The sequence below is a fragment of the Triticum aestivum genome, chromosome 5B, assembly GCF_018294505.1.
Source record: "Triticum aestivum cultivar Chinese Spring chromosome 5B, IWGSC CS RefSeq v2.1, whole genome shotgun sequence".
Lineage (NCBI taxonomy): Eukaryota > Viridiplantae > Streptophyta > Magnoliopsida > Poales > Poaceae > Triticum > Triticum aestivum.
In genome coordinates, this window is record NC_057807.1 from 588,779,828 (window position 1) to 588,851,916 (window position 72,089).

Here is a 72,089-nt window from a genome sequence, read left to right on the forward strand (position 1 = left end):
CTTTATAATGTTGACCCAGTTGTTCCTACTACTTATATTGAGAAACCACCTTTCCTTGTTAGGATAAAGGAACATGCTAAGGTTTCAACTGTGGTTAAAAAAGAACTCGCAACCAACGCAATAAAGGGGTTGTCAATCCCTTCACGGCCACTTACGAAAGTGAGATCTGATAGAGATAGTATGATAAGATAAATATATTTTTGGTATTTTATAATATAGATTGGAAAAGTAAAGATGCAAATAAAAGTAGATTGAAAGCTTATATGATAAAAGATAGACCCGGGGGCCATAGGTTTCACTAGTGGCTTCTCTCAAGACAGCATAAGTATTACGGTGGGTGAACAAATTACTATCGAGCAAATGATAGAAAAGCGAATAATTATGAGATTATCTAGGCATGATCATGTATATAGGCATCACATTCATGACAAGTAGACCGACTCCTGCCTGCATCTACTACCATTACTCCACACATCAACTGCTATCCAGCATGCATCTAGAGTATTAAGTTCATAAAGAACAGAGTAACGCATTAAGAAAGATGCCATGATGTAGAGGGATAAACTCATGCAATATGATATAAACCCCATCTTTTTATCCTCGATGGCAACAATACAATACGTGCCTTGCTACCCCTGCTGTCATTGGGAAAGGACACCACAAGATTGAACCCAAAGCTAAGCACTTCTCCCATTGCAAGAAAGATCAATCTAGCAGGCCAAACCAAACTGATAATTCAAAGAGACTTGCAAAGATAACTTAATCACACATAAAAGAATTCAGAGGAGATTCAAATATTTCTCATAAATAAACTGGATCATAAACCCACAATTCAACGGATCTCGACAAACACACCGCAAAAAGAGTTACATCGAATAGATCTCCAAGAAGATCGAGGAGAACATGGTATTGAGATCCAAAAAGAGAGAATAAGCCATCTAGCTAATAACTATGGACCCGAAGGTCTATGATAAACTACTCACAACTCATCGGAGGGGCTATGGTGTTGATGTACAAGCCCTCCGTGGTCGATTCCCCCTCCGGCGGAGCACCGGCGAAGGCTCCAAGATGGGATCTCGCGGATACAGAAGGTTACGGTGGTGGAAATAGTTTTTCGTGGTCGCCTTTGATGTTCTCGGGGTACGTGGATATATATAGGAGGAGGAACTAGGTCGGCGGACGCCCGAGGGGCCCACGAGATAGGGGGCGCACCCAGTAGGGGGGGCGCCCTCCACCCTCGTGGTCGCCTAGGCTGCTTGTTGACATGCACTCCAAGTCCTCTGGATCACGTTCGTTCCAAAAATCATGCTCATGAAGGTTTCATTCCATTTGGACTCCATTTGATATTCCTTTTCTTCGAAACACTGAAATAGGCAAAAAAAACAGCAATACAGGCAGGGCCTCCGGTTAGTAGGTTAGTCCCAAAAATGATATAAATGTGTAAAGTAAAGCCCATAAACATCCAAAACAGGTAATATAATAGCATGGGATAATAAAAATTTATAGATACGTTGGAGACGTATCAAGCATCCCAAGCTTAATTCATGCTCGTCCTCGAGTAGGTAAATGATAAAAACAGAATTTTTGATGTGGAATGCTACCTAGCATAATTCTCAATGTAATTTTCTTTATTATGGCATGAATGTTTAAATCCAAATGATTCAAATAAAAGTTCATATTGACATAAGAAATAGTAATACTTCAAGCATACTAATCAAAGCAATCATGTCTTCTCAAAATAACATGGCTAAAGAAAGTTCATCCATACAAAATCATATAGTTAGGCTATGCTTCATTTTCGTCACACAAAAATGCTCCCAAATTATACACCCCCGATGACAAGCCAAGTAATTTTTTTGTACTTAAATAATCTCAAACTTTTTCAACTTTGACGCAATACATGAGCGTGAGCCATGGATATAGCACTATGGATGGAATAGAATATGATGATGGGGATTGTGTGGAGAAGACAAAAAAGGAGAAAGTATCACATTGACGAGGATAATCAACGGGCTATGGAGATGCCCATCAATTGATGTCAACATGAGGAGTAGGGATTGCTATGTAACATATGCACTAGATCTATAAGTATATGAAAGCTCAACAAAAGAAACTAGTGGGTGTGCATCCAACTTGCTTGCTCACGAAGACCTAGGGCATTTTGAGGAAGCCCATCGTAGGAATATACAAGCCAAGTTCTATAATGAAAAATTCCCACTAGTATATGAAAGTGACAACATATGAGACTCGCTAAATGAAGAACATGGTGCTACTTTGAAGCACAAGTGTGGAAAAAGAGATAGTACCATTGCCCCCTTTTTATTTTTATTTTCTTTTTTTCCTTTTTTCTTTGGCCTTTTTTCTTCTTCTTTTTTCTTTGGCCTTTCTTTTTTTTTGGCCTTTCTTTTTTTTTATTTGGGGATAATGCTCTAATAATGATGATCATCACACTTTTATTGATTTACAGCTCATGAATTACAACTCAAAACTAGAACAAGATATGACTCTATATGAATGCCTCCAGCGGTGTACCGGGATGGGCAATGAATTAAGAGTGACATGTATGAAAATTATGCATGGTGGCTTTGCCACAAATACAATGTCAACTACATGATCATGCAAGGAAATATGACAATAATGATGCGTGTCATGATGATAAATGGAACGGTGGAAAGTTGCATGGCAATATATCTCGGAATGGCTATGGAAATGCCATAATAGGTAGGTATGGTGGCTGTTTTTAGGAAGATATAAGGAGGTTTATGTGTGATAGAGTGTATCATATCACGGGGTTTGGATGCACCGGTGAATTTTGCACCAACTCTCAAGGTGAGAAAGGGCAATGCACGGTACCGAAGAGGCTAGCAATGATGGAAGGGTAAGAGTGCGTATAATCCATGGACTCAACATTAGTCAAAAGAACTCATATACCGATTGCAAAAATCTACAAGTCATCAGAAACCAAGCACTACGCGCATTCTCCTAGAGGGATAGATTGGTAGGAAAAGACCATCCCTCGTCCCTGACTGCCACTCATAAGGATGCACAATCTAAGAACACCTCATGTTTCAAATTTGTTACATAACTTTAACCATACGTGCATGCTACGTGACTTGCTAACTTCAACACAAGCATTCTTTAAATTCATAATCACCCAACTAGCATGACTTTAATATCACTACCTCCATATCTCAAAACAATTATCAAGTATCAAATTGATCATAGCATCCAATTCACTTCCTATGATAGTTTTTATTATACCCAACTTCGATGCCTACCATTCTAGGACCAATTTTATAACCATAGCAAATACCATGCTGTTCGAAGAGACTCTCAAAATAATATAAGTGAAGCATGAGAGACTAACAATTTCTACAAAATTAAGCCACCGCCGTTCTCTAAAATATATAAGTGAAGCACTAGAGCAAAAAACTTTCTAGCTCAAAAGATATAAGTGAAGAACATAGAGTATTCTAATAAATTCCAATCAAGTGGGCTTCTCCCAAAAGGTGTGTACAGCTATTATGATTGTGGTAAACTAAAAATCAAATAGTAATATCATACAATATGCTCGAACAAAACACATATCATGTGGCGAATAAAAATATAGCTCCAAGTAAAGTTACCAATGAACGAAGACGAAAGAGGGGATGCCTTCCGGGGGTATCCCCAAGCTTAGGCTTTTGTCTATTCTTGAATATCTTGGGGTTCCATGGGAATCCCCAAGATTAGGCTTTTGCCACTCCTTATTCTATAGTCCATCAAATCTTTACCCAAAACATGAAAACTTCACAACACAAAACTCAACAGGAAATCTCATAAGCTTTCTTAGTGAAAGAAAGCAAAACCACCACATAAGGTACTGTAATGATCTCATTATTTATTTATATTGGTGTTAAACCTACTGTATTCCAAGTTCTCTATGGTTCATACCACTTAATACTATCCATAGATGCATCAAAATAAGCAAACAACACACGAAAAACAGAATCTGTCAAAAACAGAACAGTCTGTAGCAATCTGTAACCCCCGAATACTTCTGGGACTCTAAAATTCCTACCAAAATAGGAAGTACTGGGCAATTTGTCTATTGATCTACAGCAAAAAGAATAAACGCATAAGCACGTTTCTGTGATTTAACAAAAATATTTTCGTGCGTGCAAAGTTTCTATTTTTCAGCAGAATCAAATTAACTATCACCATAGGTTATCCTATAGGTTCTACTTGGCACAAACACTAATTAAAACATAAAACACATATAAACAGAAGTTAGATGCAAGATCTATTACTAAACAGAAACAAAAACAAAAAACACAAATAAAATTGGGTTGCCTCCCAACTAGCGCTATCATTTAATGCCCCTAGCTAGGCATAAAAGCGAGGATAGATCTAAGTAGTGCCATCTTTGGCACTCAATTCATAAGTAGCTCGCATGATAGATTCATAAGGTAATTTAACTTTCTTTCTTGGAAAGTGCTCCATGCCTTTCCTTAATGGAAATTGGAATCTAATATTCCCTTCCTTCATATCAATAATTGCACCAATCGTTCTAAGGAAAGGTCTACCAAGAATAATAGGGCAAGAAAGATTGCAATCTATATCAAGAACGATAAAATCTATGGGCACCAAATTTCTATTTGCAACAATGAGAACATCATTGATCCTTCCCATTGGATTTTTAATGGTGGAATCCGCAAGGTGCAAATTTAAAGAGCAATCATCAAGAACATGGAAACCTAAAATATCACACAAAGTTTTCGGAATCGTGGAAACACTAGCACCCAAATCACATAAAGCATAACACTCATGATCTTCAATTTTAATCTTTATAGTAGGTTCCCACTCATCATTAAGTTTTCTAGGTATAGAACTTTCCAAATTAAGTTTTTCATCAAAAGATTGCATCAAGGCATCAACAATATGTTTGGTAAAAGCTTTATTTTGACTATAAGCATGAGGAGAATTCACAACGGATTGCAACAACGAAATACAACCTTCTAAAGAACAATTATCATAATTAAATTCCTTGAAATCCAAGATAGTGGGTTCAATGCTATTTAAAGTCTTGACCTTTGCAATCCCACTTTTACCAAATTTAGAATCAAGATTTAAAAACTCCGAATCATTGGGACGCCTTTTAACTAAAGTTGACTCATATCCAGTCCCATTATTTTTAAGATTCATATTACAAAACAAAGATCTAATAGGGGACACATCAATAACTTTAAGATCTTCATCATTATTTTCATGGAAACTAGAAGAACACGCCTTTACAAAGCAATCTTCCTTAGCACGTAATCTAGCGGTTCTTTCTTTGCACTCATCAATGGAAATTCTCATAGCTTTGAGAGACTCATTGATATCATGCTTAGGAGGAGTAGATCTAAGTTTCAAAGAATCAACATCAAGCGAGAGTCTATCAACGTTCCTAGCCAAATAATCAACTTTGAGCAATTTTTCTTCAAGCAAGACATTAAAATTCTTTTGAGAGATCATAAATTCTTTCAAACTATTCTCAAAATCAGAGGGCATCTTATTAAAATTACCATAAGAATTATTGTAGGAATTTCCATAATTATTAGAGGAATTACTTGGGAACGGTCTAGGATTAAAATTTCCTCTATAAGCATTGTTTCCGAAACCATTCCTACCAACAAAATTCACATCCATATATTCATTATTATTCTCAATCAAAGTAGACAAAGGTACATCATTGGGATCAATAGGAGTACTCTTAGTAGCAAACAATTTCATAAGTTCATCCATCTTTCCACTCCAAACATTAATTTCTTCTATAGCATGCACTTTTTTACTAGTAGATCTTTCGATGTGCCATTGAGAATAATTAGCCATAATGTTATCAAGGAGTTTCGTAGCTTATCCTAAGGTGAATTCCATAAATGTGCCTCCCGGGGCCGAATCTAAAAGAGTTCTAGAAGCAAAGTTCAATCCGGCATAAAAAATTTGTATGATCATCCATAAATTCAAACCATGAGTAGGGCAATTGCGAATCATCAATTTCATTCTTTCCCAAGATTGGGCAACATGCTCATGATCAAGTTGTTTAAAATTCATAATATCGTTCCTAAGAGTGACGATCTTAGCGGGAGGAAAATACTTAGAGATAAAATCATCTTTGCACTTGTTCCATGAATCAATACTATTCTTAGGCAAAGACGAAAACCAAATTTTGGCACGATCTCTAAGTGAAAACGGAAATAACTTCAATTTAACAATATCATTATCCGTATCTTTCTTCTTTTGCATCTCACACAAATCAACAAAGTTGTTTAGATGGGTAGCGGCATCTTCACTATGAAGTCCGGCGAATTGATCTTTCATAACAAGATTCAGCAAAGCAGTATTGATTTCAAAAGACTCAACATCATTAAGAGGAGGAATCGGAGTACTAAGTAAATCATTATTATTGGTATTGGAGAAATCACACAATTTAGTATTATCTTGCGCCATCGCGACAATTAATCCAACATACAAGCAAACAGAAAAAGGCAAGCCAAAAAAGAGAGAGGAGATTGGGAAAGAGAGAGCAAATAAAACGGCAAGGGTGAACTGGGGGAGAGGAAAACGAGAGGCAAATGGCAAATAATGTAAATGCGAGGGAGATGAGTTTGTGATGGGTACTTGGTATGTCTTGACTTGAGCGAAGACCTCCCCGGCAACGGCGCCAAAAATCCTTCTTGCTACGTCTTGAGCTTGCGTTGGTTTTCCTTGAAGAGGAAAGGGTGATGCACCAATAGTAGCATAAGTATTTACCTCAGTTTTTGAGAACCAAGGTATCAATCCAGTGTGAGGCTCCTCAAAAGTCCCACGCACCTACACAAACAAACAAAGAACTCACAACCAACACAATAAAGGGGTTGTCAATCCCTTCACGGCCACTTACGAAAGTGAGATCTGATGGAGATAGTACGATAAGATAAATATATTTTTGGTATTTTATAATATAGATTGGAAAAGTAAAGATGCAAATAAAAGTAGATTGAAAGCTTATATGATAAAAGATAGACCCGGGGGCCATAGGTTTCACTAGTGGCTTCTCTCAAGATAGCATAAGTATTACGGTGGGTGAACAAATTACTATCGATCAATTGATAGAAAAGCGAATAATTATGAGATTATCTAGGCATGATCATGTATATAGGCATCACGTCCGTGACAATTAGACCGACTCCTGCATGCATCTACTACTATTACTCCACACATCGACCGCTATCCAGCATGCATCTAGAGTATTAAGTTAATAAAGAACAGAGTAACGCATTAAGAAAGATGACATGATGTAGAGGGATAAACTCATGCAATATGATATAAACCCCATCTTTTTATCCTCAATGGCAACAATACAATACGTGCCTTGCTCCCCCTGCTGTCACTGGGAAAGGACATCGCAAGATTGAACCCAAAGCTAAGCACTTCTCCCATTGCAAGAAAGATCAATCTAGTAGGCCAAACCAAACTGATAATTCAAAGAGACTTGCAAAGATAACTTAATCACACATAAAAGAATTCAGAGGAGATTCAAATATTTCTCATAGATAAACTTGATCATAAACCCACAATTCATCGGATGTCGACAAACACAGCACAAAAAGAGTTACATTGAATAGATCTCCAAGAAGATCGAGGAGAACATGGTATTGAGATCCAAAAAGGGAGCAGGAGCCATCTAGCTAATAACTATGGACCTGAAGGTCTGTGGTAAACTACTCACAACTCATCAGAGGGCCTATGGTGTTGATGTAGAAGCCCTCCGTGGTCGATTCCCCCTCCGGTGGAACTCCGGCGAAGGCTCCAAGATGGGATCTCGCGGATACAGAAGGTTACGGTGGTGGAAATAATTTTTCGTGGTCCCATTTGATGTTCTCGAGATACGTGGATATATATAGGAGGAGGAAGTAGGTCGGTGGACGCCCGAGGGGCCCATGAGATAGGGGGCGCGCGTAGTAGGGGGGCCACCCACCACCCACGTGGCCGCCTCAGCTGCTTCTTGACTTGCACTCCAAGTCCTCTAGATCATGTTCATTCCAAAAAAGACGCTCTCGAAGGTTTCATTCCGTTTGGACTCCGTTTGATATTCCTTTTCTTCGAAACACTGAAATAGGCAAAAAACAGCAATACGGGCTGGGCCTCCGGATAGTAGGTTAGTCCCAAAAATGATATAAATGTGTAAAGTAAAGCCCATAAACATCCAAAACGGGTAATATAATAGCATGGAACAATCAAAAATTATAGATACGTTGGAGGCGTATCACCAGGCTTGAAGTTATGGAGCAGGAAGTCTTCCGGTGCAAGGGGATGGTGGAGCGTGGACTCAATGCCAATCATCTCATGATCACGGGCCTTTCCCATGATCTCAAGGTGGATGGCAAGCCCATGAAGGGACATCGTCTTCACCCTCAACGAGCAAATCAACTTCCTCCAAAGCCAGATATACGATCTCCAAAACCAAGTCTTTGAATATGAGGCAATGTTTAAAGGTATGAGTTTACGTGCCGGTTGTAGGACCCGTGAGACTCACTCCTCCTCTTATGATGGTGGACCTCTGCCATGGAAACCCGAGGACAAGATATTTTCTTCATCACCACCACCATCTTCTTCATCACCAAAAAAAATTGAGTATTGGGTATGGGCACTCCCCTTGGCTTCCGCCAAACTTGAGGGAGGGGTCCCGGTATCGTATCACCCCACTATCTTTTGCCTTTACTTATTTTAGTTCAATCTTTTTGCTTTAGATGAAGAAAAGTTTAGTTCGATCTTTTCTTTTAGAGAGTTTGCTTAGTGATCTATCCTTGTAATCGAGTGCGAGATATATATAATAAAGTTTAGTTTGAGTTTTTGCCTGCTTTACTTTCATGTTGCAATAAAAGGAAAGGAAATAAATCAAGAAGATCATATTCTAACCTTATGGTAGGTAATGACACCACATAAGGAAAAGTATAAGTAGGAAACTTTATTAGAGATTGACAAACATAGCATTAGTCAATGATGCAACTCATGAAAGAATTAATAAGGGAAGACAAGATTCACATATAAATATACTATCCTAGAAATCTTTTTCGACTATGAGCCCTCATCAAAATATTATATGCCAAAATTGTTGACGTTGTACAAGGAAGACAACTTAATGATTTATGTATATTTATATTTACATAGAAGTTATATTGTCATAGATCCTTCAACATGTGGTGCTTTCCCCCTATCTTTGCTAGCCAAAAATTCGGCAACAAGTAGAGATACTACTTGTGCATCCAAAAACCCTTAAACCCAAATCTTATTTTCAATAGTACGCCATACCTACCTAGGGATTGAGCAAGATCCCTCAAGTAAGTTGTCATCGGTGCAATAAGGCAATAAAAATTGCGTCTAAAAGTGTGAGATCATTTAGCATAAGAGAAAATTGAGCATTGTACGAACTTGTGATAGTGAAGAATAAAAGCGATAGACTGCATAATAAAGATTGCCATCAGAAGGGGCAAAACAACGTAACGTTCTTTTGCACTAAGGGTTTGAGCATACAAACAAATAAGTGCATGGCAACCTCTGCTTCCCTCTACAAAGGGCCTATCTTTTACTTTTATGTATTTACTTTTATGCAAATAGTCAAAAGTTGTTTCCACTATTCCTTTTTATTTTTCTCCTTTGGCAAGCATCATGTGGCAAGGAAAGATCTAGGCACATATGTCCAATTGAATATGGGTAGCAAGAGTTATTATTGTTGACATCACCCTCGAGGTGAATACGTTGGGAGGCGAAACTATAAGCCCCTATCTTTCTATGTGTCCGGTTGAAATGTTTTGCTCGTGGGTATGCAGTGAGTGGTAGCAATCATAGAAGTTTATATGATGGTTAAGTATGTGGACTTGCCTAAAGGCTCTAACACGTGGCACTTCCTGAAAAGATGATGAATTGTAGTTGCAAAGTTGACTGAGAACATAGTTTGTTGGTTTCTAATAGAGTTTTTGCTTTATACTTCGATTATGTGATGAACTGTTACTTCTTCATGGGAAGTATATGATGCAAGTTCAATGATAAAAGTCCTAGGTTCAATTTTGTTGTTGTTATAATAATCAACATGATGCTTCTATGTCCGTATTTTTGTTTTTATCGACACCTCTCTCTCAAAGCATGTGGACATGTTTTTCGATTTTGGTTTTCGCTTGAGGACAAGCGAGGTCTAAGCTTGGGGGAGTTGATACGTCCATTTTGCACCATGTATTCTTACTGTTATTTATAATGTTTTTATCCATAATAATGCTTTTTGGAGTAATTCTAGTGCCTTTTCTTTCATAATTTGCAAGGTACACACCAAGAGGGAGAATTCTGGTAGCTAGAAATCTGGACCTGAAAAAGCTATGTCAGGCTACCTATTCTGCACAACTCCAAACAAGATGAGCCTTATCGGAGAATTTTTATGGAATATTTAAAGAATATTGGAGCAAATAACTACCAAAGGGCCCCACTAGGTGGGCACAACTCACGTGGGCGTGCCAGGCAGCCCAGGCGCGCCCTGGTGGTTCTGCCCTCCTCGGCCCACCTCCGGTGCCCATCTTCTGGTATATAAGTCATTTTGACCTAGAAAAAATAAGGAGACGACATTCGGGACGACGCGCCGCCGCCTCGAGGCGGAACTTGGGCAGGAGCACTTTTGCTCTCTGGCGTAGCGATTCTGCCAGGGGAACTTCCCTCCTGGAGGGGGAAATCATCGTCATCATCATCACCAGCAACTCTCCCATCTTGGGTAGGGCAATATCCATCAACATCTTCACCAGCACCATCTCATCTCAAACCTAGTTCATCTCTTGTATTTAGTCTTGTTACCGAAACTATAGATTGGTGCTAGGGGGTGACTAGTAGTGTTGATTACATCTTGTAGTTGATTACTATATGGCTTATTTGGTGGAAGATTATGTGTTGAGATCCATTTTGCTATTTAATACCCCTCTGATCATGAGCATGTTGATTATTTCTGAGTAGTTAATTTTGTTCTTGAGGACACAGGAGAAATCATGTTGCGAGTAATCATGTGAATTTTATATGTGTTCGATATTTTGATAGTATGTATGTTGTGATTCCCTTAGTGGTGTCATGTGAATGTTGACTACATGACACTTCACCATATTTGGGACCAAGGGAATGCATTGTGGAGTAGTAAATAGATGGTGGGTTGCGAGAGTGACAGAAACTTAAACCCCAGCTTATGCACTATTCCGTAAGGGACCGATTGGATCCTAGAGTTTAATGCTATGGTTAGAATTCATTCTTAATACTTTTCTCGTAGTTGTGGATGCTTGCGGGAGGGTTAGTAATAAGTAGGAGGTTTGTTCAAGTAAGAAAAGCACCTAAGCACCGCTCCACCCACATATCATATTATCAAAGTAGCGAACACAAAACAAACCAACATGATGAAAGTAACTAGATGAAATTCGCGTGTATCCTCAAGAACACTTTGCTTATTATAAGAGACCGTTTTGGCCTGTACTTTGTCTAAAAAGGATTGGGCTACCAGGCTGCATACTTATTGTTACTATCGATACTTGCTCATTACAAATTATCTTGCTATCAAACTACTCGCTACTTATACTTTCAGCACTTGCAGAAATTACCTTACTAAAAACTACTTGTCATTTTCTTCTGCTCCTTGTTGGGTTCGACACTCTTACTTATCGAAAAGAGCTACAATTGATCCCCTATACTTGTGGGTCATCAGTGAACTACTCCCTCCTCGTCATGGAGAGCGCCGGGATGATGAAGATGGCCACAGGTGATGGATCCCTCCTCCGGTAGGGTGCCGGAACAGGGTCCTGCTTGCCTTTTTGTGGCTACAGAGGCTTGCGGCGGCAGAACTCCTAATCTAGGTTTATTTCTGGGGGTTTCTGTATTTATAGGAATTTTTGGCGTTGGTCTCACATCAGGGGGGGTCTCCGAGTCATCCACGAGATAGGGGGGCGCGCCCAGGGGGGTAGGGCGCGCCCTCCACCCTCGTGGATGGCTTGGGACTCTTCTGGCCCAACTCTTTTACTTCGGGGGCTTATTTTGGTCCATAAAAAATCCACAAATATTGGCAGGTCAATTGGACTCTATTTGGTATTCCTTTTCTGTAAAACTCAAAAACAAGGAAAAAACATAAACTGGCACTGGGCTCTAGGTTAATAGTTTAGTCCCAAAAATCATATAAAGTAGCATATAAATGCATATAAAACATCCAAGATTGATAATATAATAGCATGGAACAATCAAAAATTATAGATACGTTGGAGACGTATCAATGTGATATTCTTGGCGATGATGCCCTTCAGGATATGATTCTCGTCCTCGAGCTTATTAACTTGCTGCTTGAGATCCATTATTTCCTTACAGAGTTTACCCATAACGGCTAAAGCTCCTTTCACCCATGGATGTTGCATAGCTGTGGGAGAACAAGTAACACTCCTTTTCATATTTTCATAAGAAAGAAATCTAGCATTCGGAGGGATGACCGAATTTGGTATTGCTGAGCTCTGAAGTTCCTCCAGTATGAATCAGGCTTGCAGACGAGAAGTAACTTCTTGATCCTCCTCCATGGCATCCACCCTTTTCAAGTCGGCCTCCATCTCCTCCTCCGTTGATGGCCCAAAGTGGGCAACTTCGCTGTTTGCTCTTGGCCTCGGTGTCGGATGAGATACCCGACTCTCCCTGACTGACTCTTGAGAAGACATCTTGCTCTAAATATGCTGTAGAAACAGCTCAAAACAAAAACAGAGGATTTCATCGTGGTACGGTGGTCAAAACCTTCGGGAGATTATATAATGATTTTTTACCGACCAAAAGAAGTATCGTGCAAGAAAATGGAGTCTGGAGGGCACACGAGGTGTCCACGAGGCAGGGGCACGCCCTCCACCCTCGTGGATGCCTCGTGTCTCCTTCGGACTACTTCTTATTTTCCTAATTTTTTAAATATTCCAAAACAGAAAAAATATGCTATTTGAGCAGTTTTGGAGTCGGTTTACTTACCGCACTACATACCTATTCCTTTTTGGAGTCTCAAATGTTCAGGAAAGTGTCCCTTATGTACTCCTCCGGGGTTACGGTGTCAATAACATTGGTTTCAACATTTATGGGATTACTTGAGATATAATGTTTGATTCTTTGACCGTTACCTTTGGATTTGTGCCTTTGGCGTTGTCGATTTTGATGGCACCGGAACGATAGAACTCCTCGATAATGTAAGGACCTTCCCATTTAGAGAGAAGTTTTCCTACAAAAAGTCTTTAACAAGAGTTGTATAGCAAAACATGATCACCTACATTAAACTCACGCTTTTGTATCCTTTTGTCATGCCATCTTTTAACTTTTTATTTAAATAGTTTGGCGTTCTCATAGGAATGGGTTCTCCATTCATGAAGTGAGCTAATGTCAATTAGCCTCTTCTCACCAGCAAGTTTGAAATCATAATTGATCTATTTAATAGCCCAATATGCCTTATGTTCCAGTTCGAGAGGTAAGTGACATGCTTTTCCATACACAATTTTGAGACATACCCATAGGATTTTTATATGCAGTTCTATAGGCCCATAATGCATCATCAAGTTTCTTGGACCAATTCTTTCTAGATATATTAACAGCCTTTTGCAAGATCAACTTAATCTCTCTATTACTCAATTCTACTTGACCACTAGACTGTGGATAGTATGGAGATGCAATTCTATGATTAACATCATACTTAGCAAGCATTTTACGAAGAGGACCATGAATAAAATGTGAACCACCATCAGGCATTAAGTATCTAGGGACTCCAAACCTCGGAAAAATAACTTCTTTAAGCATCTTAATAGAAGTGTTATGATCAACACTACTAGTTGGAATAGCTTCTACCCATTTAATAATGTAATCAACAACAACTGAAATATGTGTATACCCATAAGAGGAAGGAAAAGGTCCCATATAACCAAAGCCCCAAACATCAAATGGTTCAATAACAAGTGAATAGTTCATAAGCATTTCTTGACGTCTACTAATATTACCAATTCTCTGACATTCATCACAAGGCAAGACAAACTTACGGGCATCTTTGAAGAGAGTAGGGCAATAAAAACTGGATTGCAACACCTTTTGTGCTGTTCTATCTCCAGCGTGGTGTCCTCCGTAAGCCTCGGAGTGACACTTGCGTAGGATCTGTTCATGTTCATGCTCAGGTACACAATGTCTCATAACACCATCTACTCCTTATTTATAAAGGTGTGGTTCATCCCAAAAGTAATGTTTTAAATCATAGAAAAACTTTTTCTTTGGCTGGTATGTGAAACTAGGTGGTATAAATTTAGCAACAATGTAATTAGCATAATCAGCATACCATGGAGCAGTACGAGAAGTATTTATGATAGCTAATTGTTCATCAGGAAAGATATCATCAATAGGTAGTGGGTCATCAAGAACATTTTCTAACCTAGACAAGTTGTCTGCAACGGGGTTCTCAGCTCCCTTTCTATCAATAATATGCAAATAAAATTCTTGTAGCAAGAGAACCCATCTAATAAGTCTAGGTTTAGCATCTTTCTTTTACATAAGATATTTAATAGAGGCATGATCAGTGTGAATAGTTACTTTGGAATCAACAATATAATGTCTGAACTTATCACAAGCAAATACAACTGCTAAAAATTCTTTTTCAGTAGTAGCATAATTTCTCTAGGCACTGTCTAGAGTTTTCTAGCATATTGGATAACATTTAATTTCTTATCAACTCTTTGTCCTAGAACAGTATCTATAGCATAATCACTAGCATCACACATAATGTCAAAGGGTAAATTCCAATCAGGTGGCTGAACAAATAGGTGCAGAAATCAAGGCTTTCTTAAGTATTTCAAATGCTTCTACACAATCATCATCAAAGACAAAAGGAATATCTTTTTGTAAGAGATTAGCCAGAGGCCTAGAAATTTTAGAGAAGTCTTTAATAAACCTTCTATAAAAACAAGCATGACCAATAAAACTTCTTATACCTTTGATGTCCTTAGGACACGACATCTTTTCAATAGCATCTACTTTAGCTTTATCAACTTCAATACCTCTTTCAGAAATTTTATGCCCCAAGACAATACCTTCATTAACCATAAAGTGGCACTTCTCCCAATTCAAGACAAGATTAGTTTCTTCACATCTCTGCAAAACTCGATCAAGGTTGCTTAAGAAATCATAAAAAGAAGTTCCATAAACAGAGAAATCATCCATGAAAACCTCAACAATATTTTCACAAAAGTCAGAGAATAAAGCAGTCATACACCTTTGAAAGGTAGAAGGTGCATTGCATAAACCAAAAGGAATATGTCTATAAACAAAAGTACCAAAAAGGCAAGTAAAAGTGGTCTTTTCCTGATCCTCTTTCGACACATGTATTTGAGAGAAACCAGAATAACCATCTAGAAAGCAAAAATGTGTATGTTTGGATAATCTTTCTAGCATTTGATCAATAAAAGGTAGAGGGTAATGATATTTTCTAGTAGCTTTATTTAATTTGCGGAAATCAATTACCATTCTGTAACATGTAACAATTCTTTGTGGGATCAATTCATCCTTATCATTAGGAACAACACCTCCCTTCTTAGGGACACAATGGACATGACTTACCCACTGACTATCAGCATCAGGATAAATTATACCTGCCTCCGGAAGCATTAGTATTTCATTTCTTACCACTTCTTTCATCTTAGGATTTAACCGTCGTTGATGATCAATAACTGGTTTAGCATATTTTTTCAGATTTATTTTGTGCTGGCATAGAGTGGGACTAATGCCCTTAAGATCATCAAGAGTATATCCAATAGCAGCACGGTGCTTCTTCGGAGTTTTCAATAATTTCCCTTCTTCATGCTCTGCAAGGTTAGCACTAATAATAACAAGATATATCTTCTTTTCATCAAGATAAGCATATCTGAAAGTATCAGGTAATTGTTTAAGCTCAAACACGAGATCTCCCTTGGGTGCAGGAGGATCCCCAAGGATTTCAACAGGCAGGTTGTGTTTCGAAATAGGTCCCTGTTTAAAGAATACTTCATCTATTTCCCATCTTTCATTCATAAACATATAATTTTCATGGTCGAGCAAATATTTTTCTAAGGGATCATTAGGAGGCACGGCAATAGAAGCAAGACCAATAATTTCATCTTTACTAGGCAATTCTTTATGATGGGTTTGTCTACAAAATTTAGCAAAATTAAAATCACGAGACATATCCCCTAAACCAATAGTAATAGTATCTTTTTCGCAGTCTATCCTAGCATTAACAGTATTCAACAAGGGTCTACCAAATATAATGGGACAAAAATCATCTTGTGGGGAACCAAGAACAAGAAAATCAGTAGGGTATTTAATCTTCCCGCACAAGACTTCAAGATCTCTAACAATCCCAATTGGGGAAATAGTATCTCTATTGGCAAGCTTAATAGTAACATAAATATCTTCTATCTCAGCAGGTGCAATATCATGCATGATTTCTTTGTATAAGGAATGAGGTATTGCACTCACACTAGCACCCATATCACATAAGCCATGATAACAATGATCTCCTATTTTAACAGAAACAACAGGCATGCTAACAACATGTCTATGTTTATTTTTAGTATCGGGTCTAGCAATTCTAGCGGTTCATCAAAGAAATAAATAACATGCCCATCAATATTATCGACCAAGAGATCTTTAAGCATAGCAATACTAGGTTCAACTTTAATTTGCTCAGGTGGTGTAGGTGTTCTAGCATTACTCTTACGAACCACAGTTGAAGCTTTAGCATGAGCCTTTATTCTAACAGGGAAAGGTGGGTTCTCAATATAAGCAGTAGGAACAATAGGATCGACATTATAAGTAATAGTCTTTTCTTTAAGTTTAATAGGTTCTACTACTTTCACTTCAAAGGGAGGATCATATTTAAACCACTTCTCCTTAGGGAGATCAACATGAGTAGCAAATGATTCACAGAAAGAAGCTACTATCTCAGAGTCAAGTCCATATTTAGTGCTAAATTCACGAAAAGCATCGGTATCCATAAAAGATTTAACACAATCAAACTTAGGTGTTATACCTGACTCCTTACCTTCGTTGAGTTCCCAATATTCAGAGTTGTGTTTAATTCTTTCCAATAAATCCCATCTGAATTCAATAGTCTTCATCATAAAAGAACCAGTACAAGAAGTATCGAGCATGGAGCGATCATTAAGAGAAAGCCGAGAATAAAAATTATGAATAATAATTTCTCTTGAGAGCTCATGATTGGGGCATGAATATAACACTGACTTAAGCCTCCCCCAAGCTTGAGCGATACTTTCTCCTTCACGAGGCCAAAAATTATATATATAAGTACGATCACAATGAACCAGATGCATAGGATAAAACTTCTGATGAAATTCCAATTTCAATCGATTGTAGTTCCATGATCCTATATCATCACATAGCCTAAACCATGTCAATGTCGTTCCCTTCAAAGATAAAGGGAAGACTTTCTTCTTGATAACATCCTTGGGCATACCTGCAACCTTAAATAATCCACAAACTTCATCCACATAGATTAGGTGCATATCAGGATGTAATGTTCCATCTCCTGTATAGGGATTGGCTAGCAGTTTCTCTATCATACCTGAAGGAATTTCAAAATAAATATTTTCAGTAGGTTCAGTAGGTTGAGGAGAAACTCTTTGCTCTTCTGGTCGGGTGAAGATATCCCGAACAAGCCCCTCAAAGGATTATTTTCCATAGTAACAAGTGACAGTAAATTTCAGCACACTATATAAATGTTTCCTTACCAAATTCCACCTACCAAAGGCGCTTCACTCCCCAGCAACGGCGCCAGAAAAGAGTCTTGATGACTCAAAAGTATGGGGGATCTTCGTATTCCTTTTAATAAGTAAGAGTGTCGAACCCAACGAGGAGCAGAAGGAAATGACAAGCGGTTTTCAGTAAGGTATTCTCTGCAAGCACTGAAATTATCGGTAACAAATAGTTTTGTGATAAGGTAATTCGTACGAGTAACAAATAACAAAAGTAACTAAGGTGCAGCAAGATGACCCAATCCTTTTTGTAGCAAAGGACAAGCCTGGGCAAACTCTTATATAAAGCAAAGCGCTCTCGGGGACACATGGGAATTACTGTCAAGCTAGTTTTCATCATGCTCACATGACTCATGTTCGTTACTTTGATAATTTGATATGTGGGTGGACCGGTGCTTGGGTACTGCCCTTCCTTGGACAAGCATCCCACTTATGATTAACCCCTCTCGCAAGCATGCGCAACTACGAAAGAAGAATTAAGGTAAACCTAACCATAGCATGAAACATATGGATCCAAATCAGCCCCTTACGAAGCAACGCATAAACTAGGGTTTAAGATTCTGTCACTCTAGCAACCCATCATCTACTTGTTACTTCCCAATGCCTTCCCCTAGTCTCAAATCATGGTGAAGTATCATGTAGCCGACATTTACATAACACTACTAGAGGAGAGACAACATACATCTAATCAAAATATCAAACGAATACCAAATTCACATGATTACTTATAACAAGACTTCTCCCATGTCCTTGGGAACAAACATAACTACTCACAAATAATATTCATGTTCATAATCAAAGGGGTATTGAATAGCATTAAGGATCTGAACATATGATCTTACACCGAATAAACCAACTAGCATCAACTACAAAGAGTAATCAACACTACTAGCAACCCATAGGTACCAATCTGAGGTTTTGAGACAAAGATTGGATACAAGAGATGAACTAGGGTTTGAGAGGAGATGGTGCTAGTGAAGATGTTGATGGATATTGACTCACTCTCGATGAGATGATCGGTGGTGATGACGATAGCGACGATTTCCCTCTCCCACTGGGATGTTTCCCCGGCAGAATAGCTCTGCCGGAGCCCTAGATTGGTCCTGCCCAGGTTCCGCCTCGAGACGGCGGCGCTTCATCCCGAAAGCTTCCTTATAATTTTTTCCAGGGCAAAAGACACCATATAGCAGAAGATGGGCATCGGGGCCTGCCAAGTGGCCCACGAGGCAGGGGGGCGTGCCCTCCATGCTCGTGGCTGGTGGGTGGCCCACCTCTGGTGCTTTCTTCGCCCAATATTTTTAATATATTCCAAATCTGACTTTCGTGGAGTTTCAGGACTTTTGGAGCTGTGCAGAATAGGTCTCTAATATTTGCTACTTTTCCAGCTGGCATTCTCCCTCTTCGTCTAAACCTTATGAAGTAAGAGAGAAAAGGCATAAGTATTGTGACATAATGTGTAGTAGCAGCCCATAATGCAATAAATATTGATATAAAAGCATGTTGCAAAATGGACGTCTCACATGACTCCAATATCACCATCTTAATATCTCAAAACAAATGCAAGGAATCACACTTCTCATATATTCAATTATCTTCATGAAAGTTTTTATTATATCCCTCTCGAATACCCATCACATTAGGACTAAATTCATAACCCAAGCAAATTGCCATACTATTTATAAGACTCTCAAAATAATATAAGTGAAGCATGAGAGTTCATCAATTTCTTTAAAATATAACCACCGTCGTGCTCTAAAAGATATAATTAAAGCACTAGAGCAACTATCTAGCTCAAGAGATATAAGTGAAGCACATAGAGTATTCTAATAAATTCACGATTAATATGTGTCCCTCTCAAAAGGTGTGTCCAACAAGGATGATTGTGGCAAACTAAAAAGCAAATAAATCAAAGACTCATATAATACAAGACGCTCCAAGCAAAACACATATCATGTGGTGAATCAAAATATAGCCTCAAGTAATTTACCGATGGATTGTAGACCAAAGAGAGGATGCCATCCCGGGCATCCCCAAGCTTAGACACTTGGTTGTCCTTGAATATTACCTTCGGGTGCCATGGGCATCCCCAAGCTTAGGCCCTTTCAACTCCCTATTCCTTATCCCTTCGAAACTTCACCCAAAACTTGAAAACTTCACAACACAAAACTCAACAGAAAACTCATGAGATCCATTAGTATAATTAGGAAAATCACCACTTTTAGGTACTCTTGTAAACTCATTCCAATTTTATCTTTGCACTATATCTAATGTATTCTAACTTCACCATGGTTCATACCCCCCGATACAACTCATAGATTCATCAAAATAAGTGGACAACACAATGAAAACAGAATCTGTCAAAAACAGAACAATATGTAGTAATCCGGACGTTAGCCAAACTTTTGTAACTCCAAAATTTCAGAAAACGTAGGAAATATGTATATAAATATTGTGTAAAAAATTCATAATTTTATCACGCTCCAGAAATTTTAACAATTATGCTACTGGACGCAAAAGTTTTTGTTTTTCACAGAATCAAATCAACAATCTTTCAAATCATCCTAAAGGTCTTACTTGGCACAAACACTAATTAAAACACTAAAAATCCATCATAATAGAAGTATAATGGCATGAACACATAAAAACAGAAAATAAAAATATTGGGCTGTCTCCCAACAAGCGCTTTTTTCTTTAAAGCCTTTTAGCTAGGCATTGATAATTTTAATGGTGCTCGCACGAAAGACAAGAATTAAAGCACAAAGAGAGCATCATATAGTATGTGAAAATCAAATTTTAAGTCTAACATACTTCCTGTGAATAGTCATTTTATAAGCAAACAAATTATAAAGACAAGAATTATCTAGTTATGCAAAGAAGAGGAATAAAACATTGACAATCCCAACATGAAGAGAGGTAATTTTGTAACATGAATATTTCTACAACCATATTTCCCTCTCTCATATTCAAATTCAACAATATAGCTATCACATAACATATTTTCTACATGATCCACATGCATGCAAAGTTGACACTCTTCCAAAACAGTAGGATTATCATCAAATAAAGCCATGGCCTCTCCAAGCTCACTTTTATCAAAAATTTCATAAGATTGATCGTTCTCCAAAGTAGTGGGATCATTATTACCTAAAGTTAGTGAAGGAAATATGCCCTAGAGGCAATAACAAAGTTATTATTTATTTCCTTGTGTCACGATAAATGTTTATTTTTCATGCTAGAATTGTATTAACCGGAAACTTAGTCATGTGTGAATACATAGACAATACATACTGTTCCTAGTATGCCTATACTAGACTAGCTTGTTAATCAAAGATGGTTATGTTTCCTAACCATAGGCATGTGTTCTCATTTGTTGAACGGGATCACATCATTAGGAGAATGATGTGATGGACATGACCCATCCGTTAGCTTAGCATTATGATCGTACAGTTTCATTGCTACTTCTCTCTTCATGACTTATACATGTTCCTCGGACTATGAGATTATGCAACTCCCAAATACCGGAGGAACACTTTGTGTGCTACCAAACATCACAACGTAAAAGGGTGATTATAAAGGTGCTCTACATGTGTCTATGAAGGTGTTTGTTGGGTTAGCATAGATTGAGATTAGGATTTGTCACTCCGTGTTTCGGAGAGGTATCTCTGGGCCCTCTCGGTAATGCTCATCACTATAAGCCTTGGAAGCATTGTGACTAATGAGTTAGTTGCAGGATCAAGTATTAAGGAACGAGTAAATAGACTTGCCGGTAACGAGATTGAACTAGGTATAATGATACCGACGATCGAATCTCGGGCAAGTAACATACCGATGACAAAGGGAACAACGTATGTTGTTATGCGGTTTGACCGATAAAGAACTTCATAGAATATGTAGGAGCCAATATGAGCATCCAGGTTCTGCTATTGGTTATTGACCGGAGACGTGTCTCGGTCATGTCTACATAGTTCTCGAACAAATAGGGTCCGCACGCTTAACGTTCGATGACGATTGGTATTATGAGTTTATGTGATATGATGTACCGAAGTTTGTTCGGAGTCCCGGATGTGATGACGGAGATAACGAGGAGTCTCTAAATGGTCGGGATATAAAGATTGATATATTGGATGACTATATTCGGACACCAGAAGTGTTCCGGAGAAGTTTCGGATAAAACCGGAGTGCCGGAGGGTTATCGGAACCCCCGGGGGAACTAATGGGCCTCGATGGGTCTTAGTGGAGAGAGAGAGGGGCGGCCAAGGCAGGACGCGAGCCTCCTCCCCCTTGAGTCTGAATAGGACAAGGAAGGGAGCGCCGAGGCCCCCCTTTCCTCCCCCCTCTCCCTCTCCTTCCTTCCCCCTCTCTCTCCCTTTAGGTGGAAACCTACTAGGACTTGGAGTCCTAGTAGGATTCCCCTCTTAGGGGTGCGCCAAGGAGGGATGGCCAGCCTCCCCTCTCCTCCTTTATATACGGGGGAGGGGGGCACCCCATATACACATAAGTTAATCTTTTAGTCGTGTTTGGTGCCTCCCTCCACAATTTTCCACCTCGGTCATATCGTCGTAGTGCTTACGCGAAGCCCTGCGCTGGTAACTTCATCATCACTGTCACCACGCCGTCGTGTTGATGGAAGTCTCCCTCGGCCTCAACTAGATCTAGAGTTCAAGGGACTCCACCGAGATGAACGTGTGCAGATTGCGGAGGTGTCGTGCGTTTGGTACTTGATTGGTTGAATCGTGAAGACGTTCGACTACATCAACTGTGTTACATAACAGTTCCGCTTCCGGCCTACGAGGGTACGTTAACACGCTCTCCCTCGTTGCTATGCATCACCTAGATAGATCTTGTATGATCGTAGGATTTTTTTTGAAATTACTGCATTGCCCAACAGTGGCATCCGAGCGAGGTCTATGCGTAGATGTTATATGCACGAGTAGAACACAAAGAGTTGTGGGCGATAATAGTCATACTGCTTACCAGCATGTCATACTTTGATTCGGCGATATTGTTGGATGAAGCGGCCCGGACCGACATTACATGACTGCGTTCATGAAACTGGTTCTACCGACGTGCTTATGCACATAGGTGACTGGTGGGTGTATGTTTCTCCAACTTTAGTTGAATCGAGTGTGGCTACTGTCGGTGTCAAAACCGGCGGATCTTGGGTAGGGGGTCCCGAACTGTGTGTCTAAGGTCGATGGTAACAGGAGACGGGGGACACGATGTTTACCCAGGTTTGGGCCCACTCTAGGAGGTAATACCCTACTTCCTGCTTGATTGATCTTGAGGAATATGAGTATTACAAGAGTTGATCTACAACGAGATCGTAATGGCTAAAACCCTAGAAGTCTAGCCTATGATTATGATTGTGTCCTATGGACTAAACCCTCCGGTTTATATATACACCGGAGGGGGCTAGGGTTATACAAGGTCGGTTACAGAGAAAGGAATCTACATATCCGAATCACCAAGCTTGCCTTCCACGCCGAGGAGAGTCCCATCCGGACACGGGAAGAAGTCTTCTATCTTGTATCTTCACAGCCCAACAATCCGGCCCATGTTAATAGTCCGGCTCTCCGAGGACCCCTTAATCTAGGACTCCCTCAGTAGCCCCTGAACCAGGCTCCAATTACGATGAGTCCGGCACGCAGATTGTCTTCGGCATTGCAAGGCAGGTTCCTTCTCTGAATACTTCAAAGTAGACTTTGAACACAAGAATCATGTCCGGCTCTGCAAAACAAGTTCCACACACAACCGTAGAGAGTATAATATTTCATGAGTCCAATCTACTGACAAATTTTTATAGCGTGACATCATGTCACCACTCGGCCATTATTCGAACCGTTTTTGGCCTGCTGCTCCGTATTTCGAGGAGCAGTTTCACTGGCACGTCCTGTCAAAGCAGAGGTCGTGTCCCCTTATTACGAGATTATCATCAATACGGGCATGGGTAACCCAACTGTGCCATACGCACGACCCTTGCGGAATGGACGAGTTTTAAGGCGAGTGGGGAGGCGCATAATATTCACTGCTTTTATAAAGGGATAATGATTCACCCTTTTTCACCCACGCCTTCTTTCTCTATGCCCATCCCATTCTCGAGCTCCAGCGCTCAAGTCCTCATCTTCTCCGCCCAAAAAAGCACTCCAACCATGTCTGGATCCGGACCAGGAGGCAAGTGGATGGCCTCCTCCGTCAAGGAGAAGGACATCATGAAGCTCCAGGAGGCCAGGTACTTGGCCAAGGAAATCGCCCATTGGCTTCCGGCCGTGGGACAAATCGTACCCACCCCCGAGCCCTATGAGAGAGTGGTGTTCCTCTCACACTTTGTCCGCGGGCTGGGATTCCCTCTCCACCCATTCGTCCATGGACTTATGTTCTACTATGGGCTGGACTTCCACGATCTGGCCCCCAACTCCATCCTCAACATCTCGGCATTTATTGTCGTGTGTGAGGCCTTCCTCCGCATCCTGCCTCACTTTGGACTATGGCTGAAGACCTTGAATGTGAAGCCAAAGGTGGTGAGTGGTCAACAACCAGAGTGCAGAGGCGCCATGGTGGGCAAGATGCCCAATGCCACATGGCCCGAAGGCTCCTTTGTGGAGACTGTCAAAGGGTGGCACTCAAAGTGGTTCTACGTCACAGAGCCGCGCGGCACCAACTGGGCCGCGGCTCCCGCGGACCAGTCCGGAGTCCCGATGCGGCTCACCTCCTGGCAAGAGAAAGGCGTGACCTGGTCTTCCCCGGACGAGCTGGCGGCGCTCCAAACGCGTGTTTAGAACATGATAAACAAGAAAATCAAGCTCGTCAACGTGATCCAGGTGATGCTTGTTCGCCGGATCCTTCCGTGCCAACGCCGGACTTGCCGTTTATGGGAGTTCGATACGGCCAAGCATCAGACCCTACTGGAGCTCTTCGGCACTATGCATGAAGACATTTGGAAGGTGCTCTTCAAGGCCAACGAGGTGCCGCCGCCCACGACCAAGGATCGCGGGCATGACTTGACCCACCCTGCTAGTCCGGTAAGTTCTTTCATGTTTTCAAGGTGTACCCTTTACTCATATACTCAAGGAAGGTGTCTAAGCTTCCCTATTGATTCTTTCAAACCTGGACAGAGAAGGCGGAGCAGATTAACTGTCCGGCTCCGCTGCCAGAGGACCCAGAAATCCTGCTCTTGACGAAGATGCTGGTTCCGGCGCCTTATCAGGCACCGAAGAAGAAGGCCAAGGGGGACAGAGGTGGTCTCCGTCGCAAGGGCACTTCGGACGCGACGTCTGAAGACGCCGAGACTCACTCCTCCTCGCCGAGGATGACGAGGAAGAGAAGGAAGAAGAAGAAGAAGAAAGTCGTTCCCCCCTCCTGCAGGGGGAGAAAGAAGAGGCCGGCCTCCACTCATCTAGAGGCCGAGGCGTCCAAGAAGGGGAAAGCTTCCCTTCGGGACAGCTCCACTGCAGCCACCGACAGCAGCTCGGAATGGCGCCCCAGGGCTGAGCCCCTGGCCAAATCGTAAGCATCCGGACACATTTATATATCCGGCCCCTCTACTTCATTGTTTTGACTTATTAAATCATGTGTTTGCAGTCCGGCTCAGTCTAACCTCGAGCGATCCTTATCTTCAGAGGATTCACTGGACCCAGTGGCGATGGACAACGGGACCCTTCCAGTGGCCTCCTCTCCCAGGGACCTGGATGGCGCCGAGGCGTCGTCCCGAAGGATCCCAGGCCTGGGGAATATTCAAGAGGCCGTCAGGGAGGCGATGGAGGGTGAGGCCTCGGCTGCCGGACACATGGGGGAGCAAACCCCCATGGATACTAACGATGGGGGCTACATCCAGTTTGGCCCCCAACTGAATACAGTTCCGGAGACATATACGGCTCCGGAATCGGGCCAACCGCTTCTTTCAAAAGAAGGCGGTGAGACTATTCCACCGGTGGCCTCTGTCCATCCAGAGACACCGGATAATTTGCTGGAAGCGCTGCAAGGCGCTTCCATTGTTGAAGAACACCATACCCTTATGGGTACGGTGATTGAGAGGATTCAGTCCGCGAAGAGCAGACTGACCGAGGCCTGCACAAGCCTTCTAACCGGCTTTGAGGTAAGAGAATGTCATACTATATACAGTAGCCCCTGAGACTCTGTCCGGTGTTCGAAAAGAAAAGCCGAACAAAGGATCAAATAATTTTCGCAGGAGACTAACATAAAATGTTTAGGTGAATAAGCAGGCGTCGCTGCTGGCTGCAACCTCTCATACTGCTGAGGTCTCCGGACTGAAGCAGAGTCTGGAGCGGACCGAGGAGGAGCTCGGCCGCGTTAAAAAGCAGCTGGAGGATAGCCGAGGTATGCATTAATCATGTATGCAGTCAGGAAGGATGAATAAATTGTCGTGGCTGAACTGCCATTTCATTTGTTAGGAGCGGCAACTGAGGTGGAAACCCTCAAGAAGGCGTTGGCCGAGGCCGAGGAGAAAGCGGCCAAGGAGAAGGCCGCCTATGAGAAGCACGAGGCTAGGGTCAGCGAGGTCCAGCAGGAGCTCCAGGACGTCGTCAAGAAGTGCGAGTCCTTGGAGCGCGACCTTGCGGATCAAAAGTCCGAACTGGACAAGGCCCTCCAGAACGCACAAGATGCCCGGTTTGAAGCACAAGGCGCCCTCCAAGAAATCCAGGAGGCCAGGAAAATCGCGGAGGGTAAGGCCTTTATTATGTAGAGCAAATATTTGAAGAAAGGGTTCCTATTACTGACCTAGATTTGGAGTTCTCCAGGGGCGTTTGCGGATCTACCGCGCAGCATTTCAGATGCTGCGGAATTCTTTCGAGCCAAAGAGGGGAGCTCTACGGAGAAGCTTTTTTGGTCGCAATACCTTGTGCCAGAATATCCGGTGCCATTGAGCGATCATCTAAAACAGCTGGTCGAACTGCACAAGGCGGCCGAACTAGGCATGAAGGATTTAATAATCCGGCTATGGCCTGCCGAAGCCATCCCCAGCAGCTACTTCGGTCTAGTGAAGCGGCTAGTTAATGCCTGCCCTCGGCTGGATGCCATCAAGCGGTCGATCTGCATTGAAGGCGCACGCATGGCCTTCGCCCGAGTCAAGATGCAATGGGGGAAGATTGACGCCGTGAAGGTTGCGACTGAGGGGCCGCCCGCGGGCAAGGAGCACCGCACGCCCGAACTGTATTTTGATAATGTCATGAAGGGGTCCCGCATTGTAGCGGAGCGGTGTGCAAATGATGTTATGTTTCCGTGAATGCATTCACGTTATCCTGTCTTGTATTCTAAAACAAGATCGTTATGTAATATAATGCTTGTTATTTAAAATTTTACCTCTTGTGCGGACGTATTGTGAAATCTGAGAGTTGGCCAGTCGTCAGCTTCTGCCCCCACGTAGATAGTACAGGGGTGTTCGGGGTAAATCTAAACACTCTTTACTCCAAAGTTTGGTCCTTAAAGGAGGTGTTTAGTGCAACGAACAAGGCAATCGGACTATTAGGCTTTATCACCCTCACTTAGCCATAGGAGTTTGACAATAGAAGTTTAGGCGCAGCCCCTAGTGTTCGTAAGTCCGAACTTGGGATGCTGTAAAACACCTGATCAGATAAAAACCCATTCCTCGCATAATGCGGAAAAAATCTCTAAAGATTTGAAACCTCTCGAACAGATGACCGGCTCTTACCTCATCATGACAGTTAGTTTTTGGCTTTCTCTACTGAGGTGCTCATCCGGATGAACTAGGACACAATCGCAGTAGTTCTCCCTTTACTACCCTAGCCGATATAGCGGAACTTAAGGTAGTAAGCACAGGAGCCAAGCAACCCAACTATTGACCAAAGACATGATTCGGAGCCGATGCATATAATGCTATAAATTCGGGGTGTGGAACAATGTTGTGAAAAAGTGTTCGGACTTTGTTGTCGTGTGGGGGCGTAAGGAAGCCCCGGGCCAATTAAGGCGTACCCGAGTGTACGGGTGCAAAAAATATCAAAAAAGGAAAAGGAAAAAAATTAAGTAATAGGCTAATGCCACAGAAATTGGGCGCAACTATTTTTCATTATAATTTGATCAATACGTCAAAGCGTATTTATACAAGTAATGCGATAAGCAACAGGGCTATTTAGCATGCCGCCACCAAGAGAGAGCTGCGTGTGGGTCCTCAAAAACAGGTATAACGATCGTTTAAAGAGACCACCTGAAATTTCTCTTATATGTCAGAGCTCCTTGCCATCTTGGTGTATTCGTCCCTCTATAGGTCCATCGATCAGGTCACCAGGAAAGGCCTCGGGAAGAGAAAAACCTGAAATGAAAAGAAAAAGTGAAGGTATGCAGGTCCAGGAGCGGTTGAGCCGCATTATGGACCACGATCTAGCTATGCCTCCGTCCATGCCCATGGTATTTTGAGTGCGTAATTATGTACGCGGGTTACAAATGTCGCCTCTTGGTCGGGACTGGGACGGAGGCTGGATTGCTAATCAAGCTCTTGATGAGTTGGACTGTCCTGCTGCAGGGTAGTCCGGACTCGTTTGACAGTGTCCGGGAGCTTGGCCACCGAAATGAGGTTCTGCCTCAAAAGGCCGCTCTGTACTTCTGCTGCGAGGGTGGCGGTATGCTCCTCGGTACGCAGGGAGCGTTCTGTGTTTCCATTGACTGTTATGACACCGCGTGGTCTGGGCATCTTGAGCTTGAGATAAGCGTAGTGTGGCACCACATTGAATCGAGCGAATGTGGTTCGTCCAAGCAGTGCGTGATAGCCGCTGTGGAAGGGGACGGTATCGAAGATCAACTCTTCGCTTCGGAAGTTATCCGGAGATCCGAAGACCACCTCCAGTGTGATTGAGCCCGTACATCGGGCCTCTACGCCTGGTATGACACCTTTAAAGGTGGTTTTTGTGGGTTTAATCCTTGACGGATCGATGCTCATTTTGCAGACGGTATCCTGGATAGAGCAGGTTCAGGCTGCTGCCACCGTCCATTAGGACTCGTCTCAGATGGAACCCATCAATGATTGGGTCGAGGACCAGTGCGGATGAACCGCCATGATGGATACTGGTCGAATGGTCCCTGCAATCAAAGGTGATCGGGAAGGATGACCATGGGTTAAACTTTGGGGCGACTGGCTCTATCGCGTAGACGTCCCTTAGCGTGTGCTTGCGCTCCCTCTTGGGGATATGAGTAGCGTATATCATGTTCATCGTTTTAACTTGGGTGGGGGGATTTCTTCTGTCCCCCTGTGTTCGGTGGCCGGGTTCCTCGTCATTGTCCTCGCTTTGCGACCCCTTCTCCTTGTTCTCGACATTTAACTTGCCGGTCTGTTTAAAAACCCAACACCCTTTATCAGGAGTGCCGTGGATTTGGCATGGATGATCTAGTATGCGGTCCAAACTGGACGGGCCCAGATTATTCCTTTTATACAGCTTCTTCCGCTGACCGGATTTAGAGCCACTGAATCCGGCATTGACCACCGTGTCTTCGGTGTTGTCGCCATTGTTTCGACACTTGTGTCTGTTGTGTCGGGGCTTCCCGTTGCTGTTTCTGGCTTCAGAAGTGCCAGGTTCGACTGTGTTTTTATTGCTACGGGCTAGCCAGCTATCTTCGCCCGCACAAAAGCGGGTCATGAGCGCCGTGAGGGCTGCTATGGACTTCGGCTTGTCTTGGCCGAGTGATGCATCAAACTAGAGATAAGTATTTCCCTCGGTGAGAACCAAGGTATCAATCCAGTCGAAGGAACACATAAGTCTCCAATAATTGCACCTACACAAACAAATACTTGCACCCAACGCGATAAAAGGGGTTGTCAATCCCTTCACGGTTACTTGGAAGGATGAGATCTAACAGTGATAGATATAAAAGATAAATAAAAGTGCAAAATAAAATAAAGGTAAATAAATTGCAGCAAGGTACTTTTGTGTTTTTGATTTTGTAGATCTAAAAATAATATGATAAAAGATAGACCCGGGGGCCATAGTTTTCAGTGAAGGCTTCTCTCTTGAAAGAAAGCATTGGGTAAAAAAATTACTATTGAGCAATTGATAGAAAGGCGCATAGTTATGAAGATATCTAAGGCAATGATCATGTATATAGGCATCATGTCCGTGACAAGTAGACCGACTCCTGCCTACATCTACTACTATTACTCCACACATCGACCGCTATCGAGCATGCATATAGTGTATTAAGTTAACAAGGAACGAGTAATGCCTTAAGCAAGATGACATGATGTAGAGGGAGGATCCAATATATATGAACAAACCCCATACTTTTATCCTTAATGGCAACAATACAAATATGTGTCATGTCCCCTTCTGTCACTGGGAATAAGCACCGCAAGATTGAACCCATTACAAAGGACCTCCCCGTTGCAAGAAAAATCAATCTAGTTCACCAAACCAAATCAATAGTTTGGAGAGAAATACAAAGGTATATAAATCATGCATAAAAAAGTTCAGAGAAGACTCAAATAATATCCATAGGTAGTCTGATCATAAACCCACAATTCATCGGATCTCAACAAACGCACCGCAAAAGAAGATTACATCGAATAGACCTCCAAAAACATCGAGGAGAACATTGTATTGAAGATCAAAGAGAGAGAAGAAGCCATTTAGCTACTAGCTATGGACCCTTAGGTCTGTGGTAAACTACTCACACATCATCGGAAGGGGAGCAAGGTTGATGTAGAAGCTCTCCGTGATCGAATCCCCATCCGGCAGAGTACCGGAAAAGGTCCCCAGATGGGATCTCACGAAGACAGAAACTTGCAGCAACAGAAAAGTATTTTTGGTGTGCCCCCTGGTCTATGGGGAGTATTTGGGTCTTTATAGAAGAAATATTAGGGCTTGAAGTGCCATGGGGCCCACAAGCTTGGAGGGCGCTCCCCTTGGGTGCGACCTATGAGCTTGTGGCCACCTCGTGGCTCTTCTGGCCTCCTCCCGAAGCTTCTAGGATGTCTTGTGGTCCAAAAAAATGTCAAAAAGTTTTGTTCCGTTTGGACTCCGTCTCGTATTAATTTTATGTAAAGACAAAAACAAGGAAAAACAGCAACTGACACTGGGCACTAGGTTAACCAGTTAGTCCCAAAAAATGATACAAAATAGCATAAAAATGCATATAAAACATCCAAGGTTGATAATATAATAGCATGGAACAATCAAATATTATAGATACATTGAAGACGTATCAATACCCGAGGAGCCGGGGACGACCAGAACAAATCCGTTGTCGAAAATATTTTGCACGAATGCATGAGGGTAATTGTGATGTTGACCCCCCGAGCTCCATGCATGATTTTCTATGATCTCGGTTGAGATCTAAGTTGATGTTGATGGATACGCCCACCGATTTCGCACAGATCTGACATGAGCGTACTGCTCGACCTGGCCCAAGTGACCAACCGAATTGGCGACGGATATCCATTTCGGATCATAGATCGCGTCAGAGCCGATCTAAATTCCATAGCACCACAGCGACTACGAGAAGGACATGTATGGTCCACCAATGACGGATTTGAATCCGGGAGATCTTGGGTATGGGTCCCGAGCTCGTAGTCTTGGCATGATGGTAACATGACACAAGGGAGACACAATGTTTACCCAGGTTCATGCCCTCTCAAGAGGCAAAACCTTAAGTCATGTTGTATTGATTGTGGATGGTTAAAGAGTACATGTTGATCTACCTCAAAATCATGTACGAATGAGATTGTTCTCTAGATTATAGATATCGACTAGCCTAGCCTCCGCTTATATAATGCACCGGAGGTTAGGATAACAGGAGTCCTAGTTTGCTACCTCGCTGGAGAGTACTACTAATCTTGTATGCCAAGGTTTTTGAAATCTTCCTCGTATGCATCATGGGCTACCTGAAGTGGCCCGCTAATGAACAACCACTAGGGTCCTTGGCCCGTCCCTCCTGGCCGGAAGACGACATGGTGAGTACACCCTAGTCTTGGACTCCATCAACGACCGCTATTACGAAGGAAGGATCAGGGTGTGACTTCGATTCAAATGGCGATGACATTAAAATTGCATGTTTTTCTATTCCTCCATTGCAAATGAAAGAGGCCTTTACTGACTCTCAGGAAACAAATTCCCTACAGGGTATATAGAAACACTTTAGCTATATGTAAGTTGCCTCATTTTTTAAATTGGGTAAGTTGATTTTTTTACCGTTGATTCTTTTGTCAATGTCATGATTCGTGCTATTATTTTTACCTTGTGTTGTTTTCATGGCTTCTTAGGTCGATTTTTTACTTGCCCGTGGTAGGGGTAAGCCAGTTTTTTCTTAGACTTAATTTCTGATTTTCCCCTGTTTAGGGCAATTCAATTTTTTTGCTGGGGTTGAAGTCCTTTACATATAGCAGTTTTCTATTTGTATGTGTTTTTGCTTCTCTTTTCATTTTCTGTAAGTTTTTCTTTTTTCTACAAGGGTAATTTTGGCATGTTGGATGAGTGTTTTTGCTTCTCTTTTCATTTCTTTTTTCACACATATATATCACAACTATTGTACAACGTGCAAATAAATTACATAAGATTGTGAAAATTGCACAATTATATTCCTATCATTTTCATATTGAAAAATTACAATTTTAGTGCAAAGTCGTGTGCAAGTTCTTCTTCATATTTTCTTAGAAAATTTTATTATTTTGATTTTAATTTATTTTTAGTTCATTTTCTTTCTTCTTTAAGGGTTATACCAATGTCAATATACATTCCTTCTTAATTAGTTCTTTTTTGCAAAATTTCAATATTAGATGCTTATTCTTATATATTTTAAAAATTAAAATTGTGTGTAAAGTATATTCAAATTTGCTCATTATTTTTTCTTTCTTCGTAAAGGTTAATACCAATGTCACTAATTCACTTTCTCTTAGAAAACTTTATTATTCTGATTTTTTTTATTTCTTTTTATTTTCTTAAGGATATACCAATGCCACTAATTCATTTCTTCTTATGAAATATAATTTGGCAAAAATTCAACTATTATATACTTGTTCTTGCACATGATAAGAAACCACAATTCATGTGTAAATTGTGTCCAAAAATTTTCATTATGTGTTTCACTTATTTTATTTCTTTCTTCATAACGGCAATACTAATGCTAGTAATTCATTTTTCCTTAGAAAACAATATTATTTGATATTGTTATATTACTTTTTATTTTATTTCTTCTTTAAGGGTAAACTACCAATGCCACTAATTCATTCCTTCTTAGGAAACTTTTTTTTTGTGAAAATCTACTATCATATGTCTATTCTTGCTTATTATGAAAAGGTGTAATTTCTATGTAATTTTTGTGTTTTGTCATTAATTTTGTTTCATTTTTCTTTAAATTCTTCTTAAGGCATAATACAAATGCCACAAATTCATTCTTCCTTAGGAAGCTCCATTATTTTGATTTTTTAGTTTTTTTCTGTTTTCTTCGTTTATAAAGTCATACATGTTATAGGTCTACGTATGCCTTTGACCATCATTATCATGTGAAGATTAATTGAACTCTACGTGTCTATACACATACCTCGTACCATAATTAAGTTTTATTAGATTGATCGATCAAAACATACACATGGAAGATGTATATATGAACTCCAACACTTGTCCCTAGTCGGTCCGGTAGAGAATCCCTAGCCGCCTCACCCTGCCTGGCCGCTCCGCTGGGAGGACCGATCCAATGACAGCTCGTCGGAGAAGTTTTGGAGGACTTGGAGGGCTGCTGCAGTCTAAAAAGAAGATGAGGGCTCGACTCTCCGCCAGGCCGTGCTCGACGACGTCGTTGGCGAATTCGGCGGTAGCTAGAATAATCCAGTGCGGTGAGCTTCTACGGCGTCGGGGACTGGCTAAATCACCGAAGAAGACGACGTCGGCGCATGACCCCATATGGCAGCGAGTTCGATCTCAGTGATGTAAAACAATGTGGGAATTCGTCTCTGGTGTTATTTAGAGTGTTTTCGTGTTTGGCTAGGGACGAACGTGGCGGTGGCACTTTCCCGGTTTAGAAATAATATATATTTTTTGTCTTATCCTTATTTCGTTGTTGTGCTCATCACCGATAAAGGGCGTGTGGTTTCGTGTCTCCGGTGGGTGTTCGGAGACCGGGTCGGTTTAGATTTCTGGTTCCTTCTAGATTCGGCCGGCTTCTTCAGAGTTTCTACAATTGTTTTTCACGCGAATTGTACCTAGTCGGTCCGGTACAGAAACCAATGCATGTGCGAATCCTTGCGATGTGGCCAAACAAATAGACACTCGTTCGTTGGAAAATGATCTGGGTGGCGCACATTTCGCAATGCACAGCATGCATGTACGAGGTGACGTGCGTAGTATAGTATAAACCTAGCAGATAGCGCATGCGTCCGCAAATCCTTTACCACTTTGTCCGTGATGGAACGCATTAGCCTACTGCAGCAGCTTGCATGTCGGGGGCGGTATCCTTCTGGACTTGTCTAATCGCACCCCTTGCAGTGCAGGACACGGCGGGTCCGGGCCGGGGACCCCCGACGCACCATTCTCCTGCATCTGCATGGCAAGCCAACCCTCTACTACGTCACACAGTAGCGCGCACATTATCAGCGTCCGAGCCCCAAATGGAGCCATCCATCCGTCCCCATACCGTAATGTCACTATTCTAGCGTCAGGCCATTAACTGTCTTTTCCGTCCCGGTATATTCTTTTCCCGGAAGAAACCTCTGCCCCCTCCTCCTCGCAGTAACAGCAGGTAAGGTAAATGTCGTACGGCCGTCCATGCACACCGTTCATACAGAACAGAATTTCTCAAACGAATAAATGTCCACGGAACAGCGCTGCCCATCTCCCCTCTCCTCTGACCGGAGACAAACTGTGCATATGTATATAGGCCATGAATAATATACTCCTCTCGCAAGGTCTGAGCCGCACTGTAGCCGGCCATGAATCCCCATCACTCCTCCTCGCAATAAAAACCGGCATGGAGGTCTCCTCCGCTACTAAATTCGACGGAGTAAAATCGAGCGGGCGAGCTGGCGACGACGACGGGCTGCATGGAAAACCTTCGCGGGTTGAAGGCCGGGCCTGGCCCCGATCGGGCGACTTCCCCTGTGCGAAAGGGACGGGAGGATGGGCTCATTTTCGACCGGTTTGCCGTCGGGACCTCAAGCTCACTCCCGGGCAAAAGCGCTTGTGTGGGGTGTAGCTGCTCGCTGCCATCATTGCATTAATCAACGTTGGGGCAGCGAGACTGTGCGAGGGAATGTGAGGATCCCTAGTTTCATTTCAAAACATCGGGTTTGGGATCTTCTGTGGCAGTCTCACTCGCGTACTAGGTGGAACTGATTCGTGTGGCCGCTAAATATTTCAGTTATTTGATCCTGAAAGATAATCCCTCCGTAAACTAATATAAGAGTGTTTAGATTACTATTTTAGCGATCTAATATTAGTTTACAGAGGGAGTATATAACATAGTGTTTGCATCTAAGTCGATTGTTTGATTTGAAGGATTTAATTAGTAGGATTGTAATTCAGCTACTCCTATGTGTACATAAAATACAACTAAGGCTAGACTTAAAAATGTGTTTTGTGGAGTAAATCTTCGGGCTGCTGTGTTCTACTTCCTCCGTCCCATAATGTAAGACGTTTTTGACACAAAAAACGTCTTACATTATGGAAAGGAGGGAGTATTTTTCATGGCCCTTGAAACTAACTGTTCATTTTTCTTCTGAAAGGCGAAGACCATATATTAGATTAAACAAGCCCTTACAAGAAATTTCGTACAAAAATAAAAGAATAGCACGCAAGTCCCTGGAAAAATCATGACCATCTTGCTTGTGCCATAACTAAGCTTGGTGCCACCTCTTGGCCTCCATCTCAATCTTCTTATTGAAGCCCACAAGTTTGAAGAAGAAAAGTCGTCAATATAGACCAGAAGACGCCGGAGGCAGATTGTCATCCCGAAGAAGCTGACACATGGGGGAGCCAAAACATAATCTCAACCCCCAGTAGGCAGGCGAGGGAGACACAAATCTCCTAAATTCCAGACCGATCCCCATATGGCTGAGCTTCATCGGACAAAGAAGAAACTAGAAAAAAAAGTGACGATATCATCCCCTAACACCCTGAAAAAATGCCAGTAATTTTTTGCCGGTAATTGCAATTGGTGCCTCCACATCAGCTATGACAAAAACTTCTTTCATAAAACTACAAAAATTTCGGTAGATGTGGCGTTACTACATGTACTACACATAGCATATGGACTGGACTGCGCAAACCCAAAAATAACGAACGGATACGGATTTATCTCCTAATTACCGAGTTGGCATCTACCCGAATGGCATGCGAACATAAGCAAAATACCAAGTGGGTACTGGGTACGTGGGTACAGATCTGGGAAAGCATCTGTATCTCTCTCACGGAAACAACCTATTGACCGACATCTTTTTCTTTTCGCAGCGGCGGTTGACAGTTGACCACAACATGCACAGACTCTTCGACAGGGCCATAGGTCAGGTCCTATACGAGTTTGCGTACCACTGCTGTGCCCCCAAACCGGTCGGTGGGGCATGCATGGCCTCCCCACATTCAGCTTGAATGCAAGGATATTGTAGGTCGTGCAAAAATGTATTCATAAAGTTTGAAGAAAGAAACATTCGTTTAGAATAAATGCGAAATAAATTAGTCTAACAATACCATAATATTTGGAGAAAAGTAATTTTAGTCCCTTAATTCTCGGTAAAGTTTACTATTCGACAAACTAAAAAGTTGCCCGAACGTCAGGTGCAAGCACATGGCAAATCCTTCATTTTGGATGGCAAATTTACTGACGCGAGGATGACAACTTTAATTGGCAAGTATGAACGAGTTTCACTTTATTTTCTGATAGAAAATAACCATGTGTGGCAGCTAATTTGCATCCTACGTCATTACAATTGCTATCGAAAACGTTCGATTTGCCATGTGCTCGTACCTGACGTTAGGTACTTATCATTTCCGCGTTTTTTTATCCTATTGACATGTTTTTGAATCATGATCTTCTACAAGTGTTTCCAAGCCAAGTTTTACCATATTTTCTTTAGATTGTTTTTTCCTTGTTATCATTCAAAGTTCGACGAGCTGGTCTCCATGCTCAAGCCGAGCTCAAACTGAGCCAAACTCGAATAGTTTGTCGAGCTCAAACTTTTTAAGCCTCCTAAGGCATCTCCAATGGCAACTCACAAAAATCCTCCCGCATCAGTCCGCGGACAGGAGGGACTAGTCCACGGACATGGATGCGGGAAGCGGCCATCCAACTGTAGCCACATACATTTTCACAAAAACTCGAACCAACCAGACAAAATTCGTGCAAACACGGCCGGATTTCATATAAACATGACGAATTTCATATAAAAATGTCGGATTTTAATATAAACATGATGGATTCCATTACATTTACATCAATAAGCGATGCTAGTCCGGCTCTGGAGGTATAATAATACCTAATCTAAATCGCCACCCGCAGATCCCTTTGTCTTCTTCACGTCCGGCAGCCCAATCATCGGACTGTCGGGAGCCCTGGAGATATATCTTCAGCGCAAAGGACGGCTCGCTTCCCTCCCTCATCGGAAGTGGAACCTCGGCTGATACTTCAGCAGGAGGGGAAGGTGGCGCCTCCTATTCCGTGGAGCCCATGTGGGATCGATGGAGGTCCTCGCAAGAGAAGAACCCGGCAAGACACCGGTTGTGTACGCCGGTGTCTCCTAGCCAGTGTCCTTCATGGGACCCAAGTGGCGGTGGACTCCCATGTTCTACTTCTACTCGATGATGGCGGCAGATGCGGAGGCGCCAGCCATCGACTTGTCCCTCTTCGCGCACCCGACTCGCGCTACGGCGCAGCGTTGTTGACGACAGCGATGACGCGTGTGTCGTCGTGCTCCCCGCCGTGTCGCCGTAGAGCTACTCGACACTCCTCATTGGATGGGCCTGGAGCGACGAGTTGCTGAACCACGAGTCGGCTTGGGGCGGCAACTTGCTATGTCGGGTTAGGCGTGGGTGGTGGAGCAGCGAGCTGTCTCGCTCGTATACGGTCGGCCAGGCAGGCTACCCGGCTGGCTTGTATGTCGGAGAACAGCTCTTTGGAAGTCATCAGAGGAGTGGTGAAGGAGGAGATGGGGGAAGCGCCGGAGGGGTGTGATTCTTGCCCGACTTCTGGCCTCGTTTAAATAGAGGGCGGGTGAGAGGAGCTCGGCCGGTGTTGCATCTAATATCTGCCCGCTTATGAATGGACGTGTGGCTGGAGTAGGTTTCTCGACTTCCACGCAGGGTCAATGGGAGGCGTATGAATGCGGACGAGGAGACTAGTTCAGGGCGTGCAGCAGGCGGCTCCTCGGCCGGCGGAGCCGATTCAAGGGTGGGAGGCAGTGAGAGGCCGTGTCCCGCCCTGAGCCGCCTTCAATGCGGAGCGGCGCACCTACACGCGGCATGAATGCAGGCAGCGGCGTGCGGGGTGGAATGCGGTGCGCCGGGAGGGCGAAGGGTTTTTGGTGGGTCACGACAGTCCAGAAGCGGGCTTGGGATAGGGGGTTCCTCACTCCGCAAACCTCCCCCAACTTTTGTCTCGGTTTGCGAGAGAAAAATCGCGTCCGGACCGCTCCGCGGACCGATAGAGGCTCCGCGTTTGGACTGGCTTCCGCACTCCGAACGGATGCTGGCGGTTTACGGGTCCGACTTGAAGATGCCCCTAATACTATATTGCCTCCTCACTATGTGTCCTTTTGCCGGATGTTTCTTGTACGTTCGTGTAAGTGTTGGTTATTGCGGCACCGATAACTATTTGCATACAGTTGATGCTTCATTTCGAGTCAATATAATATATCTTCTGTTAAAAAATAAATACTATATTGCCTCCATTTCTAAAATATAAGGTGTATTATTATTATTATTATTATTAAAGGCAAATTTCCCTATTCTGACCAAACTTATAGAGGAAAGTTTCACTTAAAAAAAACTAATACACTTGAAATTTTTGGACTGAAAGAAATATATAAGCCTTGTATTTATACATTCCCAGCAATACTGCTATATAATATAGCTTCTTGCAAACATATACATGTTGTTCCAACTAAAGGGCGTGTAGCCCATGAATATTATTTCTACTGGTTTGCATAAAAGGCTACAGCATGTTACTATTGAGAGTAATGCACACACGCTATTGAGATATTGGATCTGTATAGTGGCAAGAAATTAATTAGGGCTGTACTGCAGTTTACAGCACAACGAGCATATAAACGCGTAACAATAATGTCGTCCAGGACAATGTTCATACTAGCAAGTTGGCAACAGAAATTATACGAGCATGTTGAAACGTTGGGTGGCCATACGTATGTAGTAGCTCTGTACAACAGTGCGCAGTACCTGTCGGCCCTTTTTGCAACTACGTACAGGAAGATCCCACCATGGATGCAAGCAAACAGATTTTGTTCTTGCGTCTCGGCAAACACTTGCATTGCACTGCATTTGCACGTCGACAACATGTACAGTACGTACGTACGCCACAAAGCTTCAAATCGTTTGCGTGGTGTTATATGCAAAGGTGTACATACATCAAACTAGGCCTGTGGCGTTGTAATGTCTCGCGGAAGTGGCTAGTGGGAATAAAGCGTACGCATCGACGTGACCTTCGTCTCTATACCCATACGTTACGTACGCGCCGGCCGCTGCATGCACTTTTCCAATGAGAGATCAACGTCACGGAATAGTTTTATTCCTACACGTGGTATTACTCACTCGTATTTATGTTCCATCGATATATTCAACGTCTACTATAGCCCTCGCCATCAATCGAGTCTACTGCTCTCTCTCGCTACTCTTGAGCTATAATTTCTGCAGAGTTGAAGATGAGGTGTGTGAGCAGGGGCCTAGTACAGTAGGGGTGTAAATTCCGTGCAAGTAGATTTTAAAGCCCGGTCCATCAGCTGCCGTTGCAGGCTGTACTACTGTTGTGAAGTGACAACCTGTGCAGAAGTGTACGCACAAACACATTCACTCTCCCACTTCCTCTCTGCCTTCCTCCCGTAGAGAGGTCATCCTATGTCAGTACAAGAAAAGCGGGTTTCATACATAGCTATACAGCCTGTATATACAAACTACGCCAATTTTTGCGGTACCATTTTCACTGTTGAAGCATATACCTTTGTATCCTTTGTGACAGGAAAACCCTAATACAAACTGCGCCAGTTTTTGTTTGGCAGTCTCGCGACTAAGCCTCGAGCCCTCGACCACCCGGAGAACCGAGTAGAAACCTAGCTTAGAGCATCTCTAGCAGACCCGTATAACACCGCAGACCCATAAAATAACCGTTAAAATGCGGGTCGATGTAAAAAATCCTGCCCGAGCAGACCCTGCAAACGCGTCCAGACCGTAAAAGTTTTTGCGGGGCACGGCATAATTCCCGCCCCAACCCGCGAAAACGCGGGTTCCCCTCCTCGGCCCGTTGGCGCCCTGTATATAGTGGGAGCGGTTGGTGGGGGGGGGGGGGGCATTTCAGCCCGCGCTTTTTCCCCACCCACCGACGCCCATCTCCACCTCACCCCGCGCTTCTCCCCACCCCTTGCCGCCGGCGATTCCGGCCAAACTAGCCGGCCGGATCACGCCGGAGGGCCGCGACACGACCGAGCTTGCCCTCCGCCACTTCCTCCTGCGTCTGCGGGCCGGTAGGTTGCAGATCGGCGGCTGTTCGAGGCGGCAACCGGATTTGGCGTTTCCGGTCACCAGTGGCTACGCCAAGCCATGGATTGGTCGGGGAGCAGCCCGCGCAGCCCCGACAAAGCCCCAGCCCCGCATGTAGGTGCGGGTTCGTCTTGTAGCCGTCGCCGCCATCGTTTTGCCGGCAAGGATTCGGTCGGCCGTCCGCCGAGCTCGGCGCTCACGTGGACAGTGGTGCAGCTAACTTCTGGCACGCCGAAGCACCCCGGATGGGTGTTCTTCAAATGCGAAAATAACAAGGTATGTGTTGTTAGAATTAATGGGCTAGGCCCATAGCAATTTCTGAAATCTCAAAGCCCATGTGTAAAATGGCAAGTGGTGGTGCTAAGTTTAGTCCCACCTTGGAAGTTGAAGAAGAGTTGGACCTCTTTATATAGTGGGTTCTCTCCACCACTCTAAGTGGTGTGTGAGAAGAGAAAAGGGAAAACCACACGCGCGCGCTCGCTCGCCTGGCCTGGCCGGGGCGGGGCGGGGCGGGGCGGGGCGGGGCGGGGCGTACATGCGACATGCGCGTGAATGGTCCGCCGAAATCCGGTCCGTCTCCTTGCAGAAGCGCATCTTCCTTTTGCCGTTTTATTTTTTATGTCTTGGCAGACAAGTTTTGATTTCTTGTCCGGTAAGTATACGAATTAGAAACCGAGTCGGTTTGGGATTGTGGTCGCGACACAATACCGCCTCTGGTCCTAATATATATACAGCTACCGGCTGCGGCCAGAGACACACCGAAAAACACCTAGGGTTTTGCCTCATCTCACAACTTGCGCCGCCATCGTAGTCTACTCCATCCCAAACGCCGGCGTGCATCGGCGCGTGGGAGAGCAGGTCTCCGGAACCGTTCGTCTTTGCGATCCTGCACCGGGAGAGGACGAATTAGGTTTTTGGGAAGCGCTGTGCGCGACTGCTCAAATTCGTCATCACGGGTCGTCTTCCGTCCAAGTCGGGCGGTGCTACTCATCGTCGTATTCATCGCCGTCAGCAGCAGATCGTCGCCAACATCGTCATCAACACTGTCGCACCCATAATAGCTAACGATCAGTACGTCCAACATCCTTTGTTCATGTCTGTTTCTACAGCTATTGTTACGTGCTTGCTGCTGTTATGCATGTCTTGCTGTTCTTCTAGTTTGCTAGATTATTGCATGCTAGTATCTCTTCTAGTCATGAATTATTTACTGGAATTAATCATGAACTTGCCTAATATTCCAACAATCCAAAAACCTAATTGTAGGCAATTTCCTGAGTTAACTATGGCTGGATTCGCTGATGCACTGAGGCCGGATAAGTTTACCGGTGTGCACTTTAAGAGGTGGCAGGTGAAGACCACGCTCTGGCTTACTGCTCTGAAAGTTTTCCACGCTAGTGTTGGTGCTCCAGAGGGAATGACCGACGAAGATCGAGAAAATTCCAGGAAGCCAATACTATGTTTGTGGGATGCATTCTGAGTGTTCTTGCTGACCGTCTGTGTGATGTGTACATGCACATAAACGACGGAAAAATTCTGTGGGATGCACTGAATGCAAAATTCGGTGCAACAGATGCAGGCAGTGAACTGTACATCATGGAGAGTTTTCATGACTACAAGATGGTGAATAACCGTTCTGTGGTTGAACAAGCTCATGAGATACAGTGCATTGTGAAGGAACTTGAACTCCTTAAATGTGTTCTACCCGACAAATTCGTGGCTGGGTGCATGATTGCAAAGTTGCCTCCTTCATGGAGGAATTTCGCCACAACTCTGAAGCATAAGAGACAGGAGATATCAGTTGAAAATCTGATTGCATCTCTTGATGTTGAAGAAAAAGCTCGGGCTAAAGATACCACTGAAAAAGGAGGTGAGGTTCAGCCTACTGCTAACATGGTGCAGAGGTACCCACAGAACAAGAACAAAGGGAAGAACAAACCTGTTTCAACAAGCCTACCAAGACTACTACCTTCAAGAAGAAGAAGTTCAACAAGGCTGAGCTAGAGTGCTACGCCTGTGGGAAGCCTGGACACTTTTCCAAGGAATGCCCTGAACGTGCAGACCGCAGAGGGAAAACAAGCTCCAAGACTGTCAACATGGTGACCGCTAGCAATACTGATGGGTATGGTAATTTACCTATTGTGCTTTCAGTATTTCAATCATCTTCGTGGTGGATTGATTCGGGTGCTAACGTTCATGTGTGTGCTGACATCTCCCTGTTTACTTCTTATCAGGTCGCAAGGGATTCTTCCGTCCTAATGGGGAATGGGTCACATGCTTCTGTTCGTGGCATTGGCACGGTGGATCTGAAGTTTACTTCGGGAAAGATCGTGCAACTAAGGAACGTGCAGCATGTCCCTACTATGAACAAGAATCTAGTTAGCGGCTCCCTTCTATGTCGAGATGGATTTAAGGTAGTTTTAGAGTCCAATAAAGTAATCGTGTCAAGATTTGGACAATTTATAGGAAAAGGCTATGAGTGCGGAGGCTTGTTCCGCTTTTCTCTTTCAGATTTTTGCAATAAGTCAATAAACCAAATTTGTGCTAGTGTTAATGATGATGCAAGTATTTGGCACTCTCGTTTATGTCATATTAATTTTGGTTTAATGTCTCGGCTATCCAGCATGAGTTTAATTCCGAACTTCACAGTTGCCAAAGGTTCTAAGTGCCATAGTTGTGTGCAATCTAAGCAACCTCGAAAGCCTCATAAGGCTGCCGAGGAGAGAAACTTGGCACCTCTAGAACTCATACATTCTGATCTTTGTGAGATGAATGGTGTGTTGACAAAAGGTGGAAAGAGATATTTCATGACTTTGATTGATGATGCGACTAGATTTTGCTATGTTTATTTGTTGCAAACTAAAGATGAAGCATTAGACTACTTTAAAATCTATAAAGCTGAAGTTGAAAATCAACTAGAGAGAAAGATCAAGCGTCTTAGGTCCGATCGTGGTGGAGAGTATTTTCCAAAAGTTTTTGATGAATTTTGTGAGGAACATGGTATTATTCATGAGAGGACGCCTCCCTATTCACCTCAATCAAATGGAGTGGCCGAGAGGAAAAACCGCACATTGACTGACTTGGTGAATGCCATGTTAGACACTGCTGGTTTATCTAAGGCATGGTGGGGGGAGGCTCTATTGACTTCATGTCATGTCCTGAATAGAGTTCCCAACAATAATAAAGAGAAAACCCCTTATGAGGAGTGGGTTGGGAGAAAACCATCACTTTCTTATTTGCGCACTTGGGGATGTTTGGCAAAGGTCAATATTCCTATTCCTAAGAAACGCAAACTTGGACCAAAGACAGTGGATTGTGTCTTTCTAGGGTATGCTCAACGGAGCATTGCTTATAGGTTTTTAGTGGTAAAATCTGAAGTACCTGATATGCATGTTGATACTATAATGGAATCTCGTGATGCAACATTTTTTGAGAACATATTTCCTATGAAAGATATGCATAGCATTGCTAGATTTTCTTCTGAGATAATTCCTGAATCTAGTACAACTGATGAATATTTCGAACAATCACATGAGGAAGTCCTTGAGAAGGATAACAATGAAGTTCCTAGAAGGAACAAGAGACAAAGGATTGCAAAATCCTTTGGTGATGATTTCATTGTATACCTTGTGGACGACACACCCAAGACGATTGCAGAAGCATATGCATCTCCGGATGTAGATGATTGGAAAGAAGCTGTTCATAATGAGATGGACTCAATTCTTTCTAATGGAACTTGGGAACTAACTGATAGACCATATGGTTGTAAACCTGTGGGCTGTAAGTGGGTGTTCAAAAAGAAGCTAAAGCCTGATGGTACTATTGATAAGTACAAGGCGCGGCTAGTGGCCAAGGGCTACACTCAGAAAGAAGGCGAAGATTACTTTGACACCTATTCACCCGTTGCTAGAATGACCACCATTCGAGTGTTACTTTCCTTGGCTGCCTCTTATGGTCTTATCATTCATCAAATGGATGTAAAGACAGCTTTTCTCAATGGAGAGTTGGAAGAGGAGATCTATATGGATCAGCCTGACGGGTTTGTGGTAAAGGGTGAAGAGAGAAAGGTGTGCAAGTTGTTAAAATCTTTGTATGGTCTGAAACAGGCACCTAAGCAATGGCATGAGAAGTTTGAAAGAACTCTGACTTCTGCAGGATTTGTCATTAACGAGGCTGATAGGTGTGTTTACTATCGCCATGGTGGGGGCAATAGTGTCATATTATGTTTGTATGTGGACGACATACTGATCTTTGGTACAAACATTAATGCAATTAATGAGGTCAAGTCTTTTCTATCAAAAAGTTTTGACATGAAAGATCTGGGAGAAGCCGATGTAATTCTAAACATCAAACTTATTAAGGATGAGAGTGGGATTACATTAACGCAATCTCACTATGTTGAGAAGGTCTTGAACCGATTCGGTTTTATGGATAGCAAGCCTTCTCCAACACCTTATGATCCCAGCGTGACACTCAGAAAGAACAAGAAAGAAACGAGAGATCAATTAAGATACTCTCAAATTGTCGGTTCACTCATGTACTTAGCTAGCGCTACAAGACCAGATATCTCTTTTGCTGTGAGCAAACTGAGTAGGTTCATGTCCAACCCGGGTGATGATCATTGGCATGCACTAGAAAGGGTCTTGCGCTATCTGAGAGGTACTATGAGTTACGGAATTACTTATTCAGGGCATCCTGCTGTGCTAGAAGGATATAGTGATTCAAATTGGATCTCCGATGTTGATGTACTTTACGCAACAAGTGGGTATGTATTTACTCATGGTGGTGGCGCAGTGTCATGGAGGTCTTGCAAGCAAACCATATTGACGAGGTCAACTATGGAAGCAGAATTAACTGCTTTGGACACAGCTACTGTTGAGGCAGAATGGCTGCGTGAGCTCTTGATGGACTTGCCGGTTGTTGAAAAACCTGTACCGGCTATTCTTATGAATTGTGATAACCAAACGGTTATCGCTAAAGTGAACAATTCTAAAGATAATGCAAAGTCATCAAGACACGTGAAAAGACGTTTGAAGTCTGTCAGGAAGTTGAGAAACTCCGGAGTAATAACTGTTACGTATATACAAACAGACAAAAACCTGGCAGATCCCTTTACAAAGGGACTATCACGAAATGTGATAGATATTGCATCGAGGGAGATGGGTATGAGACCCATAGATGTTACACCATAGTAGTAACCCAACCTTTGTGATCGGAGATCCCGTGAATTAGGATCTGGGAAGAACAAGCTATTGGTTAACTGAGGAGAGTAATAACTTATGATCGTCTCCAAGTGAAGATGCAAAACTCTCAGAGCTGTAAGGCTCAGATCTGTAAGGCAGGTTGGCAACATGCCTTAATGTGGTTCTATTGGCTATAATTAGCAAAGATGCTGTCCTACAGAGCAGTCTTGAAAGAACACACCTATATGAGTTCTGACTGTAAACGTCGCAGTCTATGAGATTTGGGTGATCTCTAGTAAGCTCACGAAGAGACCAGGGAGTATGACGTATAAGCTCCAAACCGCGGGGTAGCCTACTGGCGGTCAGGTACTGGTTAAGACTTTGAGTGAAACCTGTTCACACAAAACTAGCAATTCAAGGCATAGTCCATTGTCAAGTTGTGAATGGATGTAGCTTAAAGTTCTAGGCAGAAGTTCAACTTAACAGTCTCTGCTAAAACACTGGTATATTAAACAAGTGGTGAGAGAAGGCAAATCTCTAAATGGGTATTTGAGATCTGGTGGGGGATTGTTAGAATTAATGGGCTAGGCCCATAGCAATTTCTGAAATCTCAAAGCCCATGTGTAAAATGGCAAGTGGTGGTGCTAAGTTTAGTCCCACCTTGGAAGTTGAAGAAGAGTTGGACCTCTTTATATAGTGGGTTCTCTACACCACTCTAAGTGGTGTGTGAGAAGAGAAAGAGAAAACCACACGCGCGCGCTCGCTCGCCTCGCCTCGCCGGGCCGGGCCGGGCCGGTGCGGCGCGTACATGCGAGATGCGCGTGAATGGTTCGCCGAAATCCGGTCCGTCTCCTTGCAGGAGCGCAGCTTCCTTTTGCCGTTTTATTTTTTATGTCTTGGCAGACAAGTTTTGATTTCTTGTCCGGTAAGTATACGAATTAGAAACCAAGTCGGTTTGGGATTGTGGTCGCGACACAATACCGCCTCTGGTCCTAATATATATACAACTACCGGCTACGGCCAGAGATACACTGAAAAATATCTAGGGTTTTGCCTCATCTCACAACTTGCGCCGCCATCGTAGTCTACTCCATCCCAAACGCCGGCGTGCATCGGCGCGTGGGAGAGCAGGTCTCCGGAACCGTTCGTCTTTGCGATCCTGCACCGGGAGAGGACGAATTAGGTTTTTGGGAAGCGCTGTGCACGACTGCTCAAATTCGCCATCACGGGTCGTCTTCCGTCCAAGTCGGGCGGTGCTACTCATCGTCGTATTCATCGCCGTCAGTAGCAGATCGTCGCCAACATCGTCATCAACACTGTCGCACCCATAATAGCTAACGATCAGTACGTCCAACATCCTTTGTTCATGTCTGTTTCTACAGCTATTGTTACGTGCTTGCTGCTGTTATGCATGTCTTGTTGTTCTTCTAGTTTGCTAGATTATTGCATGCTAGTATCTCTTCTAGTCATGAATTATTTACTGGAATTAATCATGAACTTGCCTAATATTCCAACATGTGTTGTTTGCATTCGGCTTTGTCACTGCATTCTTCGGTTCAATTGCGATTGCTCATTTTAAACATCGCCTTGTGTGTAGGAAGATGGATGCTCATTTTAGGTTTGGGAAGGAGAATACATTGATTTATTGATAAAAAGAAACTAATAGATGTTTGTGTACTCCTTAGTAGAATTGCGGCTAATGATGCAGCTGTAGGTGTAATTAGAGAAGAAGGTAGAGGGGAAGCAACGTCTACTTCTTTGGAACCAAAGAAGAAGAATGAAGAATGCTATCAAGAAACCGCAGACCAACAACGAATGCATGGAGAAGGTATTGCTTCAACTAGTCGGAGCAGTTATGAAAGTTGAATATCTTCTAAAATGCATAATTATGGTTCTTATTTTCTTTGGTCTTACTATTCTAGCAAAGATTTGGTGAATTATTATATATACAATGCCGTTGAAGGAAATAAAAAAGCAAAAAAATGCATTGTCATGTGTGAAATATAAATGCAAAATTCGGATTTGCGGGCTGGCGGGGCAGCGCCCGAGCAAACCCCGCAAAGCCGACCCGTAAAAGAGCATATTCCGCGAATATCCTTTTTTACGGGTCCATTTGGCGGGGTCTGACTCTGCCTGCCCACGCCGGCCCGTAAAGTCGTTTTTCCACGAACCGTAAACGCATTTTGCAGGTCGGTGTTATACGGGGTCTGCTAGAGTTGCTCTTACCTTCCTCGAAAAGTGAAAAAACCCACACGTGCGAAAGGTCCCATTCAGCGTGGAATGCGTCGAAGGAGGCTTATACGGGCAAGCCATTGGACAATCGCTTCGGTTGGCTGTCGAGTCACCCTGTTGGACGTCGGCCCATCCGATGAAGCAAAGAAGAAAACAAAGAAGGGGAAAATAGATAGAATATTTAAAATGTTTCAGAAAAAAAACACAAAAATGGAAAAACAATGTAAAAAATAAAAAAGAAATGCTTAAGTATTTGAAAAAAATGAGATGTTTGCAAATTTAGAAAATGACCATGAACTTAGAAAATATACTGGAATTTAAAAAATGTTCCCAAAAACTTAAAAATAATCTAATTATAAAATATTTGTGAATTTAAAAAATATTTTGGATTTTGAGAGAAGTTCCAGAATTTCAGTATCCATGAATTTAAAAAGCGTTCACGAATTTAGAGATTTGTCTATCGATCAGCATAGGATCGCCACATTCACGATGCGAATGGGCTCAACCACATCGCACAACCAATTCAATCCTTGACATGTGGGACCGCGAATGCAAAAATATACATCGATGCATCAGGTGGCTCCTTTCATTCTTAGTTAGGTTACGAAAAAACGTGTTACGTTATGAAACAGAGGGAGTAGCTTAGTAATTTAAAATGAGATGATGCACGTCCGCGCAACAGTAGATCAATAGCCTTCTCCTCACGAATAGTTCGTGCATGCTGTCCACGTATAAAAGGTGCAACGTCTCAAAGATATTCGCACGATCAAAGTGACATGTGGGAGAGGATTTAGGGCAGGCACATCGTGGGCCGCAGATCTGCGTCGAGGTTCGTAAATTTTTATGCGTATTTTGTGCATCACCGGCGTATATCAGTCATATTTATATGTATTCACATAGTAAAGCTAAAGTATTACACTTGTTTCTGTGGGTCCGTATTGGAATAAACAATATTTTGGTGAACAATTACTGTAAGAACTGCCTACTTGAGTATACCCTTGTTGTCAAAGCGTTTATTCTCTTCTTTCTCGCTGTTTATTCTTCAAGTACACCATGCTTAGAACCAGTGACGATTCTACTAGGGAGGCTTTAATAAGCTTAAGCCTACCCTCCAAAATCCTATTTAAGCCAAACATACCACTTGACAAGTATATTGTGGTGGTTTACATACAACAATTGCAATGCATTTGCTAATTAGACTTAGGAAATTTGTGTTTTAAGCCTACCCTCCAATGTCCTGCTAGATTCGTCACTGCTTAGAACTCTTGTGTTATAGGAGTAATACTGTAGACAAGAAGGTATTCGAGCCATTTTGTTCCCGATTGCTCACGGAGGACAACAAGTCAAGCGGCGACAAGACACTACTAGGAAAAACCCTAGTAGCAGCGCTGGTTTTAGAGCTACTACTAGCGCTTGTTAAAACGCTACCTGTAAGGCGCTACAGCTAACTAGTAGCAGTAGCGCTGGTTCCCCATATAGCAGTAGCGCTCGTGATGAAAAATCGTTACTGATAGTAGTAAGTAGTAGCAGCGTTTCTTTTGAAAAGCGCTACTGTTTATTTTTCTGTATTTTTAAAATTGCAACTTATTTTCATTGTATTTGTATAGATTTTATATACAGTATTTTCATCATATGATTTTATGACCATGGTTAGTTAGTATATACATCAGTGGGTGAAATGAATGTTGCCTCCATTCATTTCACCTACTGTTGTATATACTAACTAATCATCGTAGTAATTACCACCAACACAAGCTATTTAATCATCATCAGTCATTATCACCAACACTAGCTATTTAATCATCATAGTCATAATGTAGCACATCATCGTCTTCAAACTCATTCTAGCTACATAATCACACTACTAGGAAAAGGGCTATAGCTAATATGAACATTAATGGTGCATCACATATGTGGTGCGCCACTGCTACTGCTATATAGCAGTGGCGCACCACACACTCTATGCGCCACTACTAACATTTTTTTTTACTTTTTTTCAAAACTAGTAATAGCGCACCAGGGGATAGTGCGCTATTACTAATTCAAACTAGTAATGGCGCACCACAACCACGGTGCGCCACTACTAATAATTTTTTTTTGCAAAACTAGTAATGGCGCACAATATAACAGGTGCGCCATTAGTAACCAGGGTTACTAATGGCGCATTGTTAGGTGGTGCGCCATTGGTAACCTGAGAGCAGCTAGATATTTTGGACAGCCACCTACCACAATCACTTTCCCCACTTTATTCTCTCCACCTCCTCCTCCAAGCTTGTCTCGGGTGCCTCCTCTTCCTCACCTCATTTGCACCATAGATTCACCCAAATTAAGTGGTTAAATTTCCTTTTTTTGATAGGTAAGTAAGGGGAAAGATTTCTTTATGTTGTAGATCTACTTTTTTCTCCCTCCAACAACGTGCACATGCACTTTTTATGGCCTAGATCTACGTACGTTTGTGGTGTTGCATATGTTTGTGTTTGCAGGTACCGGTATTTGAAATATCGATAGTTGCCAATATTTTGCCAGAATGTTGATTCATTTCCGTTTCGGCGAGAATTTGGCACTATGCATTTTTTTTGGTCCTATTTTTAGGCAAAGTCATGCCAATTTTTTTTGGTTCTAAAATATTGTTTTACTCTACCCCGCAGGCGGCCATGGTCTACACGATGATCGAAGGCATCATGAATAGGTTTTTGAGCTCCGCGAAGGCCGAGATGCTTCAAAAGAATGAGACGGAGATAAGATGTCCGTGTCGAAGAGGCAAGCTGAGGAGCCTTATGGACCCGGATTCCGTACATGTGCGGGACCACCTACTCTTGCGTGGTTTCATGGATGGCTATCGGTGGCAAGGTGATGAAGATGATTATGAAGTCGTCCATGGGGGCCGGGCAAGAAATAAGGAAGGGAAGCAAGACAACCGCGGCGAGGGCGGGCGAGAAGACGAAGAATCTCCAGGACATGATCATGAAGTAGATGCAGTACACAGTCATCATGTAGAAGATGCCGGACATGATGATGAGGAAGATGCCGGAGCAGACGAAGGGCATGATCATGAAGATGAAGATGCCGGAGCAGACGACGATGGACCATCGATGGGCTGGGTGCAGGACCCTCATATTCAAGAGCTGCTTCTCAAGCAGACGGATAACACGAGAGCTGCCGCCCGAGAGAAAGCCAAGGTGGATCAACTGGAGATAAACGCGGTTACTCCATTGTATGAAGGATGCAGGCCCGAGGATACCCGCCTGAAGTAACGCTCATGGATCTGGAGATGAAGGTAGAACACAAAATGACAGACGCATGCTTCGACGAGAACATGTCATTCTGACACGAACGTGTTCCCAAGGGGAACAAGTGCCCGACCAGTTTCGAGGAGGCGAAGAAAATCGTGTGTCCTATGGATTTACCGCACGTGAAATATCATGTGTGCATGAACAATTGCATCATTTATCGGGACGAGCACGCGGAGTCTACCATATGTCCGGTGTGCGGCGTCACTCGATACAAGAAGAGGAAGAAAGCTCCACGAAAAGTGGTGTGGTACTTTCCGATCACTCCTCGTCCGCAGCGGGTATTTCGCGGACCCTAAGGTAGCAAAGCTCCTGCGTTGGCACGCAGATAGGGAGGAGAAGAAGCAAGAAGATGACTGAAATGATCCGGAGATAAATAAAAAAGACCAAGATGCTGAGTCACCCTAAGGATGCGAGCCAGTGGCAAGCGTTGAACTTCGAACACCTAGAATTTGGGGACGATCCAAGGAACATCGTGCTGGACGTGAGCACCGATGGAGTCAATCCGTTTGGTAGCCAGAGAAGCACACATAGCACCTGGCCTGTGTTTGTGTGGATGTACAACCTTCCCCCTGGTTGTGCATGAAGAGGAAGTACATTCACATGAGTATGCTAACTGAAGGGCCGAAACAACCAGGGAATGACATCAATCTGTATCTGGGGCTGCTGAAAGAGGAGCTAGACATGTTGTGGAAAACGCCAGCCAATACGTGGGACGCCGCAGAGAAAGAATATTTCCTTATGAGAGTCGCACTGCTCACGACGGTGCACGACTATCTCGGTTACGGATATGTCGCGGGGCACGCGGTCCATGGATTTTCTGGATGCGTCAGGTGCATGGATGACACAATGTATCGCCAGCTAGATAGAGATCCCGAGTCTTCGAAAACCGTGTTCGTGGGACATCAAAGGTGGCTTCGCGATGATGACTCATGGAGAAAATGCAAGGATCTGTTCGATGGTGAAACCGAACCCCGAGAACGCCCACGTACGAGGAGCGGCGAGGAAATAGACGAGCTGTTGAAAAATTGGAAAGAGTGCTGATGTCTACTACACAACCTTCTTCTTGTAGACATTGTTGGGCCTCCAAGTGCAGAGGTTTGTAGGACAGTAGCAAATTTCCCTCAAGTGGATGACCTAAGGTTTATCAATCCGTGGGAGGCGTAGGATGAAGATGGTCTCTCTCAAACAACCCTCCAACCAAATAACAAAGAGTCTCTTGTGTCCCCAACACACCCAATACAATGGTAAGTTGTATAGGTGCACTAGTTCGGCGAAGAGATGGTGATATAAGTCCAATATGGATGGTAGATATAGGTTTTTGTAATCTGAAAATATAAAAACAGCAAGGTAACTAATGATAAAAGTGAGCACAAACGGTATTGCAATGGTAGGAAACAAGGCCTAAGGTTCATACTTTCACTAGTGCAAGTTATGTCAACAATAATAACATAACTGGATCATATAACTATCCCTCAACATGCAACAAAGAGTCACTCCAAAGCCACTAATAGCGGAGAACAAACGAAGAGATTATGGTAGGGTACGAAACCACCTCAAAGTTATCCTTTCTGTTCTATCTATTCAAGAGTCCGTAGTAAAATAACACGAAGCTATTTTTTCCGTTCAATCTATCATAGAGTTCGTACTAGAATAACACCTTAAGACACAAATCAACCAAAACCCTAATGTCATCTAGATACTCCATTGTCACCTCAAGTATCCGTGGGCATGATTATACGATATGCATCACACAATCTCAGATTCATCTATTCCACCAACACAAAGTACTTCAAAGAGTGCCCCAAAGTTTCTACCGGAGAGCCAAGATGAAAATGTGTGCCAACCCCTATGCATAGATTCCCAAGGTCATGGAACCCGCAAGTTGATCACCAAAACATGCATCAAGTGGATCACGTGAATATCCCATTGTCACCACAAATAAGCACGGCAAGACATACATCAAGTGTTCTCAAATCCTTAAAGACTCAATCCGATAAGATAACTTCAAAGGGAAAACTCAATCCATTACAAGAGAGTAGAGCGGGTGAAACATCATAGGATCCAACTATAATAGCAAAGCTTGAGATACATCAAGATCGTGCCAAATAAAGAACATGAGAGAGAGAGAGAGATCAAACACATAGCTACTGGTACATACCCTCAACCCCAAGGGTGAACTACTCCTGCCTCGTCATGGAGAGCGCCGGGATGATGAAGATGGCCACCAGTGAGGGATCCCCCTCCGGCAGGGTGCCGGAACGGCTCCCAAGAGGTTTTTGGTGGCTACAGAGGCTTGCGGCGGCGGAACTCCCGATCTATCTTCTTCTTTGATGTTTTTAGGGTATATGGGAATATATAGGCGAAAGAAGTCGATCGGGGGAGCCTCGAGGGGCCCACGAGGGTGGAGGGCGCGCCCAGGGGAGTGGGCGCGCCCCCCTATCTCGTGGCCTCCTCTACGCTTCTCTGGCTTGCACTCCAAGTTGCCGGGATTGCTTCTGTTCCAAAAATAACTTTTCCGAAGGTTTCATTCCGTTTGGACTCCGTTTGATATTCCTTTTCTTCGAAACACTGAAATAGGCAAGAAAACAGCAATATGGGTTGGGCCTCCGGTTAGTAGGTTAGTCCCAAAAATGATATAAAAGTGTAAAGTAAAGCCCATAAACATCCAAAACGGGTAATATAAATGTGAGTGAGTAGGGATTACCATGCGAAGGATGCACTAGAGCTATAAATGTATGAAAGCTCAACAAAAGAAACTAAGTGGGTGTGCATCCAACTTGCTTGCTCACGAAGACCTAGGGCATTTTGAGGAAGACCATCATTGGAATATACAAGCCATGTTCTATAATGAAAAATTCCCACTAGTATATGAAAGTGACAACATAGGAGACTCTCTATCATGAAGATCATGGTGCTATTTTGAAGCACAAGCGTGGAAAAGAGATAGTAACATTGTCCCTTCTCTCTTTTTCTCTCATTATTTTTTTTTCTTTTTTTCTTTTTTCCTTTTTTTTTCTTTTTTTTCTTTGGCCCCTTTTGTTTTGGCCTTTCTCTTTTTTTTTCTCTTTTTTTAAAGTCCGAAGTCTCATCCCGACTTGTGGGGGAATCATAGTCTTCATCATCCTTTCCTCACTGGGACAATGCTCTAATAATGACTATCATCACACTTTTATTGATTTACAACTCAAGAATTACAACAAAGCTAGAACAAGATATGACTCTATATGAATGCCTCCGACGGTGTATGTATGAAAATTATGAAGGGGTCCTTGCCACAAATACGATGTCAACTACATGATCATGCAAATAGCAATATGACAATGATGATGCGTGTCATAATAATGGAACGGGGGAAAGTTGCATGGCAATATATCTCGGAATGGCTATGGAAATGCCATAATAGGTAGGTATGGTGGCTGTTTTGAGGAAGATAAATAATGGGTGCATGATACCAGTGAAAGTTGCACGGTATAATAGAGGCTAGCTAAGTGGAAGCTTGAGTGTGCGTATATCCATGGACTCACATTAGTCATAAAGAACTCATATACTTATTGCAAAAGTCTACTTAGCCCTCGAATCAAAGTACTACTACGCATGCTCCTAGAGGGATAGATTGGTAGGAAAAGACCATCGCTCGTCCCCGACTGCCACTTATAAGGAAGACAATCAAAAGAGTACCTCATGCAACAAATTTGTCACACAACTTTTAACATACGTGCATGCTACGTGACTTGCTAACTTCAACACAAGTATTTCTCAATTTCATAATTACCCACTAGCATGACTCTTAACATTACTACCTTTATATCTCAAAACAATTATCAAGCATCAATTATCCTAGTGTTTAATGCACTTTCTATGATAGTTTTTATTATACCCAATTTGGATGCTCATCATTCTAGGACCAATTTTATAACCATAGAAAATACCATGCTGTTCTAAAAGACTCTCAAAATAATATAAGTGAAGCATGAGAGATCAAAAATTTCTTCAAAATTAAGCCACCGCCGTCCTCTAAAAAATATAAGTGAAGCACTAGAGCAAAAACTATCTAGCTCAAAAGATATAAGTGAAGCACATAGAGTATTCGAATAATTGTGCAACTATGTGAAAACTCTCTAACATTTAAGAATTTAAGATCTTGGTATTTTCTTCAAACAGCAAGCAAATCAAAATAAAATGATATTGCAAGGATAGCACAACTCATGTGAAGAAGCGAAAACTTAGGTTCAACCGACACTAACCGATAATTGTTGAAGAAGAAAGGTGGGATGCCTAACGGGGCATCCCCAAGCTTGGATGATTGAGACTTCTTGAAATATTATCTTGGGGTGCCTTGGGCATCCCCAAGCTTGAACTTTTGTGTCTCCTTAGTTCCTATCATATCATGGTTTCTCTTTTTATCAAAAGCTTCATCCACACCAAACTCAACAAGAACTCGTGAGATAGGTTAGTATAAACCAATGCAAAACCTTATCATTTTCTACTGTAACAAATCACTAAAATTATTATTCAACATTGCATACTAAATTACTCTGCATATTTAATACTCTTATCCTCAAATAGAATCATTAAACAAGCAAGCATATGCAAACAATGCAAACATAATAGCAATTTGCCAAAACAGTATAGTCTCTAAAGAATGCAAGATTCATCATACTTCCCTAACTCCAAAAATTATGAGAAAAATAATATGATGTATAATATTTATCAGAGATCAATATGCAAAATGTTTCAACATTATACCATTCTCTGACTTTTCTAGGGAATTTTTGCAACAGCGGTAAACTTTCTGTTTTCAAACAGCAACATGTATACTAGCAAAATAAGCATGATAAAGGCTATCCTTAACATTTTTATTGAAAATATAGGTGCAAAACATTATTATAAATAACAGAAAGCAAATACTAACAACCTAAAGTGACTCTCCAAGCAAAACACATATCATGTGGCGAGCTCTAAGTAAAGTTACCGATGAACGAAGACGAAAGAGGGGATGCCTTCTGGGGCATCCCCAAGCTTAGGCTCTTCGTTGTCCTTTAATATTAACTTGGGGTGCCTTGTTCATCCCCAAGCTTAGGCTCTTGCCACTCCTTATTCCATGGTCCATCAAATCTTTACCCAAAACTTGAAAACTTCAACCACACAAAACTCAACACAAAACTTGTAAGCTCCGTTAGTATAAGAAAATAAAACCACCACTTGGGTACTGTTGTGAAATCATTCTACATTCATATTGGTGTTAAACCTACTGTATTACAACTTCTCTATGGTTCATACCCTCAGATACTACTCATAGATTCATCAAAATAAGCAAACAACACATAAAAAACAGAATCTGTCAAAAACAGAACAGTCTGTAGTAATCTGTATCAAACGTATACTTATGGAACTCAAAAAATTCTGAAATAAATTGGTGGACGTGAGGTATTTGTCTATTAATCACCTGCAAAAAGAATAAACCTAAAATTACTCTCCAGTAAAAAATGGAAGCTATTCTCGTGAGCGCTAAAGTTTCTGTTTTTTACAGCAAGATCATAAAGACTTCACCCAAGTCTTCCCAAAGGTTCTACTTGGCACAAACACTAATTAAAACATAAAACCATATATAACCAGAGGCTAGATGAATTATTTATTACTAAACAGTAACAAAAAGCAAGGAACAAAAATAACATTGGGTTGCCTCCCAACAAGCGCTAACGTTTAACGCCCCTAGCTAGGCATGATGATTTCAATGATGCTCACAAAAATGATAAGAATTGAAACATAAGGAGAGCATCATGAAGAATATGACTAGAACATTTAAGTCTAACCCACTTCCTATGCATAGGGATTTTGTGAGCAAACAACTTATGGGAACAATAATCAACTAGCATAGGAAGGTAAAACAAGCATAGCTTCAAAATTTTCAACACATAGAGAGGAAACTTGATATTATTGCAATTCCTACAAGCATATGTTCCTACCTCATAATAATTTTCAGTAGCATCATGAATGAATTCAACAATATAACCAGCACCTAAAGCATTCTTTTCATGATCTACTTGCATAGAAATTTTACTACTCTCCACATAAGCAAATTTATTCTTATCAATAGTAGTGGGAGCAAACTCAACAAAATAATTATCATGTGAGGCATAATCCAATTGAAAACTAAAATCATGATGACAAGTTTCATGGTTATCATTATTCTTAATAGCATACAAGTCATCACAATAATCATCATAAGTACCAACTTTGTTCTCATCATAATCGATTGAAACCACTTCCAAGATAGTGGAATCATCACTAAATAAAGTTGACACTCTTCCAAATCCACTTTCATATTCATCACAATAGGCTTCAACATCCTCCAAAATAGTGGGATCACTACTTCCTAAAGTTGACACTCTTCCAAACCCACTTTCATCAATATAATCATCATAAATAGGAGGCATGCTTTCATCATAATAAATATTCTCATCAAAACTTGGGGGACAAAAAATATCATCTTTATCAAACATAGATTCCCCAAGCTTGTGGCTTTGCATATCATTAGCATCATGGATATTCAAGGAATTCATACTAACAACATTGCAATCATGCTCATTATTCAAAGATCTAGTACCAAGCATTTTAATGCATTCTTCTTCTAGCACTTGAGCACAATTTTCCTTTTCATCATACTCACAAAAGATATTAAAAAGATGAAGCGTATGAGACAAACTCAATTCCATTTTTTTGTAGTTTTCTTTTATAAACTAAACTAGTGATAAAACAAGAAACAAAAATATTTGATTGCAAGATCTAAAGATATACCTTCAAGTGCTCACCTCCCCGGCAAAGGCGCCAGAAAAGAGCTTGATGTCTACTACACAACCTTCTTCTTGTAGACGTTGTTGGGCCTCCAAGTGTAGAGGTTTGTAGGACAGTAGCAAATTTCCCTCAAGTGGATGACCTAAGGTTTATCAATCCGTGGGAGGCGTAGGATGAAGATGGTCTCTCTGAAACAACCCTCCAACCAAATAACAAAGAGTCTCTTGTGTCCCCAACACACCCAATACAATGGTAAGTTGTATAGGTGCACTAGTTCGGCGAAGAGATGGTGATACAAGTGCAATATGGATGGTAGATATAGGTTTTTGTAATCTGAAAATATAAAAACAGCAAGGTAACAAATGATAAAAGTGAGCACAAACGGTATTGCAATGGTAGGAAACAAGGCCTAAGGTTCATACTTTCACTAGTGCAAATTCTCTCAACAATAATAACATAACTGGATCATATAACTATCCCTCGACATGCAACAAAGAGTCACTCCAAAGCCACTAATAGCAGTGAACAAACGAAGAGATTATGGTAGGGTATGAAACCACCTCAAAGTTATCCTTTCTGTTCTATCTATTCAAGAGTCCGTAGTAAAATAACACGAAGCTATTCTTTCCGTTCAATCCATCATAGAGTTCGTACTAGAATAACACCTTAAGACACAGATCAACCAAAACCCTAATGTCACCTAGATACTCCATTGTCACCTCAAGTATCTGTGGGCATGATTATACGATATGCATCACACAATCTCAGATTCATCTATTCAACCAACACAAAGTACTTCAAAGAGTGCCCCAAAGTTTCTACCGGAGAGTCAAGACGAAAACGTGTGCCAACCCCTATGCATAGACTCCCAAGGTCACGGAACCCACAAGTTGATCACCAAAACATACGTCAAGTGGATCACGTGAATATCCCATTGTCACCATAGATAAGCACGGCAAGACATACATCAAGTGTTCTCAAATCCTTAAGGACTCAATCTGATAAGATAACTTCAAAGGGAAAACTCAATCCATTACAAGAGAGTAGAGGGGGAGAAACATCATAGGATCCAACTATAATAGAAAAGCTCGCGATACATCAAGATCGTGCCAAATCAAGAACACGAGAGAGAGAGAGAGAGAGAGAGATCAAACACATAGCTACTGGTACATACCCTCAGCCCCGAGGGTGAACTACTCCCTCCTCGTCATGGAGAGCGCCGAGAAGATGAAGATGGCCACTGATACGTCCATTTTGCATCATGCTTTTATATCAATATTTATTGCAATATGGGCTGTTATTACACATTATATCTCAATACTTATGGCTATTCTCTCTTATTTTACAAGGTTTACCATGAAAAGGGGGGATGCCGGCAGCTGGAATTCTGGCTGGAAAAGGAGCAAACGTTGGAAACCTATTCTGCACAGCTCCAAAAGTCTTGAAACTCCATGAAACAACTTTTTGGAATTATAAGAATTTCTGAGAGAAAGAAATAGGCTAGGGGCCCCACACCCTGTCCAGGAGACACGGGGGTGCCCCACCCCTATAGGGCACGCCCCCTATCTCCTGGGCCCCCTAGTGGGCCTCCGGCGTCCATCTTCTGCTATATCATCACTTTTACCCTGGAAAAAATCATGGGCAAGCTTACGGGACGAAATTCCGCCGCCACGAGGCGGAACCTTGGCGGAATCAATCTAGGGCTCTAGCGGAACTGTTCTGCCGGGGACACTTCCCTCCGGGAGGGGGAAATCATCACCAACGTCATCACCAACGATCCTCTCATCGGGAGGGGGTCAATCTCCATCAACATCTTCACCAGCACCATCTCCTCTCAAAACCCTAGTTCATCTCTTGTATCCAATCTTGTATCAAAACCACAAATTGGTACCTGTGGGTTGCTAGTAGTGTTGATTACTCCTTGTAGTTGATGCTAATTGGTTTACTTGGTGGAAGATCATATGTTCAGATCCTTTATGCATATTATTACTCCTCTGATTATGAACATGAATATGCTTTGTGAGTAGTTACGTTTGTTCCTGAGGACATGGGTGAAGTCTTGCTATTAGTAGTCATGTGAATTTGGTATTCGTTCGATATTTTGATGAGATGTATGTTGTCTTTTCCTCTAGTGGTGTTATGTGAACGTCGACTACATGACACTTCACCATTATTTGGGCCTAGAGGAAGGCATGGGGAAGTAATAAGTAGATGATGGGTTGCTAGAGTGACAGAAGCTTAAACCCTAGTTTATGCGTTGCTTCGTTAGGGGCTGATATGGATCCATATGTTTAATGTTGTGGTTAGGTTTACCTTAATACTTCTTTTGTAGTTGCGGATGCTTGCAATAGGGGTTAATCATAAGTGGGATGCTTGTCCAAGTTAGGGCAGTACCCAAGTACCGGTCCACCCACATATCAAATTATCAAAGTACCGAACGCGAATCATATGAACGTGATGAAAACTAGCTTGACGATAATTCCCAATGTGTCCTCGGGAGCTCCTTTCTCATTATTAGAAATTGTCCAGGCTTATCCTTTGCTACATAAAGGATTGGGCCACCTTGCTGCACTTTATTTACTTTATTTACTTGTTGCTCGTTACTATTTATCTTATCACAAAACTATCTATCACCTACAATTTCAGTGCTTGCAGAGAAAACCTTACTGAAAACCGCTTATCATTTCCTTCTGCTCCTCGTTGGGTTCGACACTCTTACTTATCGAAAGGACTACGATAGATCCCCTACACTTGTGGGTCATCAAGACTCTTTTCTGGCGCCGTTGCCGGGGAGTGTAGCGCTTTTGGTGAGTGGAACTTGGTAAGGAAACATTTATATAGTGTGCTGAAATTTTCTGTTACTTGTCACTATGGAAACTAATCCTTTGAGGGGCTTGTTTGGGGTATCTTCACCCCAACCAGAAGAGCAAAGAGTTGCTCCTCAACCTACTGAACTTTATGAAAATATTTACTTTGAGATTCCTTCGGGTATGATAGAGAAACTGCTAGCTAATCCATTTGCAGGAGATGGAACATTGCATCCCGATTTACACCTTATCTTTGTGGATGAAGTTTGTGGATTATTTAAGCTTGCAGGTATTCCCGATGATGTTGTCAAAAGGAAGGTCTTCCCTTTATCTTTGAAGGGAGATGCAATGACATGGTATAGGCTATGTGATGATACGAGATCTTGGAATTATAAGCGATTGAAGTTGGAATTTCACCAGAAGTTCTATCCTATGCATCTTGTTCATCGTGATCGTAATTACATATATAATTTCTGGCCTCGCGAAGGAGAAAGCATCGCTCAAGCTTGGGGAGGCTTAAGTCAATGTTATATTCATGCCCCAATCATGAGCTCTCTCGGGAAATGATTATTCAGAATTTTTATGCTCGGCTTTCTCTTGATAATCGCAACCTGCTCGATACTTCCTGTGCTGGTTCTTATATGCTGAAGACTATTGATTTCAAATGGGACTTATTGGAAAGAATTAAACGCAACTCTGAAGATTGGGGTTCCGACGATGGTAAGGAGTCAGGTATGACACCTAAGTTCGATTGTGTTAAATCTTTTATGGATACCGATGCTTTTCGTGGATTTAGCGCTAAGTATGGACTTGACTCTGAGATAGTAGCTACTTTTGTGAATCTTTTGCTACTCACGTTGATCTCCCTAAGGAGAAGTGGTTTAAATATAATCCTCCTGTTGAAGTGAAAGTAGTTGCACCTATTACAGTCGAAGAAAAGACTATTACCTATAGTGATCCTATTGTTCCTACTGCTTATGTTGAAAAACCTCCTTTTCCTGTTAGGATAAAGGATCATGCTAAAGCTTCGACTGTTGTTCGTAAGAGTAATACTAGGACTTATACACCTCCTGAGCAAATTAATGTTGAACCTAGTATTGCTATGGTTAAAGATCTCTTGGATGAGGACTTAGATGGGCATGTTATTTCTTTCTTGGGTGAGACTGCTAATATTGCTAGACCTGATACTAAGACACGTAGACCTGTCGTAGGCATGCCTGTTATTTCTGTTAAAATAGGAGATCATTGTTATCATGGCTTATGTGATATGGGTGCTAGTGCTAGTGCGATACCTTATGATCTTTATAAAGAAATTATGCACGACATTGCACCCGTTGAATTAGAAGACATTGATGTTACTATTAAGCTTGCTAATAGGGATACCATTAAACCTATTGGGATTGTTAGAGATGTTGAAGTTTTGTGTGGGAAGGTTAAATACCCTGCTGATTTTCTTGTTCTTGGTTCCCCACAAGATGATTTTGTCCCATTATTTTTGGTAGACCCTTCTTGAATACTGCTAGTGCTAAGATTAATTGTGAAAAGAATATTGTCACTGTTGGCATAGATGGTATGTCTCATGAGTTTAATTTTGCTAAGTTTAGTAGACAACCTCGTGAAAGGGAACCACCTAGTAAGGATGAGATTATTGGTCTTGCTTCCATTGCTGTTCCTCCAACTGATCCGTTAGAACAATATTTGCTAGACCATGAAAACGATATGTTTATGAAGGAAAGGGAAGAAATAGATGAAGTGTTCCTTAAACAGGAACCTATGCTGAAACATAACCTTCCCGTTGAAATTCTTGGGGATCCCCCTCCACCCAAGGGTGATCCCGTGTTTGAACTCAAACCATTACCTGATAATCTTAAGTATGCTTATCTTGATGAAAAAGAAATATATCCTGTTATTATTAGTGCTAACCTTTCAGAGAAAGAAGAAGAAAGATTATTGAAAACTCTGAAGAAGCACCGAGCAGCTATTGGATATACTCTGGATGATCTTAAGGGCATTAGTCCCACATTATGTCAACACAAAATTTCAGTGGAGAAAGATGCCAAACCAGTTAGAGATCCTCAAAGACGATTAAATCCCAAGATGAAGGAAGTGGTAAGAAAGGAGATACTAAAGCTCCTTGAGGCAGGTATTATTTATCCCGTTGCTGATAGTGAATGGGTAAGCCCTGTCCATTGTGTCCCTAAAAAGGGAGGTATTACCGTTGTTCCTAATGATAAAGATGAATTGATCCCGCAAAGAATTATTACAGGTTATAGGATGGTAATTGATTTCCGTAAGTTAAATAAAGCTACTAAGAAAGATCATTACCCTTTACCTTTTATTGATCAAATGCTAGAAAGGCTATCCAAACACACACATTTTTGCTTTCTAGATGGTTATTCTGGTTTCTCTCAGATACCTGTGTCAGCGAAGGATCAATCTAAAACTACTTTTACTTGCCCTTTTGGTACTTTTGCTTATAGACGTATGCCTTTTGGTTTATGTAATGCACCTGCTACCTTTCAAAGATGCATGATGGCTATATTCTCTGATTTTTGTGAAAAGATTTGTGAGGTATTCATGGATGACTTCTCCGTCTATGGATCCTCTTTTGATGATTGTTTGAGCAACCTTGATCGAGTTTTGCAGAGATGCGAAGACACTAGTCTCGTCCTGAATTGGGAAAAGTGTCACTTTATGGTTAATGAAGGCATTGTCTTGGGGCACAAGATCTCCGAGAGAGGTATTGAAGTTGATAAAGCCAAAGTTGATGCTATTGAAAAGATGCCATGTCCCAAGGACATAAAAGGTATAAGAAGTTTCCTTGGTCATGCCGGTTTTTATAGGAGGTTCATTAAGGACTTTTCTAAAATCTCTAGGCCTCTGACTAATTTATTGCAAAAAGATATTCCTTTTGTCTTTGATGATGATTGTGTAGAAGCTTTTGAAACACTTAAGAAAGCTTTGATCACTGCACCTATTGTTCAGCCACCTGATTGGAATTTACCTTTTGAAATTATGTGCGATGCTAGTGATTATGCTGTAGGTGTTGTTTTAGGGCAAAGAGTCGATAAGAAATTGAATGTTATCCAGTATGCTAGTAAGACTCTTGATACTGCCCAGAGAAATTATGCTACTACTGAAAAAGAGTTCTTAGCAGTTGTGTTTGCATGTGATAAGTTTAGACCTTATATTGTTGATTCCAAAGTTACTATTCACACTGATCATGCTGCTATTAAATATCTTATGGAAAAGAAAGATGCTAAGCCTAGACTCATTAGATGGGTTCTCTTGCTCCAAGAATTTGACTTGCATATTATTGATAGAAAGGGAGCTGAGAACCCCGTTGCAGATAACTTGTCTAGGTTAGAGAATGTTCTTGATGACCCACTGCCTATTAATGATAGCTTTCCTGATGAACAATTAGCGGTCGTCAATGCTTCTCGTACTGCTCCTTGGTATGCTGATTATGCTAATTACATTGTTGCTAAATATATACCGCCTAGTTTCACATACCAGCAAAAGAAAAAGTTCTTTTATGATTTAAGACATTACTTCTGGGATGATCCACACCTTTATAAAGAAGGAGTAGATGGTGTTATTAGACGTTGTGTGCCTGAGCATGAACAGGAACAGATTCTACGTAAGTGTCACTCTGAATCTTATGGAGGACACCACGCTGGAGATAGAACTGCACACAAGGTACTACAATCTGGTTTTTATTGGCCTACTCTCTTCAAAGATGCTCGTAAGTTTGTCTTATCTTGTGATGAATGTCAAAGAATAGGTAACATTAGTAGACGTCAAGAAATGCCTATGAATTATTCTCTTGTTATTGAACCGTTTGATGTTTGGGGCTTTGATTATATGGGACCTTTTCCTGCCTCTAATGGTTATACACATATTTTAGTTGCTGTTGATTACGTTACTAAGTGGGTAGAAGCTATTCCAACTAGTAGTGCTGATCATAACACTTCTATTAAAATGCTTAAAGAAGTTATTTTTCCGAGGTTTGGAGTCCCTAGATATCTTATGACTGATGGTGGTTCACATTTTATTCATGGTGCTTTCCGTAAGATGCTTGCTAAGTATGATGTCAATCATAGAATAGCATCTCCTTATCATCCGCAGTCTAGTGGTCAAGTAGAGTTGAGCAATAGAGAGCTCAAATTAATTTTGCAAAAGACTGTGAATAGATCTAGAAAGAATTGGTCCAAAAAACTTGATGATGCATTATGGGCCTATAGAACTGCATACAAAAATCCTATGGGTATGTCTCCTTATAAGATGGTTTATGGAAAAGCGTGTCATTTACCTCTTGAACTTGAACATAAGGCATATTGGGCTATTAAAGAGCTCAATTATGACTTCAAACTTGCCGGTGAGAAGAGGTTGTTTGATATTAGCTCACTTGATGAATGGAGAACCCAAGCCTATGAGAATGCCAAGCTTTTCAAATAAAAAGTCAAACGCTGGCATGATAAGAGGATACAAAAGTGTGAGTTTAATGTAGGAGATTATGTGTTATTATTCAACTCTCATTTAATATTTTTTGCAGGAAAACTTCTCTCAAAATGGGAAGGTCCCTACGTTATCAAGGAGGTCTATCGTTCTGGTGCTATAAAAATCAACAACTTCGAAGGCACGAATCCGAGGGTGGTAAACGGTCAAAGAATTAAACACTATATTTTAGGTAATCCTATCAATGTTGAAACTAATATTATTGAAACCGTAACCCTTGAGGAATACATAAGGGACACTTTCCAGAATGTTCTAGGCCCCGAAAAGGTATAGGTATGTGGTACGGTAAGTAAACCGACTCCAAAACAACTCCAATGGCAATTTTTATCAGTTTTGGAATATTTAAGAATTTTAGGAAGAAACAAGTAGTCCGAAAGGGACACGAGGCTCCCACAAGAGAGGAGGGCGTGCCCCCCGTGTCTCGTGGGCACCTCGTGTGCCTCCCGGACTCTGTTTTCTTGTATGTTACGTATTTTGGTTGGTAAAAATTCATTATATATACTCTCGAAGGTTTTGACCACCGTATCACGCAAATATCCTCTGTTTTCGTTTCGAGCTGTTTCTGTTTCAGATCTAGAGCATCATGGCGTCTCCAAGCGCTCCCAAGGACAAGTTTTTCAAGAGGGTTATCAACCCCTATCTCGCGAAGGTACTGCAACACCCTCAAACCATTGAGATGCGTGAGGGGGTGCTGCACATCCGTGATGTGGAGGGACCAAGGCGTACCAGGAGCGTGGAGACAAAGCTCGAAGCCGTGGAGCAGGAAGTTTTCAAGTATCAAGGGATGGTGGAGCATGGACTCAACGCCAACCAGATGATGATCACGGAGTTCACCAACAACCACAAGCTAGATGCTAAAGTCATTGGGGAGACCATATTCAAGCTTCAAGAGAAAATCGAGCACCTCCAAGCCCAGATCTATGACCTGCAAAACCAGAACTGTGAGTATGAATATAGATTCAAACGAATGAGTTTGGCTGCAGATTGAAGGATCCCGGAGACTCGATCATACTTTTATGATGGAGAGCCTATGCCTTGGAAGACAAACGACAAGCCTACATCATCAACAACTCCTACTTCACCACCTCCGAGGAAATAATCACATGGGTATGGGCACTCCCCTTGGCAACTGCCAAGCTTGGGGGAGGTGCCCCGGTATCGTATCACCATCACACTCCTATCTTTACCGCTCTATTTAGTTCGATCCTTTTATTAGTGTCTTGATCTACTAGTTTGAAGTTTTGATATCAAGTAGTTTGAGTTTTGCATTGTGATCCCCTTATGTATTCGAGTCCGTGAGCTATCTATAATAAAGATTAGTGTTGAGTCAAGGGCTTTGCTATGTGCTATGATCTTGAGAAAGTAGAAAGAATAAAAGAGTTCATATTGATCTTATGGATAGTGATAACTTCACACATAGAAAGTATGAGGCATAAAAATTGTTGAGAGTTGATGAACGTAGCCTTGGTCATCGTTGCAATTAATAGGAAGTGATAAGGAAAGAGGGGTTCACATATAAATATATTATCTTGGACATCTTTTATGATTGTGAAGCACTCATTAAGTATGACATGCTAAAAGAGTTGATGTTGGACAAGGAAGACAACGTAATGGTTTATGTTTTCCGACATCTCAGTTAAAGTATATTGTCATTGACCTTCCAAACATGTTGAGCTTGCCTTTCCCCCTCATGCTAGCCAAATTCCTTGCACCAAGTAGAGATACTACTTGTGCTTCCAAATATCCTTAAACCCAGTTTTGCCATGAGAGTCCACCATACCTACCTATGGATTGAGTAAGATCCTTCAAGTAAGTTGTCATCGGTGCAAGCAATAAAAATTGCTCTCTAAATATGTATGACTTATTAGTGCAGAGAAAATAAGCTTTGTACGAACTTGTTGTGGAAGTAATAAAAGCGACGGACTGCATAATAAAGGTCCACATACAAGGGGCAATATAAAGTGACGTTCTTTTGCATTAAGATTTTATGCATCAACCCTAAACGCGCATGACAACCTCTGCTTCCCTCTGCGAAGGGCCTATCTTTTACTTTATGTTTTTACTTTATGCTTGAGTCAAGGTGATCCTCACCTTTCCCTTTTTATTTTATCCTTTGGCAAGCTCCTCGTGTTTGAAAGATCATGATATATATATCCAATTGGATGTAAGTTAGCATGGGCTATTATTGTTGACATCACCTAAAGGTGAATACGTTGGGAGGCAACACAATAAGCCCCTATCTTTCTCAGTGTCCGGCTGAAACTCTATAACCACAAGTACTGCGTGAGTGTTAGCAATTGTAGGAGACTACGAGATAGTTGAGTATGTGAGCTTGCTGAAAAGCTCTATTATTGACTCTTTCTGATGTTACGATAAATTGCAATTGCTTCAATGACTGAGATTATAGTTTGTTAGTTCCCAATGAAGTTTTTGAACCATACTTGACATTGTGAATTGCTTGTTACTTGAGCATAGGAAATCATATGACAAAATCTATATATGTTGCTGTTATTAGAATGATCATGATGCCCTCATGTCCGTATTTTATTTTTATCGACACCTCTATCTCTAAACATGTGGACATATTTTTCGATTTCGGCTTCCGCTTGAGGACAAGCGAGGTCTAAGCTTGGGGGAGTTGATACGTCCATTTTGCATCATGCTTTTATATCAATATTTATTGCATTATGGGCTGTTAGTACACATTATATCTCAATACTTATGGCCATTCTCTCTTATTTTACAAGGTTTACCATGAAGAGGGGGAATGCCGGCACCTGGAATTCTGGCTGGAAAAGGAGCAAACGTTGGAAACCTATTCTGCACAGCTCCAAAAGTCCTGAAACTCCACGAAACAACTTTTGGAATTAATAAGAATTTATGAGCGAAAGAAATAGGCCAGGGGCCCACACCCTGTCCAGGAGATAGGGGGGTGCGCCCCCTATCTCCTTGGCCCCCTGGTGGGCCTCCGGCGTCCATCTTCTGCAATATCATCACTTTTACCCTGGAAAAAATCGTGGGCAAGCTTACGGGACGAAACTCCGCCGCCACAAGGCGGAACCTTGGCGGAATCAATCTAGGGCTCTGGCGGAGCTGTTCTGCCGGGGACACTTCCCTCCGGGAGGGGGAAATCATCACCAACGTCATCACCAACGATCCTCTCATCGAGAGGGGGTCAATCTACATCAACATCTTCACCAGCACCATCTCCTCTCAAACCCTAGTTCATCTCTTGTATCCAATCTTGTATCAAAACCACAAATTGGTACCTGTGGGTTGCTAGTAGTGTTGATTACTCCTTGTAGTTGATACTAATTGGTTTACTTGGTGGAAGATCATATGTTCAGATCCTTTATGCATATTATTACTCCTCTGATTATGAACATGAATATGCTTTGTGAGTAGTTATGTTTGTTCCTGAGGACATGGGTGAAGTCTTGCTATTAGTAGTCATGTGAATTTGGTATTCGTTCGATATTTTGATGAGATGTATGTTGTCTTTTCCTCTAGTGGTGTTATGTGAACGTCGACTACATGACACTTCACCATTATTTGGGCCTAGAGGAAGGCATAGGGAAGTAATAAGTAGATGATGGGTTGCTAGAGTGACAGAAGCTTAAACCCTAGTTTATGGGTTGCTTCGTTAGGGGCTGATATGGATCCATATGTTTAATGTTGTTGTTAGGTTTACCTTAATACTTCTTTTGTAGTTGTGGATGCTTGCAATAGGGGTTAATCATAAGTGGGATGCTTGTCCAAGTTAGGGCAGTACCCAAGTTCCGGTCCACCCACATATCAAATTATCAAAGTACCGAACGCGAATCATATGAAAGTGATGAAAACTAGCTTGACGATAATTCCCAATGTGTCCTCGGGAGCTCCTTTCTCATTATTAGAAATTGTCCAGGCTTATCCTTTGCTACATAAAGGATTGGGCCACCTTGCTGCACTTTATTTACTTTATTTACTTGTTGCTCGTTACTATTTATTTTATCACAAAACTATCTATCACCTACAATTCCAGTGCTTGCAGAGAAAACCTTACTGAAAACCGCTTATCATTTCCTTCCGCTCCTTGTTGGGTTCGACACTCTTACTTATCAAAAGGACTATGAAAGATCCCCTACACTTGTGGGTCATCAGCCACCGGTGAGGGACCCCCCTCCCGTAGGGTGCCGGAACGGCTCCCGGGAGGTTTTTGGTGGCTACAGAGGCTTGCGGCGGCGGAACTCCTGATCTATCTTCTTATTTGATGTTTTAGGGTATATGGGAATATATAGGAGAAATAAGTCGGTCGGGGGAGCCTCGAGGGGCCCACGAGGGTGGAGGGCGCGCCCAGGGGGTGGGCGCGCCCCCCTATCTCGTGGCCTCCTCGGCGCTTCCCTGGCTTGCACTCCAAGTTGCCGGGATTGCTTCTGTTCCAAAAATAACTTTTCCGAAGGTTTCATTCCATTTGGACTCCGTTTGATATTCCTTTTCTTCGAAACACTGAAATAGGCAAGAAAACAACAATATGGGTTGGGCCTCCGGTTAGTAGGTTAGTCCCAAAAATGATATAAAAGTGTAAAGTAAAGCCCATAAACATCCAAAACGGGTAATATAATAGCATGGAACAATCAAAGATTATAGATACGTTGGAGACGTATCAAGTGCCCACTGCCGGGAAAGGCGCCAGAGCCGGGAAAGAAGCCAAAGGCGCCAGAGCCGCCGCTGAAGGTATGGAAAACGAGGTCTATTTTCTGGGACTTGCCGTACTGGAAGATCCTCCATGTGCCTCACAGCCTTGATGTCATGCATATCACGAAGAACGTGTGCGAGAGTCTGCTTGGTACCCTGCTCAACATGCCAGAGAGGACCAAAGATGGGCCGAAAGCAAGGGCAGACTTGAAATCAATGGGCATCAGGGAGGAGCTTCACGCTAATGATGATGATGATGATGATGATGATGATGATGATGATGATGATGATGAGGCGAAGGACACAGAAAGTCGTCGTAAAGGCAAGAAGGCCAAGAAGATCGGAAATGACTTCCCTCCCGCGTGCTTCACTCTAAGTCGGGAGGAGATCGAGCAGTTTTTCACCTGCCTCGTAGGAGTAAAACTTCCTTATGGTTATACGGGGAAGATAAGCAGATATCTAGACTCAGCGAAGCAGAAGTTCAGCGGGATGAAGTCTCACGACTGTCACGTGCTCATGGCGCAGATACTTCCAGTTGCAATCCATGGGATCATGGACGCGCATGTCCGTGAAATGCTATTTGGCCTATGCAACTTTTTCGACGTCATCTCTCGGAAGTCGGTTGGCGTGAGGCAACTCAGAAGGCTATAGGAAGAGATCGTGGTGATACTATGCGAGCTTGAGATGTACTTCCCGCCCGGATTCTTCAATGTTATGGTGCATCTGCTGGTCCATATCGTGGAGGATATCATCCAACTCGGGCCGACGTTCCTGCACAGCATGATGCCGTTTGAAAGGATGAATGGTGTCTGATACGTCTCCAACGTATCTATAATTTTTATTGTTCCATGCTATTATATTACCCCTTTTGGATGTTTATGGGCTTTATTTTACACATTTATATCATTTTTGGGACTAACCTACTTACCGGAGGCCCAGCCCATATTGCTGTTTTTTTGCCTATTTCAGTATTTCGAAGAAAAGGAATATCAAACGGAGTCCAAATGGGATGAAACCTTCGGGAGCGTGATTTTTGGAACGAACGTGATCCGGAGAGCTTGGAGTGCAAGTCAAGAAGGTCCCGAGGACCCCACGAGATAGGCCCCCCCTTGTAGGGCGTGCCCCCCTATCTCGTGGGCCCCTCGGGCGTCCACCACGTACTTCTTCCTCCTATATATACCTACGGACCCCGAAAACATCCAGGAGCACCACGAAACACAATTTCCACCGCCGTAACCTCCTGTATCCGCGATATCCCATCTTGGAGCCTTCGCCGGCACTCTGCCGGAGGGGGAATCGACCACGGAGGGCCTCTACATCAACACCCTTGCCCCTTCGATGAGTTGTGAGTAGTTTACCACAGACCTACAGGTCCATAGTTATTAGCTAGATGGCTTCTTCTCTCTTTTTGGATCTCAATACAATGTTCTCCCCCTCTCTTGTGGAGATCTATTAGATGTAATCTCTTTCCGCGGTGTGTTTGTTGAGATCCAATGAATTGTGGGTTTATGATCAAGTTTATCTATGAATAATATTTGAATCTTCTCTGAATTCTTTTATGTATGATTGAGTTATCTTTGCAAGTCTCTTCGAATTATCAGTTAGGTTTGGCCTACTAGATTGGTCTTTCTTGCCATGGGAGAAGTGCTTAGCTTTGGGTTCAATCTTGCGGTGTTCTTACCTAGTGACAGAAAGGGTTGCAAGACACGTATTGTATTGTTGCCATCGAGGATAACAAGATGGGGTTTACATCATATTGCATGAGTTTATCCCTCTACATCATGTCATCTTGCTTAATGTGTTACTCTGTTCTTATGAACTTAATACTCTAGATGCAGGCAGGAGTCGGTCGATGTGTGGAGTAATAGTAGTAGATGCAGGCAGGAGTCGGTCTACTTGTTATGGACGTGATGCCTATATACATGATCATGCCTAGATAATCTCATAACTATGCGCTTTTCTATCAATTGCTCGACAATAATTTGTTCACCCACCGTAATACTTATGCTATCTCGAGAGAAGCCTCTAGTGAAACCTATGGCCCCCGGGTCTATCTCTTATCATATTTGCTTTCAATCTACCTTTATTTGCATCTTTACTCTTTGCATCTATATTATAAAAT